Source organism: Lupinus angustifolius, chromosome LG16 (assembly GCF_001865875.1).
Source record: "Lupinus angustifolius cultivar Tanjil chromosome LG16, LupAngTanjil_v1.0, whole genome shotgun sequence".
NCBI classification, from domain to species: domain Eukaryota; kingdom Viridiplantae; phylum Streptophyta; class Magnoliopsida; order Fabales; family Fabaceae; genus Lupinus; species Lupinus angustifolius.
In genome coordinates this window covers 13,775,753-13,847,841 of record NC_032024.1, presented here as the reverse complement: position 1 = coordinate 13,847,841, position 72,089 = coordinate 13,775,753, and the positions used below count along the sequence as shown (strand labels likewise).

The 72,089-nt window shown below is 30.9% G+C and overlaps 4 protein-coding genes across 6 annotated transcripts; 2 read left to right on the top strand and 2 right to left on the bottom strand.

Moving 5' to 3' along the window:
* On the bottom strand, positions 36,777-37,530 carry LOC109330145 (21 kDa protein-like). Its single transcript, XM_019564193.1, has one exon. The coding sequence runs from the start codon at positions 37,466-37,468 to the stop codon at positions 36,890-36,892; it is 579 nt and encodes a 192-aa protein (XP_019419738.1). The 5' UTR covers positions 37,469-37,530; the 3' UTR covers positions 36,777-36,889.
* LOC109330146 (protein FAM136A-like) lies at positions 45,158-50,682 on the top strand. 2 transcript variants are annotated; one of them, XM_019564194.1, is made up of 4 exons: positions 45,158-45,266; positions 46,683-46,821; positions 47,280-47,417; positions 50,220-50,682. In XM_019564194.1, the coding sequence occupies exons 2-4, from the start codon at positions 46,693-46,695 to the stop codon at positions 50,409-50,411; spliced, it is 459 nt and encodes a 152-aa protein (XP_019419739.1). In that variant the 5' UTR covers positions 45,158-45,266; positions 46,683-46,692; the 3' UTR covers positions 50,412-50,682. The 2 variants fall into 2 exon arrangements, with proteins under 2 accessions (XP_019419739.1, XP_019419740.1); XM_019564195.1 differs by having other exon boundaries at positions 45,186-45,256; positions 46,688-46,821.
* On the bottom strand, positions 60,713-61,171 carry LOC109329338 (early nodulin-75-like). Its single transcript, XM_019563009.1, has one exon. It carries the CDS (start codon positions 61,169-61,171, stop codon positions 60,713-60,715), a length of 459 nt encoding a protein of 152 aa, XP_019418554.1.
* LOC109328909 (trigger factor-like) lies at positions 64,418-69,842 on the top strand. Of its 2 annotated transcripts, XM_019562551.1 has the most exons (10): positions 64,418-64,455; positions 65,185-65,291; positions 65,330-65,391; positions 65,468-65,577; positions 66,138-66,175; positions 66,269-66,345; positions 66,800-66,908; positions 67,635-67,648; positions 68,418-68,519; positions 69,503-69,842. In XM_019562551.1, exons 3-10 carry the CDS (start codon positions 65,347-65,349, stop codon positions 69,617-69,619), a joined length of 612 nt encoding a protein of 203 aa, XP_019418096.1. In that variant the 5' UTR covers positions 64,418-64,455; positions 65,185-65,291; positions 65,330-65,346; the 3' UTR covers positions 69,620-69,842. The 2 variants fall into 2 exon arrangements, with proteins under 2 accessions (XP_019418096.1, XP_019418095.1); XM_019562550.1 differs by having other exon boundaries at positions 64,419-64,455; positions 65,185-65,391.

Here is a 72,089-nt window from a genome sequence, read left to right as displayed (position 1 = left end):
CAAAAAACCCATATTTTTGTTCAATTTATATATAAGTTTGGTCTTTCAATCATATTTGGAAGGTTGATTGCTTGGTGGACATATTAGCACATAGTAGATACATATTAAGATAATACACTTATTAATAGCATGGTTCTATGCCTTATGTTTTTTAAATATTTTTTAATTTTTATATTAATAATTTATCATAGTCTTTCATCTTCGTCTTAAGAGAATGAAGTAGTGACCCAATATCTGTTACCATATCTTAACCCAATGATAGAGAAAACATGGTATATATCGTGTCCGATATTAAAAGGTTATTATTACAAGATTAAAAGGAAGTCCAAAAAAATTCATTGTTCGCCTCCTCATTTTATAAGAGAGAAGTAGTATGTCTATGATAGATATCATGTTTCGGGTCGAAAGGTGTGGAAAATATAACTCCTTTTAATTATTATTATATTCATATTATTTAATGTTTAAGTTTTGTTTAAAATGCAGTTAAATTTGGTAAATGTATTAATTTTATTTCTGAAATTTAAATTTATCATTTACTATAAAAGAAAAGTATAAAAAACCATAAAATATATGTAAAAAAATATATTTGTACTGCATATATTAAATATTCCACATTAGCATTTATTGTAAGTTTAACTATTATTAATACTCTTATTCATTATTTATTATTGTTAGCATAGTTGTTATTATTATTAATAATATTTAATAGAAATAAGGAAACAAAATAAATAAAAAGGGGAAGAGGGAAGAACGTTGCAAGTTCCAAACTCTAAGGTGGCTCAGAGAATGGAGCAGAATAATTGTCGCGGATGTGCTTGGAATGGCACGTGTCGTGCATAGTCTCGCCCACGTTCACGCCTACGCTAGAAACCAATGATGTAAAAGAAATGAGAAACTGACTAGCCGACATGCCGACAAGCCAGTAAATGCCTGACACAGTCACTACCAAAATGTTTCCTAAGAGGAAAAATAATTTTGTGTACTCGTAGGTAGGTAGAGACAACCAATATAATCTTGAGAATGTTGATTTCTAGGTATTGCTATTCCAATTGTGTCTCTTTATATTTATCTCTAAATATAATGTGTTAGATACGTCTTATATAATTTTTTCTTTTTTTTCAAGATGAGATGTATAATTTTTTTCTTTAATAAGAGAGGATAAGCACAAGTTGAGATGCTGATTTCTAGATATTGTTATTCCGTTGTTTTTTGTCTTAAAGCAAATTAAATCAAATTTTATTTTATTTTAATATTGACAATTACTTCCTTGATGCAATTTCAAAACCAAACCTCATTATAACAAAAAAAAATCACACCTTATTTATCTAATCCATGGCTACTTTGACTTAGTTTTATGTACCAAAAAAATATGTTTTTGATTTTAAAACATGATATTGTCAATAAATGATAATATATCCAATTTTAAAAACACTAACTACTTATATTATCATATTTTCTTCTTAAATTTGTTTATATCTCAAAAGTCAAAAATTATTATCAATTTGATTATTTTTTTAGTTAGTATTTAATTTCATATTTTATATAGAGGAGAAATTCAGTTACTCTTACTCATTAACTTTATAGATATCTAATGGTTACTAGTAGGATGAGTATGTTTAAAAAGCAAATAACCCTCATCTTTTATACATGATTAGAACAAAATTATGTATTTGCATTAATCATTACATTTGTCATAAGTGGTTGGACAATCAATTTTGTAACAAACACAACAACTTTTAATTTTAAAAAAGAGAGAGGATATTCGTACACATACACGTGTATCCCACTTCCCAACATCCCATTTATATTTCCTCGCAACCAACATAACTCTTCATACCCCAATTTCACCACATCATTTGACCCGCCTTACCCAACTCCCAATGTTTATTATTTTGTACTTTGTGTCGTATGTATGGTATGAATGTAATATTAATATAAATATTTATATATAATCATTATAAAATTTAGGGTAAATTATATTGATATTTCCTGAGTTTTAGTAATATTATACAAATCATTCCTCATTTTTTAATATCTACATAAACCTCCCCTAGTTTTTATACTTTCATTATACTCACCCTTTGTAAGAAATAAGTGTAATTCTTAAACAAAAAATGTGATAAATGCAATTAAGTAAAACAAAACATGATATATTGTGTAGACAAGTCTAAATAATAAACAAATCAATGTATCTTTATTATTTTTTGTTACAAAATGCATCAACAATTCTAAAGAAATATTGTTTAAATTGCTCTTATAATATAATGTAACGAACCAAAAATAATAAAGAAATATTGACTCATATATTATTTGGATTTATCTCTATAATATATCATATTTTGTTTAACTTAATTGCGTTTATCACATTTTTTGTTTAAAAGATTACACTTATTTCTTATGCAGGGTGTCAGTATAATGAAAGTATGAAGTATAAAAATCAGGGTGAGTTTGTGCAAGTGTAAAAAAGTAAGGGGTAGTTTGTGCAATTTCACTAAAACTCAGGGGGTGTAAGTGTAATTTACTCTAAAATTTATTATTTATTTAAATTAATTTTTCTGAGAAGTTAATGAAGATTGAATATGAAGGTTAAATAATACATTAATAGATAACAATGTATAAAATTTATGCACTTCCAGTACATACATTTTATTCTCATATTTTATATACTTCATGTAATAATTTTATTTTTTATTTATAGCATTATATTTATTTTTAATAATTAAGTTTATCTGATATTTATTTAATTGTGTTTTAATATTTTACAGCTAATAATTTGTATACTGAGCTAATAATCTTATTTTCATAAATTATTTTTTATGTTATTACTTCTTTATACCATTATATTTATTTTTAAAAATTATTTTTATATAATATTTATCTTAATTGTGTTTTAACATTTCTCAGGTAATAGTTTTGTCTACTACTGGCTATAATTTTATTTTTATAATTTGGTTTTTATTTATACCACTATATTTCTTTTTAATAATTAATTTATATAATATGTCTTAAATATGTTTTAATATTTCATAATCTGTAAAAAGTATTTTCCATTACTCTGTGTTGATGTCAGGAAATTTGTAGAATATTTGTGCTTTATTTAATTATATCATGTTTTTTATGTTATTTTTATAATCGTAGAACATTTATTTATAAATATTATCTGAGATATCATATTTTTACTTGATTATTTGTTTGTACAAGATATAAATTATGGATTTAATATATACATTGATAATGTACGTATTTTTTATATTGTTAGTAAATCATTCATATGTTAACTACTATTGACTCTCAAACAAAAGTAATGCAAATTAATTATGGATAATATATTGACAGTGTAAAAAAAACTTTATATTAACATGCATAAATTTTAAACTCATAAATTATTCTCTCTACCTATCATTTATTTATATCATATTATTGTAAATTTTTTTGCATATATTTGCTAAATAACTGTATTACTTATAATAAATTTAATTATTTTTAAATTAATAATATTGAAAAGTGTATTTATTATTTATGTTCTACATCTAATTCTATATATTTAACCAATCATATGATTATAAAAATGTTACTTATTCAATTACAAGATGTAGATGTGTATAAAAATTTCACAATGGTAGAAAGCATTCCAATAGTGGATTTTGTTCCTTCGGTCAAATTATGATTTTTAGGTTGACCATGAACTAATGACCGCACTTGTGGAAAGATGGACACGAGAAAACATATATTTTACATGCATTTTGTTCAGTGCACCATCACGTTTGAATACGTAATTACATACTAGGTTTTGGTGGTTGGATGACAATGGTTGAGAACACTTGTATCAATTGATCTACACTAGTTTTAAATATTTTAGGCGCACTTTCACTCGTTGATGATTTCCATGACACCGGCCGAAAGATGCATCCATTGAATGAACAATTTGCCAATTTCCCTCTTGATTATAATAAAACTAGCATGTCAAGTTACATTATGCGTGAGCATAATATATTTTAAGATGGATAGGTGGAGTAATATTCACAAATCACACTAGAAGTTAGATATCTTTAGGGTTAGTTTGGGAGTTGAATTTTGGAGGAGAATATTTGTGAGCCATTTCACAAGTGTATTTCATGGCTTCTGCAACAAAACAACCAGATAATAGTGAAAAGATATAAAAACGACGAAGAGAAAGACACCCCCATTTTGTAGAAGAAAATAGATAAGATCCCCCATTGTCCAATCCCTCATAATCATCTTTGCTACACAAAAAACACTCAAGTACGGTTCCGACAGTAAGTGTGGGGATCTGTACATTGTAATATCAAAAGACAAAGCCAAACCTCACACCGACCACATAAAAAATATTCGAGTGGAATCCAACGGTGGCTCAAATATCTAGGTGACGCATCAATGCGCAATTGGTGAGATATGCAAACAAACCACACATCACCTAAAAAACCATGTCATAAAGTCGATGTGAAAATGCACACACCCTTGGCCAACCACATGTCAAAGAGTGAACAAATCCCTTATGCCCTTATGACGACTTCACACTCAAACATTAACTGTCAAAGAAGAGCAACCGTTAATTGGATAACTCCATACCTCGGAAGTCCAGTCACCAAGCCGCACAAATAAAGTCTATTGGCACGCTCACATATCGCTACCCCACTAGAGTAGGGGTAACCATTCCACCACACTCCAAAAAGACATGTCACGACCGGACAAGACCGATAACTATCAACATAAGCCAGACAAAATGAAGACTCCCCAAACTCCTTCGGGCCTTCACCAAAAAACCGAACAACCCATAGAGGTGTCTTGCCAACGAAGCAGAAACGACAAGACAACACATGACCCACTCCTCACACTCCTCTATTGCACCTCTTACACAGGGTTGTCACCTCAACTACATAGCCTGCGACCCTTACTACAAGCCGCAAACTACTACACGCTACTATGCTTTAATCAGGCGACAAGATGGACTTACAATATGACGACATGTCCCATACACAGAGTACGGACCTGCTAAAGGTGTCTGACAAAGGAAAATCAACTTTGTCTAGAGTAAACCTAACAAGCCCTTTGGTCGACCAGACCCACAACATCTATGAAGTAATATGCCTCCCACTTCTCCACTATTCTCCCTTAAAGGAAGTTTATTTACCTTTACTTACTTACTTTCACTTACATACTTATTCTATTATTATTATTCCCTTATTATTTTCATCTCTTTCACATATTAACTTGATTGTGAGATAAACTTTTCAGGCACCTCCCCGACAAATTCAAACATCTCTCAAATGATACTAGAAGTCTTTGCACCAGTTCTCATACATTCAAACCCTACATTCACAAGACCAAAGAATAATTCGAAATAAATGAGAAAACATAATTGGGGGTCACTAGTGTTGAGTTGGTTGTATCATGAGTTATGTATTGCCACCTATTATGGAAGAAAGGATATTGATGGTTTCGTTACGGTTGTTTAATTGTTAGCCTGGGAGAGATTTCCTTCACACCAAAGATTTGTGAGGACACGCATGCCAGGTTAGAAAAAATAAATATTATAAATTATTAATACACAATTAGATAGATATTATATAAAATTAATTATAAAAAATAAGTACAAGGATATAAATAAAAATAAAACAAAAATTTATGGAGATAATATTATTATCTTCAAAATATTAAAACATAATTAAGATAAGTACTTTATAAAATTAATTATTAGAAATAAATAAATAAAATGATAAAAAAAATATCCACCCCGCATTTAAGGGAATAGATACCGTCGTTTACGTCAATATCTCACGCATCAAACTTCAACCAACGTGCAAGGCATTTCACGTTGACATGTTTGAAACATTGCATGAAGACACATGTGGCAACTCATGGAATAATTCATTTAAGTATTGTAGTGTGACTTGTTATGTCAAATCCTTTTTAATTCCATGGCTTAAAACAAGAAATTAATTATAAAATGGTACTAATTACAAATCATGTCTTTGAAACATTCAATGCATGAATAAAATATAAGTACAGTTATCAATAATTATTTTCTTGGTGATTTGCCTCTATAGTCGATTTAAGCAAAATATACCCATGGAATGTTGGTAGCTTAGAATCTCACGCCATGTTATTGAATTTTTCATTTTTGCCACCAACTTCCTTTTTTCATTTGAGTTTTAGTCTCAAAGGTCAAGTTTAATGACAAAATGTTAACATGATGATAGGGTTGAAGACACACAAGGCCCACTCGTTTTAAGCAAAGGCTTAACTGATTATCTTGTTATGTGGTGAGAAATTAATTAGTGCAATTTTAATTTTATTTAAATTCGGGTCTTATGTTGTTTAGTCCATATATAGTAGTTGAAATCCTAAATTTGTTAGCCCATATATTTAACATTGTTCCAACTGATGCATGGAAGTTATGAATGAATTAAGAATTATCTTTTCTCCAATTTTCCCTCTATTTTTGCACTTAATTTTATTGTTCTCCCTTGTACTTTCATTCCTGTACCATGCCTCCTAAACTAGTGACGAATCTTGATCTAAAATTTAGAGGGAGCAATAATATTTAATTATAATTTATAACTAAAATTAATTGATTAAAATGTATACAATTGTTTCAAAGTTTCAACTAAATAAAAATAATTAAGAACTGAAGATATTAAAGAAAAATGTAAATTCATTTAAAGTATCGTTGTTCATTCTTTTAAAGACTTAAATTAATCGATGATTGAATAAAGAGTAAAATTTCAGTTATTTCATTTTCAATATAAATCATCATGTTTAGTAAGAAATTCATCTTGATAAATTCAGAATATATCAACAATGTTTATAACTACACCCCAATGTGAAGCAATGATACAGCAATATCAAATTATCAATTGAGGAAATGAGAATATAGCATAAAGAATATATGAATGAAAATAACTTACAAACACTATATGAATTCATGAGGGATAAGGAAAATCATGTAACAAATTTTTTGGTAACAAAATCACTTCAAAAATGCACTTTCAGTGGTACAATGTTGACTGTTTTGTACTGTTAGTACAAGCCTGCAATGTTGTGTGACTATATGTTACAATGTGAATAGAATAATAAAACTGTTTGTCAGCCATGTGTATTGTCCAAAATTGATAAATTAAGTTTTAATTTAAACACTCACTAATAAAGTAATATAAATATTTTAATAAATTATGCAAAGTAAATATATTAAAAAAATTTGCTATATTTTTTTACAAATTTCAGGGGAGGGGGGCAGTTGCCCCACTTGCTATAGTGAAGATCCACCTTTGTCCTAAACCTACTTCTAAGGACATTGATGAGTCATTGTTATATATCTTTGATGATAAGCTTACAGAACAACAAGAATAACAAGACTCTAGATATGAGGCCATTGTAAAGGCTCTACACACCCTTACAAAAAAATTGGCAAGTATTTCTATCCTACCACCTCAACCACCAGATCCCCCGCAAATAACCCCAAACCAACCTGGATCCTCCAATTAAAGTGCAAGAAAAAGACACTCACAAAACTTCTTTTCGGACATTTGATGGTCATTATGAGTTTTTGGTTATGTCATTTGGGCTAACTAACGTTCCAACCACTTTTCAAGCATCTATGAACGACCAGTTGCTACCTCATTTGAGAAGCTTTGTTATGGTGTTCTTCGATGATATTCTCATTCACAGTTCTAATTTGCATGATCATTTAGTGTACTTGAGAATCAATTTGACCCTATTAGTTACTAACCAGTTTTATGTCAAGTTATCAAAATGTCATTTTGGTGTTTCTACGGTTGGTTACTTAGGTCACATCATTTCAGTATCGGAAGTTACCTCGGATCTTGATAAGATCCAAACAATGCTTGAATGGCCTCAACCACGTTCACTCACGACACTCACTGGATTTTTGGGCCTCACCGATATTTATCAGAAGTTTGTTAAGCACTACGCCGCACTCGCCACTCCCCTCACCGATTTGTTGAAATTATAGACTTTTACATGGACTATAGAGGCAAATTTTGCCTCTATAGAATTAAAAACAGCTATCACTACCACCTTGATCCTACAACTACCTAATTTCTCCAACTTGTCTGTTGTAGAAACTGACATTTTAGCCATCGCCATTGGTATTGTTCTCTCTCATGAAGGGCATCTGGTAGCTTTGCTCAGCAATAAAATGACTTCTCGGATGCAACACTCTTGAGCTTAGACCCGCAAGATGTTTGTGATGACGGAATCTGTAAAATAATGGCATTAATAGCTCATTGACATAAAATTTCACATTTACATAGATGAACAAAGCTTGAAACACTTAATGACTCAAGGTTTCCACACACCATAATAACAAAGGTGGGCAACAAAACTCATACGATTTGAGTATAAAATTAAATACAAGACTACTACCTCTAATAGGGTCGTTGACGCCTTGTCTAGATGCCACATCGAGGATTCAGCCACTTGCTACTCCATGTCCCTCCTCTTTCCCACAGATTCTCGAATAGATTCTCTCATATTATAATACCTCATGTGGTCAACATTTTATCAACAAATTAGAATCACAAACATGAAGGAGTTCTACATTTCATATATCTAAAGGACTAGTATTTTTTCCAGAATCGAATATTCATGCATGATTCAACATATCTATGAGTGACTTTGATGAAGGAGTTCCATGAAACACCCATTGTCGGGCACTATGGGTGGAAACCAACCTTGTTCGGTAGTGTGTGGTATGCCAATATAAAAAGGTCCTGCCACAAAAATGTCAGGGCTTATTACAACCACTTACAGTTCCAAAAAAAGTATGGGAGGAATTCTTATGGACTTTATAACACATTTATCTTCACCAAGTATTCCCATTTCACTACTCTACTGACTTGGTTCTCCGCAAAAACCCTAGTTCGACATTTTCTAAATGATATTTGTAGGCTCCACGGTGTTCCTAAAAACATCATTTCTGATCTCAACCCCTTGTTCTTGACGAGTTCTGGAAGGAGTTCTTTAAGCTCCTTGGCACGTCTTTATGCTACAACACCAAATACCACCCCCAATCTGATGGCCAAACCAAAGTTTTGAATCGCAGACTCCAAACTTACATTCGGTGCTTCACGAGGTCTCAACTGAACCGATGGTTCACTCACCTCCCTATGACCGAGTATTGGTACAATACTAACCACCATTCAGCTCTTCATTTGACACCATTTGAAGCTCTTTATGGTAGAACTCCTCCAACAATTCGTGACTACCTTCCTGGATCCACCACAAACCCATATATTTTGGATATCCTGTAAACGAGAAGTGAGATCTTTGTAACACTTAAACATCATCTTATTCATGCACACCAATGTATGAAAGAATGAGCCGATTTAGGACAAAAAGATATTACCTTTGAGGTTGATGATTGGGTCTTCCTCCATCTTCAAGCATATCAGCAGTAAACAGTGGCTCGCTACTGCTCCCGCAAGTTGTCCCGACTCTTCTATGGGTCATGCCAAGTTGTTAAGCGAGTTGGAATGATGACTTATGAATTGGAACTTCCACCATCGGCAAGAATCCATCTGTTGTTCCATGTTTCTATCTTGAGACGTTTCTATGGAGATCCACAAAACCAAGCAGGCGACACATCCCTAAGTGGTTTTTTGTCGGAAACGGTTGCATACCAACAACAAGTACCACCAGTCGTCGAGATAGCTTCCACCGTGGAAACATCAACACAAATAGTGCCCTCCAATGATGCCATCGATTTTCCTTTGGTTACTTATATGGAAAACGTGGCTTGGGTTTGGAAGTTCAAAGAAAAGATGGGAGGGAGAAGATGAAAAATGAACTGGCTAGAAGAGAAAATAAGAAGATGGAACATGGTTTGGCTAGATAAAAAGAAACGGACGGTAGAGAAAATGGTTTTTTGAAAAATACATCCTTCAATGAAGTTGTAAATGGGGGGAGAGACTACTATGAAAATTCAAAGTAGCATTAAAGTGAATGATAATGTTTTGTCCATCACTTGAAGATGTGGCCTTGTGGGAACTGTTGGGTTCAATAGGGACCGTTAGGTTTGGTGGTTTCACCTCAACCATTGCATGCACTACATACTTCTAAACCATATTCACCTCAACCATTGTTCCACTTGATACATGGAGACTATGAATGGAATAAGAATTATATTTTCTGCATTTTTCCCATATTCTTGCACTTAATTTTACTCTTCTTCTTCAAGTTGATAAAAATTCCTTATAACATCACCTAATAAAAACTCACGTTTACAAGGACTTGAATAATAAATTCGTACTTTAGAGTAACTAAAACCTAAATTTTCTATTTTTAATAACAATTCTAAAATTCCACTCTAAAGCCATTTGTTCATAGTAGTGGTAGTTGGGAGTGATGGTTGCGAATCACAATCATGGTTGACGCCCAAAAGCAATGGAGATGCTTTTGTCCTTGGATTGTCATGGGCGAGTGGGAAAAGAATGACGAAGATCTTATTAACTTAGAGAAAGAGTTATCAATGATGGAGATGAAGTCTAAGATGAGTTAAAGAAATTGGTGGTTGTAATAGTTGGAAGATCAAGGCACACAAAATGGGCAATATTCTGATATTGCAAGAGGAGTCAAAGTTTGCAAGTCTAATCTTCTACGTAGTTTTGATGAAGACAAAGATGTGAGGAAAACTTGAATATTGATTTAACTCAACAAACAACAAGCCGAAGACTCGAGCTCATTTATAATTAGGAAATTAGTATATATCTTTTTAGAGTTTTAAGATGATTGCTTAGTTCGAGTCTAGGTTAGGTTAACCAAGAATGAGAATCTCACAAAGCTAAAATTAGGTAAAACTTAAAATAAGATAGTCATTCATCCATTCATGATAGGTTGTATGCATTGATTTCATTGCATAAAAGTATCACTTATTTTGACATCATACTTTGCATATGCATACATCTCATAGAAGGTTTTACCTTGCATCAGAAAATCACTTATCACATTATTAATCGATTAAGCAAGAAGTTAATCAATTAAGTAAAGTTACATAGATTGTTGATTAAGTTTTATGAACTTGGATAATTGATTAAATATTTCATAATCGATTAATGTTGTATCTCCAACGGAATTGAAAATATTTTCAAATACGTTAATCGATTAAGGATATTTAAAATTTGTTTGATATATAAGGCTGTATTTTAACCCATGAGTAAGAATTATGCATTCAAATTTTTTACATCACACTCATATCATACTAAAATTCTCTGCATTGATTTTCAAGTGAAAAAGTGTTAAGTTCTTGAGTGATTTTCAAAGAGAAGAGTGAACTTGATTCATAAAGTTTTTCAAAAAGTGTTTTGTATTTTCCTACACAAAAACCCCATAGTCTTTCACCAATTTCTGTGCATCTTTGTGAGATTCTTGTGTGAGGTTTTTGTAGTTGATCATTAGAGTGATTAAATTGTACTTAGTGAGTACATTACAATTAAGCATTCTTGTTAGCCATTAGAGAGAAGAATCACCCTAGCTACAGTTAGGATTAAATTCTTCACTACTTATACAAGGGTCTTGAGAATCGGCTAGGACAGAATCGTGAGTAAGTGAGGTATCCAAAAGAGGCGAGAGAAGGTCAAACCATATTGTTTGGCTTAGAGTTCAAGAAAGGAGCGCTTGTAGAAGTGTCAAATTGGAATCTTGTTTGTAATTGACAATTAAAGTTTCTAGTGAAGAAAATTTAGTCAATATAGCCTAATTAATGCCAATTTTATCTATTTAATATTTACTCCTACATATAACTAAAAAATTATTCACAGTATCACATTTATGTTGTATGATAATTGCTAAATTGATACATTGTGCAATTAGCAAAGTTTTATCTTTAAAAGTGCAATAGTATGTTATTCCAAGGGAAAGCACGAAGAAAACTTGATGAATTGCCAAAACAGGGGTCTCGCTCAGCGAGCTTGGATGCGAAGGCTATTGCTCAGCGAGCCACAACCCTTGCTCAACGGATTGGAGATATCAAATTCATGAATTCGTGCTTAGTGAGATTGAAGGCCTCATTGACTGAGAAAGGGCTCTCGCTCAGTTAGACACACTGCTCACTCAATGGATTGGAGATAGCAAAATAATGAATTCTCGGTCAGCATGAAAGGATAATCTCACTCAACAAGAATACACGAAGCGCCAGACTTGGATGACATCAACATCCTTGCTCACCGAGATCCATCTTGTTGAGTGAAAACCCTCAATTTTGAACATATTAAAATGGGAAAAACTGTCATTTGAGGTATTATATTTTAAGGGAACCAAAAGTTTTGAAGAACTTAGCATTCTTAAAGCATTTTAGCTATAGTAGAAGTGTAAAACCATGGGAGAAAGGTCGGAGAATTCAATACAGGACCTTGGAGAAGTTCATTCTTTCCTTGTGGACACGATAACCAGAGTACCCTTTTGAATAAAAAAATCATTTGTCACTTTATAAAATCCCAAAAATTATCATAAAATGTATAAATGGATAGAAATAATTATTTGACTCAATAAAAATACAAATATGACCATAATTCCCTTCTTGATATTTTTTATTTTGTGATTTATAATTTTTTTAAGAATGGACCAAACCAAATTGGTGTTTAGAGTAGGGGTTATTGTATTTTTTCTTATGTTCATTTTTTTTGTTTTTTATTGTTTTTTTGTACTACCAATGATATTCTCTCACCATTTAGATAATAAACTAATCACTTTCGGGGCTCATGATTGTCCCTCCTAACAATGTCGCTTTCAGAAATTGAATCATTACCTTTTGACTATCTTGGGGATCTTGAAGATCTAACATGACTTTATATCATTAGATCAACACCTTGTTGGTTATTGTTTCTGTTTAGATTGGTCCTATGGTGAAGAAATTTTCAGTTTCAAAAAGTTTCTTGAACTTATCTTCTATTTTCAGTCGGCTCCTAAAAGTTTTTTTTAACTGTGTATATTAAAACACAATTTTAATTGTATGATTTTATAATGCTTGTCATTCATAATGGTCATATCTAGCTCGATAAGAATGCCCATTGGAAAGATATTTGTGATCAAACAAAAAAAGGTTTTAATTATCTAATTTGATTTTGTTTCTAAAGTGATTAGCTTAGAGTGTAATATTAACATGGAGTCTTCTACGGTAAGTTTGGGTATAAGTGAAAAATGAGTGTCTATCTACACACATGACTAGTTAATATACATCTAGATCTCAATCTACTGAATAATTTTATAGACAACTTGTTGAGAAATAATTCAGTTTCTAGAAGATAGTTTAAAAGTTAGTTTTGTTAGTTATTAGAGTTTTCTTTGGGAAATTTGTTGTTAAGCTCTTTAATCAGTTTAGTTTTTTTCTTCTATTTTTGGCTTCTATCTTTTGTTGTTGATATAAGTACACTACTATGTAATTCACTCACTCATTGAATATACATTTGGAGAAATATACACAATCTCTCTCAACTCTACTTTCATCTTCACTTTCACTCATCTTCTTCCTTTTCTTTCTTCTGCACTAACGCCTGGTATCTAGAGCATTATACGCTCTTGGAAAAATCAACACCTCAATAATGAGTCAAAGCAAATCTACCAATTCTTGATGGCAAGAACTAGCCTTGATGGTATGCATAAATGAAAGTAATATTTGACTATCAAGAAGTGCTAGACATTGTGGTGAATGTCGCCACACACCACTATCTGAAAACCCCACTAAAGAACAAAGGATGCAACACAAAGAAAGCTTGAAGAATGATTGCAAGGCGTTGTGTTTGATTCACCAATGTGTGGACAATGTCCACTTTGAAAAAATTGCGGGAGTAGTAAACTCATCAAAGGCTTGGAAGATCTTGGAGAAAGGGAACGTGAGTGCTAATCAATTGAAGAAGGTACGTCTTCAAACAATGAGAAGACAATTCAAATTGATGCAAATGGAGCATACAAAGAGGGTTGTTGAATTCTTCAATCGAATCACAACCTTGACAAATTCTATGAAGTCATGTGGTGAGAAGATCAATGATCTCACCATAATGGATAAGGTACTACACACTTTGACCTGCAAATTTTACCAATATTGGTAGCTATTGAGTAGTCAAGGAAATTGGAGAAAATGGAGATTGAATAACTCCAAGGTTCACTTGAAGCTCATGAACAAAGAATCATTGAGCGTTCAAGAGGGTAAATAGCAGATCAAGCTCTTCAAGCTCACACCTTCAGGAGGAAATGGTCATATGCTAGAGAAGGTGAACTATGAGGAAGGGGTCGTAGAAGAGAATGCAGAGAAAACACAAGCAGTGGGACTTTTGTGCCTAAATCTTCTAAGAGAGGAGGGCACAATGGATCCTATGGAAGCAAGAGAAGGTTGGATAAAAGAAAGTCTAAACGCTACAATTGTGGAAGGCTGAGACACTCCTCAAATGAATGTCAATTTCCAACTCAAACACATGAGAATGAAAAGCAAGGGGATGAGGTCAACATGGCCAAATGAGCAATCTGTGAAGATGAAGTGACCATCATCTTGATGATGATGATGATGAGTGAATCTGAGGAGCCAGAAGATGCAAAGACTTGGTACATAGACTCTAGATGTTCCAATCACATGATAGGACACAGAAGTTGGCTGATAAATTTTAATGAGCATAGAAAAAGTTAGATCAGATTTGCTGACAATAGAACCATACAAGCTGAGGGTACATGGGATATACTAGTTAGAATGAAGAATAGCATCAAGGCAATGATTAAAGATGTCATGTATGTCCTACTATGAAAAGCAATTTGATTAGTATTGGTCAACTGTTAGAAAAAGGATTCAGGATGAATCTGCATCACAGAAGCCTTGAACAATTTGATGCAAGAAATAGAAGAATCCTTAAAACTCCACTACCAACAAATAGGACATTCCAGGTCACAATCGGCACATGGAAATCCCAATGCTTGTTAATTGAATCTCAAGTAAATGATTATTGGCTTTTGCATATGAGGTATGGACACCTTAACTTTAGGGACTTAACTTTGCTACACAGTAGGAACCTAGTTAAGGGTCTGCCTCATGTCAAAAACCCTCATACCATATGTGAAAAATTCATTATGAGTAAACAGCATAGGTCTGCATTTGGGTCACATGCACCAAGCAAGGCCAAAGACTTGCTAAATATCATCGAATCTGATGTGTGTGGACCTTTTGAGGTTCCATCTCTTGGATGGAACAAATACTTTGTTTCATATGTAGATGAATTCAACAAGAAGTTATGGAAATATCCCCTAAAATTCAAGAGTGAAGTGTTTGAGACTTTTAAAGTGTTCAAAGCACTAGTGGAAAGGCAGTCAGGAAAACATATCAAGGTGTTGAGGACTGATGGTGGAAGATAATTCACTTCAAGAGAAATTGAGTAATTCTGCAAGGAAAAAGGAATAGTTCATGAGATCACAACCCCTTACACACCTCAACACAATGGTGTTGCTGAAAGAAGGAACATGACCATCATGAACATGGTTAGAAGCATGATGAAAGACAAAAACTTATCACTGGGTTTTTGGGCTGAGACAGTACAAACATCCATATATGTGTTAAATTTGTGTCCAACTCAAAATTTAACATTAATAGTACCTAAGGAAGTGTGGACAAGAAGAAAGCCCTCTATTCAACATCTTAGGGTTTTTGGATCTCTATGCTACACTCACATTCTTGACCAGAAGAGAAGAAAACTTGATGATAAGAGTGAAAACATGATATTCCTTGGATACCATCCCACAGGTTCTTACAAGCTATATAATCCTAAGACGAAGAAAGTGGTTTACAACATAGATGTGCGATTTGATGAGTTAAACCATTAGGAGGAAAACCTGGATCAAAGTGATCAAGCATATACCAAGGTCTACATTCCAATAGAATCTTCTAAGAAGCAAGTAGAAACAACTCTCATTGCAGAAGGTGTGTTTGGACAAACAACACAACCAGGACGAAGTGAAAGGGTTAGGGGCTTACCATCAAGACTAAGAAATTATCATATATTCCCTAATAATGCAATCACTGATGATGGGGAACTTGTGCATTTAGCACTAATGGCAGCCACTGAACCAATGAAATTTAGAGAAAGTGTAGACAAATGCAATGAATGAACAGTTGAAGGCTATAGAAAGAAATCAGACTTGGGAATTAGTCATTCTACCAACTGGAAAGAATCCTATAGCGATAAAATGGGTACACAGGACAAAGCTTAAACCAAATGGCAGCATAGTCAAGCACAAAACAAGATTGGTGGCAAAAGGGTTTATGCAAAAGGAAGGTGGGGACTACTTAGAAGTATTTGTACATGTGGCTAGATTTAAAATTGTGAGAATTCTCGTGAGTCTAGCTAGATGGAAAGCGTGGATGATTTGGCAATTTGATGTCAAATCTGCTTTCCTCAATGGACCTTTAGATGAAGAAGTTTATATTCAACAGTCTCCGGGTTTCATAGTCTTCGGTCATGAAGATAAAGTACTTAAAATGAATAAGGCTTTGTATGGGCTAAAGTAGCCCCTAGAGCCTGGAATAAGAGAATAGATTCCTTCCTTCAACAAGAGGGATTCAAAAAGTGCACGGTGGAGCATGGCATATACATAAAGTCAATTGGTGAGATGGGAAGAGTGATTATATGTCTGTATGTGGATGATCTACTGTTAACATGAAGTAGTATAAAAGAGATGGAAATGTTGAAGGACAACCTCAAGCTTGAATTTGAGATGACTGATCTTGGCAAGTTATCATGCTCCCTTGGCATTGAGTTTGCTGAAACTAAGGATGGATTGGTAATGCATTAGAGAAAGTATATAGGAGAAGTTCTGAACAAATTCAACATGGATCAATGCAATGAGGCATTCACTCCAGTTGAAGGAAATTTGAAGCTAGACAGATGTGAGCATGAGAAATCAGTTGACAACATTCTATTCAGAGAATTGGTTGGTTGTTTGAGATTTATTTGTAATATCAGACCTAAGATCTCATATGGAGTAGGTATTGTTAGTAGATTCATGAGCAATCCAATTTTGTCTCATCTAGCAGTAGGAAAAATAATCTTGAAGTATCTAAAGGGAACCATAAACTATGGGATTTTACTCCCAAATCAGAAGGAGAAAAGTGAGCTACACATTGTAGCTTACTCTAATTTAGATTGGTGTGGGGATAAGGTGGAAAGAAGGTCCACTTCAGTCTATGTGTTCCTAATCTGTGGTGCTTCTATCTCCTGGAATTCTAAGAAGCAATCAGTGGTAGCATTATCCACTTGTGAAGCGGAACATATCTCTGCTTGTAGTGCAGCATGTCAAGCTCTCTGGATCTTGTCCTTGGTTGTAGATTTTGGTCTAGAAATTGATGATTTTATGGAGCTACAAGTAGACAATAAATCTGCAATTGACTTGGCAAAGAATCATGTATCACATGGGCATAGCAATCATATCGAACCAAAGTTTCACTTTCTAAGGGATCAAGTTAACAATGAAAGGATCAAGTTGAGGCATTGCAACATAAAATTTCAACTTCTTGACTTAAAGACCAAAACATTCAAGGACAATAGGTTTAAGATGCTTAGGGACATGATTGGTGTGGTAGAATTAGAAGAAGGTTCATCATGTTCAATAGAATAGGAATTAAAGGGGAGTGTTCAAAAATAATTCCATTTCTAGAAGATAGTTTAAAAGTTAGTTTTGTTAGTTAGTAGAGTTTCCACTTTGGAAAGTTATTGTTAAGTTGTTAAATCACTTTAGTTTTTCTTCTTCTATTTTTGGCTTGTATCTTTAGTTGCTGATATAAGTACACTACTATGTAATTCACTCACTCATTGAATATACAGTTGGAGGAATATACACAATCTCTCTCAACTCTTCTTTCATCTTCACTTTCACTCATCTTCTTTTTCTTTCTTCTGCGTTAACACATCCCACTTTTACTTTCTCACTTTATACTCAAACATGTCTTGGTGAGTTATTTTTTTCATTGTTAGCACTAATTGGATCAAAACTACTTGAAACCCAAAGCTCCTCAAGGCTAATAGATCAATGGCTACTGTCTTTTTCAATCATGAATAAACTTGCTATGCTCCATTTCAATTGAGATATTGAGAACTAATATTTTTGGTCGCCTAACCTAAGGACTTTGACATTCGTTATTTTTTCTCACCTAGAACTTAGGGAGTGTAACAAATACGGGGAAAAGACTTGGTATTTACAACACTTAAAAAACTATTTATTACAATGATGAGTGTAGGTAGATGTAATAAGCAATATGAAAACTTTGAATGGCTCTTCAAAAGCAAATAACTTCATGATGACAACCTCTTGGGGCTGCCTTTGAATTATGGATCGTTTTAGCTTGATACTTTAGGACTTTTGGAGTCCAAATTCGGTTTTGTAAATTAGGGTAATATTAGGGCTGTTTTGGTTTGGTTTGGGCTGTTTAGGTTATAAGGCAGTCTAGGTTGAGTGTTTAAGATCTAGGGTAATTGTGTTTGTGGGGGATTCTTGGTTTAGGGTTAAGGTAGTATTTGTGTTTAGGGTAGGACACAGTTTGTAAGGTTTAGAATGTGTATTGGGGCTGTTTTGGGTGAGGCAATGTGTGTAGGTTTGGTTTAAGGTTGGAGAAGGTGTTTTAGGGGTTTGTTTTATGCGTGAGGCAGGTTGTATGAGTTTTAGGTTAAGGTTGGTTTAATGGAGATGGTGGGTTCGGTTTTGAATGGAAATTATGTGAATGAGTTGGAGGTTGAAGGTGAAGGTGGAAAAGAATGGAAGGGGAGAAGCGCCACAAGCAAGGCTGCTTGATAAGCTATGAAGTTCACCACAAGCAAGGATGCTTGATAAGAACAATAATGGTGGACACGGCCAACCTAGGTTTAGAAGAACTCTCAACTAAACAAAAACACAAAGGTTTAACTCAAATTCAACTTTTATTAATCCAATCTAATTGCATAAATAGGTAAAGTTGCCTTGGCTGAATAGAAAATAGACTAAGTCCTAATTAACTTGAATAATTGAAATCCTAATTAAAACTTAGGCTAAAATAAAAACGAAATAATAATGTAAGCTCCTAATTAAATCAAGTAGATAAGATCTTAAATAATGTAATTTGGGTTGAATAATCTCCACGGTTTGGAAGAAGATTGAGATGAGATGATTTCCTTGATTTGAGGAAGCTTGATTTGAATTGGTGTTTGTGTTGTTGGCTTGGTTCCTTGCATTTGAGTTTGGCCGAAATTATGTGGAGGCTTGAGTTATCTTTTTGGTTTTGAACTCCTTGGAATGAGGTGGATAAATTTGATCGAGTAATCAATTTGGTAAGTCACACGCCTATCCCTTGTTTTTAGCAGCCCCTTATCTTTATGATGGCAAGTGGCTTTATCTTTTCACAATTATCTTCAAGCAAGTAGGATAACAACTTTACAATCTAATTTCCTTGATTATAGCTGTGGCATCCCTAAGGCCATAAATAATCTATCTTCTCCTATTTTCATGCTAACCGAATCCCCATGTTGGTTGGAGAAGATTTGATTATGCCATTTGAATTTCCAAGGCTTTTATCTTCAAATGCTACACGCCTAGCTTGATGGTTGCCTTGTAAGAAAATGATCATGTCTTGATTCCCATTTGCCCTAGCCACGTAAAAGGCTTACCCTTGAACCTATGTGAACTACATGGTCATGAATATGGACTAATGTTACAAATAATTCCCAACCCATATTACATGAATTAAATACTAAAATACTTGAATAAAAATAAACCTAAGACTATATGAGAATGCAATCTCATTTATTTGAATCAATGCAAATAAAATAAACCTAAGTTGGAACATAACCTAAGGACATAAATGTCCTTCTCGCATACCGTCTCTTAGGTCAATTATGTCCTTTGAGACATTAAGAATCCCTGCCTTGGCCTTGGCCCTAGTTGTAGGACCATCATGACTTCCTTTGCCCTTGGGATCCAAGGCTGCCCTAGGAGGGTTTACATCACTTCATAACCATTCTTTAGTATGGAGGTTGTTGGGCTAAATGGTTAGAATCTAAGCAAAAGGTGATTTGAATGTTGCCTGATATTGATCTATGAGCATCACTGACGCTTAAGCCAATATATGGAGATATATGTAGAGTGAATAATATGTAAGAATATAAGAGAGTAAGAGATACTAACTTTCTTATGAGGGGTCTCCTCTTATTTATAGAGGAGGTGAACATATAATATTCTTTGAGTATGTTCTTGGCATGGCCAAATGTTTTGCCTTGGACCTGTCCCAGACAAACGTAGATTGATTTATCCATGTTGGACGACACTGTCAAATTTGTACCTTGGTTGGTACAGTGCTTTATCCATGAGGGTTAACTTATAGCATGTCCTAGCTATCGTAGTCGTATTCTAGGTTTGGTCTTGTCGTACAATAGGGGATGGTGCAGGCTACAAATGGCATGGTCAGCTCTGTAGCAAAGGTTTATGGTACTGTACATTGTTGACGAAGTCTATCCTATTAATATCATCATCATTTTTCTGGCTAGGCCAATTATCCGAGTATGATCGATAACTATAGAAGTTGGACCTTCCTTGCCCTGCGTTTGACCGTAACCAATACAGACGTGGGTGGATATAATGTGTCATGGAACTAGGATGGAACAAGAAGCAACTTTGAGATTCTCCTTCTTTCACTTTAATGTAGTAAAAATCTTCTGTAAATCAATTTTATTTTATGAAGATAATCAGTATTGATTTAGTTTAGCCGTGTGCAAAATTAAACTAGAGAATTCAACAAGAAAATCGCTTATAAAGTTGAAAATTAAAAAAGAATCGTAAAAATATACTGTATTACATGCTATCAATATATCCTAACATTTATCAATATACATAGAGAAGAATGAGATGTGGATGATGGATATAACACCGATGGTGGTTTAGAGAAGTTGTGATAAAATAAGGCAGTGGAAAGGTAATCAACCAATTTTTCTGTTAATTTTCTTTTGCATTTAGTCTCCGTAGATTACGGCTTTTGAAATTTTACTTCCTCTAAATTATGGTTTTCTTAATTTTAGTCCATTTTCCAATAAAATTGATACCTAAAATCAAATACAAAAAGAAAAGAAAGTTAGAAACTCTGTAAAAAAATAATAAATAAAAAATTAATCAACAGATGTTGGTTCAGGTGGTACATGTTTGATTCTCTTTAAGTAAATTTCGGGTTCAAGTCTTGTGAATGAAAAAATACCCGTTGAAAGAGTTAGCCTCATACCTTAGATATTCCTAATTCGGATATGATTGTCTCCGATGTAATGATAGATTGAGAAACCAAAAAAAATAATTGATAAAACAATTCACAACGACTAATGTGTATGTAGACAAAGACAAACTAAATCCAAATTTTCAAGTCAAAATACACACAATTTTGTCTGCTTACACACCCACTCCCCACCATATGTTTAAAAATATATATAAGAGAACGTAAAAATGGGTCATATATAGCAGAATTTGTACCTTGAGAGTGACCTTTGTACCAAACTTATCTAATCCTCTTCATGACTAGCTTGAAAATCTTGTTAGAAAAATCCTCTTATGTTATGTAAATGCAGAGTAGACAGCACATAGAATCAGGTCGGCCCAATAGAATATGTAGAATGTGCAATCGTCCATCTCCAATATGATAAGAGATGAAATAAAATATTTACTACATTCATTTAATTTTTTAAATGTTATTTTATGTTTACATTTTCATTTCCTCCAAAGTTCTCCAAACAAAACTTGATATGGTGTTTGATTCAAGCAATAGAATTACATTTCTCGGAATCATTATGAGGAATGGTATGGCTGGAAATTCATTCAAAATTTGATTTGTTATTTAGTTTGATAAGTTTAGTTCATGAAGCAAATGAGTTGAACGTGAGCTAAAATTTGAGCTCGGTAAGTAAATGAGTCGAACTTGAATTGGATATTGTTCGACTTATTAGATTCATAAACTGGTTCGATATTAAAGTTTAGATAAATTATGGTTCCAATATTTTTTGTCTTATGTTCTAAAATATATCGGGTTTGAGCATGCAGAGAATCTATGTGGTGTTTATTTTTTGTGCTTAGAATCTATGTGGTGTTTGTTTTAAAGAATAGAATTATATTTTCGGAAAGTTTTAGAAAATATTATTCATGAGTATTTTAGAAAACGTGTGATTAAAATTTGAGAGTTCATCCAAATGAATTGAAAGTTTATTTGGTTGATAATTATCATATATTCCTGAAAATATATGCCATTTAAAAAATTAAAACCAATATTATTTATTATTTTATCATAACATTAAAACCAATATACCGATGTAAAAAAAAAATACTTACTATAGAAAATATAGTTTTCTATTATGGAAAGTTGGCATGACTATTTCTTGTCTTTTTATAGATATATAGCTGCTACATAATAAAATGTATTTTTTTTAATGGAATACTAGTCAAATTTCTAAAATAAAATTGAACCATTTCTTGTTTTGTACGTGTTATACTTGCGGGAAATCATTTTAATGGTTGAGTAAGGACCTAAAATATCTTGTACGGCTATCGTGATTTGGTGACCATAAATGACACCCTTTTTAGTTCCATATATCTAGTTGTCATCCATGGATATAAGTAGCATTCCATACTTCTTAAGTCAACTTATGATTAATGGTAAATTAGTAATAGAAAAAGTGATTGTGATTCTCAATTTTATAAAAAATATAAGTCCCACAACAATCTGGGAAAAATTATAACTGTGATTGCATACTATAATTATGATTTAGTATAAAGAAAGAGAATAAAAAATGCATTAATTTAGTTATTCGGACCCACATATCTAAATACTTTGGACTAAGGGTGAGAAATGAATGGATTTAGATTTATATGTTAATAGATAGATGGAAAGTCATTCATCAATCCATATAAATCTATTTAAACTATATTTTAAGTTATTCAATTCATCCAAATCTAAATATAATGGAAGGATGTCAATCCATCCATGATTATATTTTCATGTATTTGGATGGACGAATATCCAGTACATTTGATTTTTTTATTGGAACTAGAAACACTTTTATTTTATTTTTTAAAAACTTGATTTTATCAACTTTAAAAAAATTGCAATATTCTATTATCATGTGACGTTTAAGGTCCTGTGTGTAAAGATTTTAACAAAAACTTATAAAGTGTGATATCTATGTAGCGTCACTGTAAAGATTTATACATAATCACTACATCATCCACCATTCATTTGGAACATTGTTTTTGTTGAAGAGTCAATGATAATTAAATATAAATGGTGGATGATCCACTAACACAAAGCATACATTTTTTCATATGTTATGTACTTGAGAATAAACTTTTAATATTAATTACATACGCATATTCTATAATTGATATCAATTTAATAAAATATTAAAAGTGAGAATCATGGATGAATTTGCTTGAATTTATTTTTTTTATATATAAAGGAAATTGAAAAACAAAAAATGTCATTTGAATTTTTTGTCTTTTAGATAAATTGAGTATACATCTAAATGGATATATTTATGGATACTTATTGGATATAATGTGTGGATTTGAATTCATTCTTTATCAACACTATTCATTGGATTATATCCATTTAAAACCATTAGCTCTAATGGATAGATTTAACACCTCTATCAACACTATTCATTGTGAAATATTGATAATTTTACCACCTCTATTTTGGACCGATTATGAGCATCCCGAGAGACTAATATGTCGACAAATACATATTTATCCAAACTCAAAAGTTTAAGACAAACCCAATATTCGAAACAACTCGTCGAGACCCAATAAAGTTTTGGATATGTCTACATGATAATTTACAAGGGATCTTGAACCCCTCGAGAAGAAGAAATGAAAATGCAGAAATAAGTATCATGAAGAGAAAAGAAAAATATGTGTATTGCTCAATGGAGAGGAAATATAATGTATTTATACATAAACTACATCCTAACTAAAAAAACTACCAATCAGAAAAACTAACTTACCTAACTAGAAAGGCTAAAAATAAATGACCAATAAAGAACCAACAACTATTAAACTAAAAATAACAAAAATAAAATAGATATTAAGAAAACCAAATTAACTACTTTCACATCCCCCTCAAGATGGGCTTTGGGAATGAAGTGAACACAACCCCATCTTGGAAATGAATGTACGAAATGAAGTAGCATGAAAGGTTTGGTGAATGCATATGCAAGCTGGTTAGAAGAGGCAATGGGCATGAGGTGGATGAGGCCCTTCTGAATCTTTACACGAATAATATGAGTAAGATAAATTGCAGATTGGTTATCACAATAAACATGTATATGAATGGAAAAAGGAAACCCCAAATCAGTGAAGAGATAGCTTAGTTATTGTAGTTCATGAGAGACACTAGCAAGTGCCATATATTCTACTTCTAAGGAGGATCAAATGACAATATTTTGCTTCTTAGTATTCCAAGAAATGGAGATGAACCAAGGAGAATGCATAACCCAATGATTGACTTTTATGTGTCTGGGCAGCATGTCTAATCAGAGTCAGTAAAAGTAGTGATTTTAAGATCAATATTAGAAGGAAAAAAGAGGCCTTGGGAGGGTAAAGTTTTAAGATAATGTAGAAGTTTTAAAGTTGCCTTGTGATGAAGATTCATAGGCTTGGCCATGTATATGCTAAGTTATTGAACAACATAGGACAAATTTGGTTTGGGTATGGTTATGTAAATCAATCTGCCAACAAATATTCTATAGTTTTGAGGAACATGGAAGGGAGTTCCTTGATCTGCTTGGAGTTTATTACAGGGATTAAAGAGAGTAGCAGATGGCTTAGCAGCCAAGGAACTAGGGTCCTCTAGTAAGAATAAGGCATATTATCTCTGATTTAGGTGAAGTACAGCATTGGACTAGGAATTTCTAGGCCTAAAAAACCAAAGGGGGGCAAGTCTTTCATTTTGAAAGAAGTATCTAGTAAGTATTGACATGATGTATTTCAAATAAGTTGTTGCATGCTAAAACCATGTCATCTACATAAGCAAGGATGATGGTTAGAGAATGGCCAGTGGACTAGGTGAAGAGGGCTTGCCCAACTTGAGAGTGAGTGTACCCTAAGGAAACCAAAGCAAGAGATAAGGTAGTATGTCATTCTCTACTGGCTTATTTCAAGCCATAAAGGGACTTGGATAATTTGTAGACAAGGTTGGGATTAGGCAGAGAAAGGTCAGGGGGGATCATATAGACTTCTTGATGTAAGTCTCCATGTAGGAAAGCATTATTGACATCTAGTTGTTTTAAGAACTAGCTTTTAGTAGCAGCAAGAGCAAGGACAACTCTAAGTGTGGTGATCTTGACCACAGGTGAAAAAGATTCAAAAGAGTCTACTCCCTCTAGTTGGGTGTATCCCTTAGCAACCACCTTACTTTGTACCTTTCAAGGGAGCCATCAACATGAAGTTTGGTCTTATAGACCCATTTGTAGTCTATTGGAGTCTTACATGTGGGAAGAAGTACAAGAGACCAAGTGTTGTTATTGGCAAGAGAATCTAATTCAATTTTCATAACATCTTTCCAATGCGATAGTTGAGAGGCTTGTTTGTAGGTGGTGGGTTTAGAGATGGTAGTTACTACTAAGATGAAATTTTCGTAATTGTTAGAGCATTTAGCATAGTTGATAACAGAAGAGAGATGATAAAGAGGTTTAGCAGTTGAGATGTGGTCCATGCAAGACTAGGATTTGGCTAGGTTATAGTGATTATCTTGTACATAAGAGGGTGGACCTATTGTCCTATGAGATTGTCTAAGATGAATTTGGTTGGTAGGGGAATGTATAACAGAATTGGTGGGTTGTGAAGGAGTGTGAATGTGTGGAATGGGAGAGGAAGGTTCTCAATTATCTTGAATGGTGGCATGATCTAAAGAGAAAGGATTATGTTGCAAAAGGATGGAAGGAAAAGAACTAGAAGTGGTTAGAGAGAATAATTGAAAGATAGATTCATATAAAATAATATCTCTAGAGATGAAGATGTTGTTAGACAAAGATCATATAGCACGAATCCTTCAGTGCCATCTCTGTATCCTAAAAAAATTGTTTGTCTAGCCCTTGAATCAAACTTACTTCTACATTGATGGGATTCCATGAAAGGTAATGACCTATATAGGAGTTGGAAGGGTTTCATATTGTGTAGGAGAGGTGAAGGCAATCCATTGATTATGTGGACAACATGTTGTACTGTAAAATTTAATAGTTTAGGAGGTAGTTTGGATTGCAGATAAATGGCTCTAGCAACACTTAAAATGTGTTAAAGTTTTGTCTCACCTATACCATTTTTTGAGGGATATAAACACAAGTTCTTTGATGTATGATTCCCTTTGAAGATAAGTAATTATGCACCAAAAATTCAACATCATTATCACTTCTAATATGTTCTAGTTTGGTATCAAAATGGGTTTTTATAAAAGCCACAAAGTTAATGATGTATTTTTTTGTTTTAGTTTTGGATTTCATTAAAATCACCCAAGTAAAACTAGTAAAATCATCTACTAAAGTCAAGAAGTAATTGTGCCAAAAAAGAACTAATTAAGTAGACACCCCAAATATATATGTGAACAATCTCAAAAAATCTAGTTGTATTGTTATTGCAAAAGGACAATCTTTTTTATATAGAGTAGTGACACACATCACAATATAAAGTTTTATTGATGTCAAGTGATAAAGAAGAGCATTGCTTTGAGAGATTATGCATTATAAGATTAGAGACATGACTAAATCTGAAATGCCAAAGGGTAGTGGTCTCAACCTTATCTGTAGAAGTGTGGTGCACTGAATTAAAGCCAGAGGATAATGGTTGGTAAGAGTCTATCACAAAAAGGCCTTGTTGCATATTAGTTGAACCAATCATCTTCACGGTAACATTCTATAAAATTGAGCATGATTTGTGGTAAAAGATTAAGTGGCAGTCCAAAGACTGGATTAATCTATTTAATAAAATCAAAATAACATGAAACCCATGTACATATAGAATAATAAGCAATATCAAATTCTGAGATAATTGTATACTGCCAATATAAGAAGTAGTGAATTTGTCAAGATAAGACAATTAAAATAGGAGAAATTGATTTTAGACTTCAAAAATTCCTTAGATCAAAAGTGATATGGTCAATAACACCAGTATCAAGGATCCAATGTTTACCAGATTTACCTATTTTTGGTGAAGGGATGATGGAATTCACAACATGCAAGGAACTGGTGGCAGAGTTTGCAACAATGGAATTTGTGGTTGTTGGAACATGGTTTGTTGAAAACCATTAGTGAGAACTTTTGGGTGTGAAATATAAAAAACACCCAAGTCTCACATAGAAGAGTTTTTGAAAAAAACAACTCTCAAGTCCCACATAGAAGATTTTTGAAGAAAATAAACAACTCTCAAGTCCCACATTGGAGAGATGATGAACTTGGAAAAAATCCCAAGTTATAAATAGAAGCATTCTCCCTTCATATTTTCTTGCCTCAAGTTGAATGCGCTTTCATTCAACTTTTTCTTTCTCCCTCAAATTTTCCGCGGATGCATTTCTGGCAAACTTCTCCCCATTTCTTTCCGTGGCACTAAGAAATGGCACATGCAGTCATATTGTGTGAATTTCGAAAACTGACACTAGTAATCAGTATTGGGGGAAAGAATTGTCACAGGTAACCATATTCTGGAAATTTCGAGAACTGACACTAGTAGTAAGTATTGGAGGAAAGAATTGGCACAGGTAGCCATATTGTGGGAATTTTGAGAACTAACACTGGTAGTCAGTATTGTGGGAAGAAAATTGGCACGGATAGTCATATTGTGGGTAATTTTGAGAATTGGCACTGTAGCCATATTGTGGTGGGTGTATTCGAGATTGGTTCTTACAGTGCAGTAAGAATTCGATAACAGATATCTGAGCTGTTTTATCCTGGGGACGGTGTGGTTAATAGTCTGCTTGCATATTTTGGGCAGTGCCACGAAACGTCTTAAAGAGAGCGACCTGGTCGTGACTCAGCCAATAAGTATTATTTCGTACCATTTAGAATTGGTGCAAGCTACGGTAACAACAATTTTAAGACGTTTCGACTGCAATGACATTCGTAGATAATATTACTAGACCGAACAGCTATGACATGAACAAACCATTTCGGTTTGACGAAACAAATTTCAAACGTTGACAACATAAGATGGAATTTTTCCTCACTATGAGAAAGGTTGCCCATGTTCGGAAAACCGACATCCCAGTGGTGTCGGATGAGGCTGAAAAAAGAGGAAAGGCATAAATTAGCTATTGAAATAGCTCTCTGGAATGAAAGTGATTACTTATGTAAGAACTTCATTCTGAATGGGTTGTCTGATGATCTGTATGATTATTACAGTCCATACAAGTGTGTCAAATTAATTTGGTATGCACTTGAGAAATAAAGAAATATGATACTTAAGAAGTTAAGATTTTATATATATATATATATATATATGATGTTATCACTACCTATCAAATGACTGATAATAAATCAGTAGAGTCTCAGTCCTATGAGATGCATAAAATTGCTCATGAAATCATTTATGATGATATGGCCCTAGAGAGTTAAACTCAGAGAGCCTATGAATGTATATTCATTGTGTATGATATAAACAGTATTGTGTATAAGCATTACGACCTTAACGTAAAATGATCATTGAGTCTAACGATGTTGACTTTAATGATAAGAAATTCCTTTTTAAATTGAGGAATAGTGGGGGCACATCAACTAGTCATATACTTGTGATTAGAGATAATGATAGAAAATGAAATAGAAACTAGAAGAAGTAAGAGAGCAATAATTATTAGAGAGTATAGACCTGATTATATGGTCTATATATTGGAGGATAATCCATCAACTCTCTAAGAAGTTTTTGACTTCTTTGGATATTGATTTGTGGCGAGAAGCCATAAATGATGAGATGGACTATCTAGAGTCTAACAAGAAACATACTATGTTATCTCAATCCACTATGGAAGTTGAGATGATAACATTAGCAGCAGCTAATGAAGAAACAAGTTAGCTGAGAAGTTTGCTTGCAGAGATTCCCCTATGGGAAAAACATATATCAGTTATGTTGATCCATTGTGATAGTATCGCGGCTATTGCAAAAAAAATTGAGAAACGCTTTTATAATGGTAAGAAGCGACAAATACGTCGTAAGCACAACACCAATAGAGAGTTACTCTCTACATGAGTTTTTAGAATGGATCATGTATGCACTGAGAATAACTTAGTAGATCCTTTGACGAAAGGACTAGCTAAAGAGAAAATCCGTAATACTTCTAAGAGTATGAGACTATTTCCCTTGGAATGAGGATCACTCATGATGGTAACCCAACCTAACTAACTGAAGATCCAAGAAATAGGTTCAATGGGTAATAACAAGTTGTGAAGTGATATGAGAATGAACATGCTCTAAAATTATGAGCGGCATGATTCCTGTAGCATATGTAAGGATGAGTTAAAACTCTTAATGAGATATATACTCCAATTGGAGTGGAGTACCTAGGCTATAGGAGTACTCTTGATAGACTCACCTATGTGAATGTGGAAGTGGGGACCGCTTCCTATGAAATTTTGGGGCATAAATTTCTAGAGCGTTCACTATACTGGGATAGACGTGCATGGCCTTTAACGCACGGGCTTTACAGAATACACCTTTGAAAAGGTTGTGTGTGGTTTGATGCTAGTCTTTGAAAATGTAGTGTGTGGTTTGATGTCGGAGATAGAGTTCAAGACTACGAGTCACTCTAGTAAAATCTGAATCTTACTCGCTATGCAAAGGTTCAAGTTGCATGACACATTTGTTTATGCACAATCTTATTGAAACAACAAATATTCTCGGAAATCGTTTTTTAATTTCAAGTGGGGGATTGTTGGAACATGGTTTGTTGAAAACCATTAGTGGGAACTTTTGGGTGTGAAATATAAAAAACACCCAAGTCCCACATAGAAGAGTTTTTGAAAAAAAAAACTCTCAAGTCCCACATAGAAGAGTTTTGGAAGAAAAAAAAACAACTCTCAAGTCCCACATTGGAGAGATGGAGAACTTGGAAAAAATCTCAAATTATAAATAGAAGCCTTCTCCCTTCATATTTTCTTGCCTCAAGTTGAATGCGTTTTCATTCAACTTTTTCTTTCTCCCTCATATTTTCCATCGATGCATTTCCGACAAACTTCTCCCATTTTCTTTCTGTGGCACTAAGAAATGGCACATGCAGCCATATTGTGTGAATTTTGAGAACTGACACTGGTAGTCAGTATTGTGGGAAAGAATTAACACAGGTAGCCATATTCTGGAAATGTCGAGAATTGACACTGGTAGTCAGTATTGGGGGAAAGAATTGGCACATGTAGCCATATTGTGGGCATTTCGAGAACTGACACTTATAGTCAGTATTGTGGGAAGAGAATTGGCACAGGTAGCCATATTGTGGGTAATTTTGAGAATTGGCACTGGTAGTAAGAATTCAATAATAGAGATCATGGTTGTTTTATTCTGGGGACGACGTGGTCGATAGTCTGCTTGCACATTTTGGACAGTGCCACGAAACGTCTTAAAGAGAGCGACCTGGTCGTGACTCAGCCAGTGAGTATTATTTCATGCCATTTAGAATTGATGCAAGCTACGGTAACAACAGTGGTCCCTTTTGATTTTTCGAGCAGATCTAAGATCCCTTTGACGTGTTCATCAATGGAGGTTTGTCTTTCTTAATACTTTGTTGTAAAAAGATCACATCATCTATCTAAAGTGTGTCCAAAATTCAGTGTTCCAACATTATTGATCAATTCGTTGGTCATATTCCCTTGGTATGCAGGAGGATAACCTTGCTTCAAAAAGCATGTGTCAATTGTGTGGTTGCTTCTCTCACAATAGATACATAATTTGTTTGATGATCATCTTCCATTATTAGATACTCTATCTATACCTCTATAAGAAGGGTTCCCTCTACTCCTATTTCCATTAAAAACATTATTTATGAACTGCACAATGGCTTGAGATTGAAAAGACAATGCTTTGAGATTGTTGTTTAAACTTGATGTCATAGGGGTGTTAAGTTGTCTTTCTTGCTGTATCAACATGAAAAATACCTAGCTGATTGTTGGCAGTAGGTCAATTAACATGATCTGAGAACGAACTTGTGATTATTGGTCAATCGAACCCTTTAAAAACTTGATCACATAATCTTAATCTCTATAATTCTTTACTAATTCAAGAATTCCACAAGAACATGGCATCCACAGCTACAATTTTCTATGGGTCTAAAATGTTCTATCTCATCCCATTAGGTTTTCAGTTGAGTGAACTACTACGAGACAGAGAGATTACCTTGGCTCAACCTATAGAACTCTTCTTGAAGCTTAGAAATCTGAAATATGTCTCCTTGGGAGAACTTATCATGAAGATTCTTCCAGACTTATGATGCATCATCTATCTAGCGGAAAGATTTCATAATAGTCTATTCTACTAATGTTGCAGCCAAGATAGGACCATAATATTGCATATGATCCATTGAGAGTGAAGAGGGTAAGTCATATAGGGTTATGTTATTCCTTGATCTATAAACTTCAATTTGTTTTTCGATTGAAGTTCCACCTTTATGGCTCTGTTCCAAGAGTGATAATTTTGGTCATTTAGAGGATGAGAGACAGGAACTAAAGTTGGATTCTCGCTAGAGTTTATGAAATAAGGATTTGCGGGGTTTGATTTGAAATCTTCACAACTCTGATTCGCCATGGAAGAGGATGCAAGAACTGTAGGGAAAACATGAGAGATTGAACAAATTCCTTTTGAAAATAAAAGAGAAGGTAGGAGAATAGAGATTTCTTGAATTGAAACGTAAAGAAAGAAGAGGAAGGAGATGAGAACGAACTAGAGAGCTTAGATAAGCTCTAGTACCATCTTGAACTCCTCGAGAAGAAGAAATGAAAATGCAGAAATAAGCAACATGAAGAGAGAAGAAAACTATATGTATTGCTTCATTGTTGATTGGAGAGGAAATACAATGTATTTATACATAAACTAAATCCCAACTAAAAGAATAAAAACTGCCAACGAGAAAAACTTACTTACCTAATAAGAAAGGCTAAAAATAGATGACCAATAAAAAGCCAATAACTATTAAACTAAAAATAACAAAAGCAAAATATATATTAAGCAAACCAAATTAACATCTTTCACAAGGGACAGCTCACGGCTGTTGTAGCTAAGTCATAAGTTTGACATATTGATTGATTGAAAGGACGAGAACATGTTTTTCACTATGATATCATTAGACCCTCATTCAGCCTAATGTAAGCCCAACATATCCAGTATAAATAGAGGACGTCATTTACATGGGAAATAACATCTTCTCCCTTTCTTATCTTTACCACACACTTTCTTTAACATATATTTCCATGTATAACATTATCATGAGCTGGTTGACCCTATGCAAGTACACTCTAAATGACCTATAGTTAATGAGAGCTCATATTTTTTCACATGCATGAATAATTTCCATTTTTAGAGTTTTTATTTTTATACAAATAAATTTCGTTCTCACATAACACATTCTCTCTTGCATTTATTAATTGTTCATCGAGGTGGAAAAAGTATGCTATAATTCAAGATCCAATAAGAATGTGAAAAAACATCTTAGACTCAAATCTCCAACAAGTAAAAGTAATAAATGGTCAAAAAAGAAAATGTATCACATGTCCTCACAAGTCACGATTTGCATGAGACATTTTTGTTGAAATGTTGGTATAAATTACTTTCCATGATTACATTATTTTTAAAAATAATGGATATTCATTTTTTTCCATCACGATTTCATTTGAACTCTAATTTTCATTTAAAATCAATTTACAGAATACCATGTTTTTAAAATTTTGGACCAACCTTGAACATGGTCATCAAAGTCATTTTTCATATACATACTCAATGTGGTTTAATGCATATCCTCAACCCCCTTCAACATTGCTTCAATATTTCAATTTCGATCTTCAACCTAGTTAAATCACAAATCAAATCATTCAAGGTTGGCTTCAACTGAGTCTAGCCCAAAAGATATCATTGTCACATCATTCTTCCATTGGACTTTACAATATTAACAGTATCATGTTTTAAATGAGGTTGATTAATCCTTGTTAGAAATATGTATAAATGATTAAAATATATTAATTATCATTGCTATGAAATATGTGATTCAATAATTCTCAAAGATTAAAAATGTATTTCCTTATTTGTTTTTTTGTTTTAATTTTGAATTTTTTCTATCTTTGTGGGGTGAATGTAGTATTAACGTTCTTAAATTACTTTATCATTTATGGAGGAATAAAATGTTTATTGAAAATGAAGAAAACAATAAGTATAAAATATAATTATTAATAAGTATATTTGATATCTTATTTAATATAGACATTATGAAGTAATTAGGATAATGTTTTATAAAATGTGTGTTAGATCCCACTGCAATCAGGGAGCTTCTAATCAATAGAGAGCCTCATTGTTGTAGGTGTATGGAAAGAGTTGAGAGTCGCAAGTGAGACATCACGTCTTGAAATATTAAGGCAATCATTTCATGAGATCTTTCCACTTATAAGCTCTTTCACTCAACATCTCATATCTCATATACAATTTGAGAATTCACACTTTAATAAACACAATAATTTTCCCTCAGGTGTGGGTACCAGAAACTTACTCTTCTTCTCCTCAAGGCTTTGTTTGGGAGTGTGGTTTTAGAGGAGAAGGGAAAAAAAGACTTTGGAAAGTTTTCCCCTTGTTTGGGAGTTAGATGAATGAGATAAAATGTTTCGGAGGGTTTCTCAAACCCTCCAAAGCCATCCATGTATCTATTTTGAAAGTTCCTCCAATTTGAGGTTTTTTGAGATAAAATGTCAAAATACCTAAATATTTTTAGTAATATTATATAATTATATATTATTGTTCATTTCTTATTGTTAATTACATTTTTAAAAGAAAAATAAAAAATATTCTTACGTTACCATTGATTTATCATCTCTCATCTAAATTTCATACTCTCAAACAAGAAAGAGGTTCGCTGTCCTTGTCCCTCCCTTTCCTAACCCTTCGATCTATTTCCTTCTCTTTCCCTCATAACTCCGAAACAAAGCTTAAGTACACTATGTCTCAATCGGACCATTGATTATTATATCCACTAGTTGGACTAGATCACGACTGGGAAGCCTCTAAATTATTGGGAAGTCTCATTGTTATAGAAATATAGAAAAAATAAGAATTACATTTAAGTTAGACATCATATCTTAAAACAAAACTTTAATCATGAACCAAGAATGTGATTTATAAATAAGTAAAAGCTAGTAACATTTGAATTTTGATTTCTAGAAGCACTCTAACAGCCTAAATTAAGTGGCTTTAACATTTCCAAAATTGCAGTTTACGTTAGCGGCTGGCTCTTTAAATATGGGGGGAATCTAGTCAACACTCAACGGTTGAGATATGACTATTTCTACAAAATACAAATGTAATGGACAACTCTTCAACCTAACTTATTAGTTATATTACCTGTGAGTGAAAATTGACTAATTTAGCATAAATTCCAATAGAATCTTTAATAAGCTGCATAGAGTTAGTTACACAACACAATGTTTTGTGCATTTTTGGTATAAGTGCATTTTCAACAAAATTCTATGCAATGGTTGGGTAAAAGTCAATAATTGGAGAGAGAAAATATATATTGAAGTATACTTATTGATTGTAATAGTTGTATAACCATATAGTCAAATGATTGTTCCACAAATTTACATGTTGGAAGAGACAAGATATATTGAGTATATGCAATATTTGTATGACGAAAGTCTGTCCTTTCCAGCTGTATTGCCTAGGATATTTTGTGTTAATAATGGGGTATACGGGAAGCTAATTTTTTTCAAAAGGTCTACCTTACTGGTGAGCATGCATCAGAGTTGGGATGAATAAAACTTATTCTTTATTTGACCCTGAATTTTGGTAGGTCACTTTTTGAATCCAAACACGGCTCTATACTCGAAGCTAATCGACTCTAAATATTAACTGGGATAGTCTTTGAATCCAGACCGACCTTAAACCCAATTAAATATAATGCATGCCACTTTTAGATAAAGTTTTGTCAATATTATTTATTATTATGTGTATATAATTTGATATATGAAATAACACATGTATAGATATTGTTAATAATGTACATATCACGAAAAAATTAGAGAAACAATGATATTTTCGACCAAATAAATGTCATTAATCTATACATAATTAAATAGAGACACATATAAACATGATCATGAGTAATCATGGGAGGTGTTTGCGTCGGGTCATGCTTCTCCCCTACCCGGCCCAGAATATTGTCTCGTCTAACTTTAAACTTGGACCTAGACCTGATGAGACCTGACCCTATTTGGGTTTGATCATTATCGAACCAAATCTGGTGAGCGGGTAGGATCGGGTCGGATTCTGCTCACTCCTAATTGTAGTAATTGAACTATAAGAGTTTGTTTGAAAATTAAGTTTTGGAGATGAATGAAAAGAAGAAAAAAATTGAGAATTATAAAATAAATTATGTGATAATTCATATTTTCTTCTTATTTCTTCCTCCCCTGAACCCACTCACAAACAAACCCAAAATCCTACACTATTAGAAAATTATCATATTGTGTTAGGAAAAGCTTGTAAATAAAATTATGAAAGAAGGACTACGTATATTTGTATCTTTGGTTTTGAAAAGATAAAAATAAGTGAATTAGTGTTAGTGGGTGGGATTATTTATGTCTCCGTGTGTTGGATACGGTAAAGTGGGGTAGAGCATAGGATCCATATGAACCACAGAACACTCCAGACTTTGCTTATCATTTCAGACTTTTGATTCCATCATTTTCCATTGGTCACTATTACATACTTTAATTCCGTCTCAACTTGGTCCACTAGATATTCATACTAATCTCCAAAATTTAGTGCAGTTCCAACATGGATAGTGTAATATATGTTCCCATCTATAATTTCTTTTGAGTAAATTACACTCACAATAAGTTTTAGTTTAATTACACTCCGCATATTTCATATTTGAAACATTACATAAATCCTCCCTAAAAACGGTCATTGTAATTATACTCACATTTTTATTAGGGTGCTCAATATAATGTATTTAAATAAATCAGTTATGATTAATGTAAGTTAAAAAGTAGTTTATCTCATTATTAAATCTCGACGAGCGTTGGTGTAATTTCCTTTGAATTTTTTACCACAGATATAACCAAATAAAATCTCATGTTCCAAATAAGTTTGTCTTTTTAAACTTTACAAAATAATATAAAAATGTGAGAGAAAATTCACTTGCTTCAAATGTAAGTTTGAAATACTTACTCATCATTCTAGCCATCAATTTCAGAGAAATCTAATAGCTTGGATTAGCGAGTAGATCTAAACCATTCGATTTCCCTATAATTAATAGTTAATATATGAAGAAAGTTTTTTAAATTTACTCTTGGAGTAAATAGATCCTCTCTTTAAAAATATTAATTTATATTTTTATGACTTTTTATATTAATTAAGTAACATTTTTTTTTATTATTGGTGTATTACAGAAAGTGAAACAAGAATAAGGAAAAATGATATTCATTCATATAACCCACTCTACACTTAGGGCTGGGCAGAACATTTACTTTCTTAGATCTAGAAGTCATGATGAGTAATAACAAGAAAATGGCTAAAGCATAATAGAAAATAAACACAGATCCATTTATAACATTGATTTAATTATATCATATATCACACAACACATAAGTAAAAAAACCATATTCAAATGGTTTCCTAAAACAAACTCAAACCAAAAACTTTCAATATAGCTTTTTCCCTAGTGCTTTTCAGCATAGTGGTTAATAAGTGAAAGAGCATTACTAGTAACCTGAGCAACATTAACCATTCTAGCTCTAATAGAACCCTTAATTTTCCCATTAAGTGCATTTCCTGAAAACCCATCACCACAAGTGCTTTCATCAGTCAAAGCAGAACTTACCCATGTTTCAACATTGCTTATATGCCATCTAAAATCTTCACCTTTAACCTTGCACAGCTTGAGTTCCTTGATTGATCTACTTAGCCTATCTACACTGTCACTAATTTCTTCAACACAATCATGTAAAGCAGCATATTCTCTAGCCTTTAGACCCTTAAATTTGAGGCACTTTGTCACAAATGATTTTGTGGATTGAGTTTTGTTGAAGCTTACTGATAAGGCTGTTTGGACCAATTGGTGAGGGTCTTTTTGGATGGTGGTGGCATAGAGGGAAAGTGATTGAACACAAAGTGTTGGGTATGTAGTGATACTGCATGAGGATTTGATGAAATTGGAGGGTGGAGAAGGTGTATAGTTGGCTTTAACTGCAATACATATGATAGAGAGAAACATGAGAGTAGAGAAAACTCTTGCCATGTTTGTGTTGTGGGATTGAGATTTGGTAGAGAGAAGTTATTTGGTTTGTGACTTTGCAATGAATTGGATCCACTTTATAGAGAGCATATTGGTTGAGGAATAATGATGATATGACTAATATTATTTCTTATTTTATGTGGTCATCTTTCTCAATAAATATCACTTTTACACGAATCGAATATTTGATTATTTACCTATCTATGAATTTAGTAAGATTTTACACTATTAGACTATTGAATGGTGGGTTCCATACAATAATTAATTAATCAAGGAGTGACAAGATTTACTTTACCCATAATTTCTCATTAGGCATATCTTATGTCTAACTCTTTGTGGGTTCCATTTAACAAAAATCTAATAAATTATTAGATTATTTTGGGGAGATATCATTAACATTCACCAATCAAGGAATGAGATAAGGGGTGCTAAGTAATCAGTATATATCTATTGTCATATAAATTGTCTTATAGTATGTATAATTAGTTATAATTGGTCAAAAAAAAAACTAATTAATTATTAATTTTTTAATTTAAAAATATTTTTTAATTAATAATAAACTTATGATACATGTAGTAACATAATTTTGCCGATAGGAGAAGTTGTCTCCTACATAACACATCTTTGTCTTGCGCATGTGACACTGTGCCATTCACACAACACAACCGTCCATCTTTTATTTTTATTTTCTAAAAGAATAACTTATATCTTCTAAATGTTGGATATATAAACCATTTTTAAATGTTCGACATAATTTTTATTTTGGCATGCAAGACAAAATAAATGTATGTTATATTACTTGAACCAATCGACATTTAGGCTCACGAATAAGTTTGGTTTAATTATTTTGATGGATTAAGATCATTTCAAATGACTTTATTAATTAATTAAATTACGACCCTTTAAAGAAAGGGTTTTCTTACTAAATTAACATTCGTACCAATTGGAAAATAATATGTAAAAAATTATAAAATATAGTAAATAATATGAGTGATGTTTCTTGAAATAAATAATTATCTATATGATAAAGGAATACAATTGGTTATAACAAAAACACAAAAGAAAAATTATAAAATTTTGCCTTTACCATTTAGTGGCAAAAGATAGTTGTCCTATAAAAAAGCTAGAGCCAGCTTTAATAGTTAATTTTTCTTCTTTCTAAAAGTACTCTATTCTTCAGACCGACATGATATAAAATAGATTTTGTTAATCAAAATAGACCCCATACAGCAGACAGTAATTCAAATTAGCTTTCCCACTTAACCACAAGAAAATAGATAAAAGCTTTCACATTGACAATAATTGCTTTTTTGGCAAATTACAGAAACAATAAAGTAATTCAAATTAGCTTTTTTTACTTAAAAAAAAGTTGCTTTCTCACATGATCTGGCGATGACTCCAGCCACGTGACAAACAAGACCTCATTCTCTCTCTTCCCCCTATGCATGCTTCGAAGTTCAAAGAAAATAATGATAAAAAATATAATGTTTTTTTTTTGGCAAGATCCGGACCAACAAGTCACTCGTGATTATTACAATTTGGACCTATCTAGAAGATCTATCAACTATATATAGTTGAATTTTACTAATTAGTTTGTAATTTTCACACTATCTTTGGTCAGAAATGAGGAAGGAAAGAGGGGGAAAATATACTTTTTCACCATTTGTTTATATCTTAAAGTGTTTTTTGCTACTTGAATTTTGAAGGAAAATGAAAATTTGAGAGTCTATATTTTATGGCTCTTAAACATTTCTTTTTCCTCTATTCTCTTAAAAAATTCAACTCGTTTATCCGATCGTCAAGATCTATTACAGTCATCAATGGAAGCTCGTTTGGAAACGGTATTAACGGGACTTGTGGAGAAACTGACTTGTCTGACTCCATCTCCCAACCACGTTCCACCACAGCCTCCTTATGGAGCTCCACCACGACCTCCGCCCTCTCCCACCTATGGGACCTCACTGTTTCCTCCTCCAGGTAACATTAAGCCCCCTAAGTTACAGTTACCATCGTTCGATGGATCTGAGCCTCTTGATTGGTTGTTCCAAGCAGAACAATATTTTAATCTTTATCAAGTGGCTCTGTTACAACGTTTGGAGTTAGTTGCTTTTTCCATGAAGGGAAATGCCTTAAGCTGGTATAAATGGATGTTCTAGAGTAACCAACTTACGTGTTGGGAAGGGTTTACTAAGGCCCTAGCAACTCGTTTCGGGCCTTCCTCATTTGCAAATCCGCAAGCAGAATTGTTCAAATTACGCCAGACTAGTTCAGTGACAGATTATCAAACACGTTTTGAACGCCTTTCCAATCAGGTTGTGGGTTTAACATCGGAAATGATTTTAAATTGTTTTATGTCGGGCTTGAACCCCGAAATTGGACGAGAGCTAGCTGTTCAACAGCCTTTCTCTGTTACTCATGCAATTGGGTTAGCAAAGTTGGTGGAGAGCAAGATAGCTGCAACTAAAATGGCAAATGAGCGTTTTAATCGCACTGGGAATTTTCAGACTGCTGGACCTACTATGGGTGTGGTCCCATCTGTTTCACCATCACTTCCAATTAAACGTTTGACAGCTGCCCAAATGCAAGAGCGTCGCGCTCAAGGGCTGTGTTACAGTTGTGATGAGAAATATATTTTTGGTCATCGTTGTCGCCCCAAACAGTTTTTATTATTATTGATTGATGAAGTTGGTGATGGTGTGATTTTGGAGGAGAATTATGTTCAAGAGCCTCCAATTGGGATTGGTGAAACATGGCAAGATGATGTCATTCATTTTCACATAGCCGACCAAGCCTTACAGGGTAATCCGTCCCCGAAGACACTTAAGTTTCAAGGCTTCATTTATGGACACAAGGTGATAGTTCTGGTGGATACAGGTAGTTCCCACAACATGATGCAACCACGCATCGCTCATTTTTTACAGCTGCCAATTTCTCCTACACCCAAGTTTCCAGTAATGGTGGGCAATGGAGAACAAATTTACTGCACATGATTATGCAAGGAGACCCCCATCAGTCTACAACAACAAATATTTCACATTCCCTTCTACCTTTTACCTATCCAAGGTGCCGATGTAGTCCTTGGTATAGTTGCAACACTATAACAATGAATCAACACAATTGGTATTGGCTTTTCCTATAAGGAAATCTTTATAAGCAAGCTTCTCGATCAACTTACTTATTCATTGGTTGTTGTTAGTGCTATCATCTCAACTTCCATAGTGGACTAAGCCAAAATAGTCAGTTTCTTTGACTTCTAATAAATAACCCAACCATTTATGTTATATATAGCTTCTGATTTCTTTAGAATCATATGAAAGAGTGTTCAAATCAACATCGATGAATCCTTCTAGTACAATAAGAAACCTTTAGCAATGTAATACAAGGTTCATCGTTTTCTTAAAGTACCTCATGACCATTGTTATAGTGTGTCAATGCTTCATACTAGTCTACTGCTAAACATGCACAATAATCTCATAACATAGGCAATGTCGGGTCTACTACAATCAGTGATATACTAATATTGTAAATGATGCTAATATACTCATTTTGTTGTATACCTTCACCAGTGTTCTTAAACAGTTATACATTTGGATCATACAATATGCTAGAAGATTTATAGTCAATATAATTATATTTATTTTAAACCTTCTTGTGAGTATTTTTTAAAGAAATTCTTTTTTTTTAACTTATTAATATTTATATTAAAGATTACAGTTATCTTTCCGAGAGGTATCCTATGTCTTCAAATTCATAAGGTTTGCTTTAAAAGGAATTTTGTCATTTAAAGTTCATAAGGTTTGCTGATCGACTATTTTATATAAGATTAGGAACATTTATCTTATTTACTTATTCTATACTTACCTAGAAATGTTTTGTTGTTGTGTACAATCTTATTTTAGTTGGTTCACTTCCTTGGATCACACTAATTTATGTCACTGTTAATAAAAACATTATTATCAATATACGTGAGTTTTAAGATCATAATATTTATACACTAATAATGTTATGATTTATATATAGTTAGTGTATTACTTGTTATTTATTTTTATTACTTTTATTTTATTTAGGGATCAATAATAATTTAAAATGAATAGTCAATTATGCAAAATCTGCATAGTTTCTTTTCTCCATCTTAAAACGTTTTGCTCCATAAAATAGACATTGCGGTATTGTTTATTGTTGAAGACAATTAACAACTGATATTCTGCATAAAAAAAATTCCCATCTAACCTTTTACATTTTAATTTGCCATCTATCTTTATCTCTCTACCTGATCACATATTTCACTTCCTCTCTCATTTCCTTTTATTTTTCTCATATCTATATGAGCTTGCGAAAAACATTTCTAAAACGTTAACAATTAAGGGAATTTTTTATAATATTTTATTATATTAACATTATCAGTGTAAATATTTATACATAACCACTATATTATCTGATATTTATTTATATTATTTTTTCTAAGAGTTAATTATAATACAATATAAACGATGAATAATATCATGACAATGTATAAAACTCATGTCAAATCAGTGTCTGATATTTTTATTTAATTAATACGTAAATAGGAGAAATATGCGTCGATGTGAGAATTTTTTACAATTTTATTGCATTGTTTATCAATAATTTTCAATCATTACTATTTTTAAATAAAATAATATAAATTAATAGTAAAAATATGTTGAATGAATATAAATCTTTAGACAGTTGATGTATAAGTAAAATAATTTTTACCTATAAATATAATTAAATATATATAATATTTTTTATATATCTATGTGACAATTTCCTCTCTCAGAAAACAGAAAAGTCTTGCTTGCACCAGTCAACGACAAGGTATGGGCCTGCTGCAGTCTTGGTAATCCAAATCTTTCTGAGTTTGTCTTTTCTACTGTGAGGTTTGTTTAATATTGTTTTATTTTTATTGTTGAAATTATTCTAAATCTTCTCTACTTTAATAAACACAATATATGTTTATACTTTACTTTCTAAATATATTATTATTATTATTTTCTATTTTCACTCTTATATCTCTTTCAAATTTATTTTTCAATGTACATTAAATATAATTATTTTATTCAAATTATATCAAAATTTAATATTTATTTAATAATTTCTTAATCTATATGGATAATTTTACGTGATAAAAATAATGAATAAGAATATAAAAAATGAGGAATTTAAAGATGAGTAAATTTATTTTTCACATTGATAAACCAAAAGTACGAGGAATACATAGTTCTCTACATAATTTATTTCATTTATAATATTTATAGTTGATGATTTATAATGTTGAACTAATTTGTTTTATAATTCATTTGCAATGATAGTAAATAGTTAGAATTCTTTTTATGATCCCGTATTTGTACAAAGAATATAAAATTAAACTATTTATTAAATATATGTATAAATGTTTGTACAATATGTGATTTTTTTAATTAGGGTGTAAGTGGTTTCGATTTAAATTGAGAAACTGAACCAAGCTGCAAGATGTAGTTGAATTCTGTTTTGCGGTTCAGTTCAATTATTTTTTAAGGAACCATTATGTTCGGTTTGTGATTTAGAAATTTAAGAAACGTTGGAACCGAACCAAACTACATATTAAAAAAAAAAGTAGATATTAGAGAATTATGTTTTATTGTAATTTTTACTTACTAAATTGTCTACGAGAGTGTTAATGATTTAGAGTATATTTTCTAATTTTTGTAGTATTGAGTTTGAAATTAACATATACCATATTTTGTTATACATATATTGTTATATGTGTTACTAATTGTGAATTGTAAGACTATATATGTAACTATCATTATATATTGAGTAAATCACATTGATACCCTCAAATTTTAGTGAAATTATATAAACTATCCCTCCATTTTTTAAACCTACAAAAAACTGCTAATTTTTATACATACATTATATTGATTACCAATGTATGAGAAATAAGTGTGATATTTTAAACAAAAAATGTGATAATGTAATTAAATTAAACAAAATATCGTATATTATGGAAACAAATACCAATATTGTACAAATCAATATATTTTCATTATTTTTATTCATTATAATATATTATAAGAGTGATTTAAACAATATCTCATTAAAATTATTAATGCATTTTGTGTTTCGTTTATTATTTTGACTTGTCTCTATAATATATCATATTTTGTTTAATTTAATTAGATTTATCATCATTTTTTGTTTAAAAGATCACACATGTTTCTCATGAAGGGTATTTAGTATAATATATGTGTAAAAATCAGAGGTTTTTTGTATGTGTAAAAAATGGATAGGTAATTTGTATAATTTCACTAAAACTTAGAGGATTTGAGTGTAATTTACTTTTATATGTTTTATTAAGTGATATATATGTTAGTAATCGTGAATTATATTGTTATATATGTTACTAATAAATATATATGTTAGTAATTTGAATTATATTATTATATATATAATAGTTTATTTTATTCTCCATAAATTATATAATTATTATATATGTAACAAACAATTATGAGTTACAATTTTTTTAATTAATAATTTTTGACATATTTCTACCATACAATCTATCTCACAATGTCCCAATTTTTTCTTTGTTTAATGCATTGTATTTGTATCTGTTCCATTGAAATAATTAAAAAGTAACTCTTATTCTTTCCCTTTGAATTAATAACTTTCTTTTTTTCAATAGTAGTAGTATTTTTTCGTTTTATGAACAAACAATGTTTGTTGTAATATATTTTGAATTTTCAGTTGATGCAAGAACTTTTATAAAAAATAATAGGAAAAACGTGGAATCAAACTGAATCATTCAAGAGCGTTTCAGTTCGGTTCAGTTCATATAATTAATTTTATGATTAATTGAGTTGAACCGAATCATGTATTTATGTTTGATTTGGTCATTGAAATATAACAAAAACCAAATTGAACTTTTATATCCTTATTCCTAATAACATATTAATATTTGAATTTTGAAGATATAAGCTAACATATGGGTGTGGTATATATTTGAATTTTCTAGCTAAACAGTTTTTTGAATTCTACATTTATTTCCTCCCTTTTTTCTTAGTAATCATTAAATTCTTTGTTATTTTAAATTATTATTTTAACGTGTACATAGATACCTCTTTTCTAGTTGTTAGGTACAGTGAAAATGAATAAAAAAAGTATGCAATATTTATAACAAAAATTTATGAACAATCAGTATATTATGTTATATTATTACGAAGATGACAATACAATCACATTGTAAAAAGATTATTCATGTATTGTTATATAAATATTTATAACACTCAACATATTATCCATTATTTATTTGTAATAATTTTTTAAAGAGTCAATCATCATTAAACATGAACGATGAATCATATAATAATGTAAATATATTTTTTCTCTTTTAAAAATCTATTAGGAGATACATTTTTTCTCATGATTTAATAAGTAATGATTTTAATAGAAATAATAGATGAATAATATATATAAAAAAACTTAATACTTATATATTTATATTTGTTTTGACCAAATAAATTGTTGGTGTAATGATGTCCGATGCGACCAAAATATCAAATATTTAAATTTCCGGAAAAAACAGTTGCGATACTTAATACTTGTTAGAGAGACAACTATACGTCTCGAAAAGTGTTATTCTTTAATCAAAGAGATGAGAGACCAAAAATATATATTTATAAATGTAAAATAAAAAGTTTTAAACCCTTAAACCCTGTTTCTTTTTCATATAGGTAAGTATCGTGAGAGAAAGAAGAAACCGCAGCTGAGTTTTGAATAGCTACCTATCACGCATTCGCAGGTGACTCAATTCATACTTTTCTTATTTCATTTCTGCCTTTTCCTTCATTATTTTTTGATGCTATGTTACTGAAGAAAAAAATGTAATTTTGAAGTTGCAGAAAGTAAAATAAACATGTTCAATGGGGATTTGACTCCTTTTATAGAACATAAAGCGCAAATCTATTCATTGGTTGGTAAATCAATGGTTCATATCACATACCTTATATGCACATCTATTATCAGTGTTTTAATTTGCAGTCGCGATGCGATGTGTTTATCACAATAGCCGATAATTGTGGCCATGTTTACGGAGTGCAAGTTAAAACAGTATTACGAATTATGAAGTTGTTTACTCTCAACCATTAATTTTTGGATAAACAGTTTATAATTCTGCACTTTATGCTCTTAAGTGCATCCCTCGTTTTAGAGGAGCCAAATCCATTTCATGGAATTGCTTCTTTTTTTGTACTACCAAGGGTATTCCTTCATTCTATGGGTAAGGAACTAATCCCTTTTGGGGTGAGTGGTTGTCCCTCTCAGGAATCGAACCTTTTACGTGTCAGGTCTTTCTAGGGATCTACCAGACCCTTACGCTACTAGACCAACTCTTTGTTCGTATTTCATGGAATTGCTTTTAATGGTTTTCTTTGTAGTTTTTTTTCCAGATCAAAATATTTATTATATATGTATTTTTCAAGATAAGATATTATCCTAGAGTTAAAAACCTTATAATGTGTGTTCTTGATGACTATTCTTTATTAGTAGCTATTTGCTATAATATTGAAATGTAGTTTTATTTGCATGTAATGTTCTATAGTGCCAGTGGTTTTGTTGGTAGAGTGCTTTATCCTTTGAAATGGTACTAGTCATGGCTATGTGTTGAAATTTATGCTTAGGAGATGAAAGAAAAATAATAAATACTGTGACACAAGAACAAAAGAATGATTATGGAGACATTAGAGGGGGAAATAAGGAAAATAATATTAGATTTGTAGGTCTGGTGGGTTAAATATCATGGAAGTTTGAAATACAGATTCTTGTTTATTTTGGTATTCTTAACCCTGTCAACACTGTCTTCCTTTGCTTAGCTGTTGCTATTCTCATTCTATAAAGGTTATATGGTTGGTTATTTTCTCATTATATCTTGTAATTTCCTCAACCCACTGATTTACTTATTACTAATATGCAAGGTTCGCTAAAAATTACAATGTAAAGGTCAACATCGTTGTATGGTGTACCTGTTTGAATATCATAACATCTACTAAATAACTCCTATAGTGTATAGCCTCCTATAGTGTATAGCTCATTTGCCGACTCCACCTAGTGGGATAAAGACTTGGTTGTTGTAGTGTATACCTTATTTAAGAAGAAAATAAACCGGATCAAATGGATTTTTTATCATCAAAACTAAGGCTGCTGACCCCGTTGTTGACAGTGAGTACCAGATGGATCATTTTGCTGCAACTGAAGAGCAGATTGCTTCCCAGAGACTGAAGCAGAAACTAGATGAAGTAAATGTAGCTGCTCAAACTCATCTTGCCCCCATCCAAGACCATGTCAATTTTACTCTCCAGGTTCTTTCATGTCCATTTCTTTCTTAAGTACTTCAATTGTTCCTTTGACTTTTAATGCCAGTACTTTACCTTTCCTTTGAGGAAAGATTGAATGGCTTTATGGCTTGGTGACTAGAAATATGAATTGGGACTATTGATATACTTTTTCCTATTTGGCTTTTTGGTTTTTTGTCTTGTCTTATTTCTTCATTTCTTGTTTTAGCCCAAATGATTGTGTTAACTGCCAAGGATATTCTTTGTTCCTGTAAGACATAAATGCAAAATATTATGTGGTTTTTATATTTCTTGGTTTTAAAGGTTGAGTTTCTTTTCTCAAAGTCCTCTATTTTATTTTCCACCAATTGGATTTGTTGTAGACCTTTATTACTTTTGCATACAAATGGAAATTTGGCAAGCTCTTTTCTTGAAGAAGCAAATTCCAATTCCATATAGCTGATTGTTTGATTGAATAATTGCAGAAAGCCTATTTTAGATGTGCATACGAGTGCTTTGATAGAAGCAGAAGGCAGGAAGAGATAACCAACTGCGTTGAAAATTGCAGTATTCCACTTTCTAATGTGCAGCAGACATTTGATCATGAGATGGCACAGTTTCAGGTAAACTCCACCCTAGTGGACTGAAATCCCCCTTTTGATTAGACACCCGGAGTTGTTAGCATTTTAAGTGAAGTTAACTTTGAAAGTTTGGTTGAACTGCATGATGTGGCCCAATTGCCTCAGTCCAGCTGACGGGCCGAAGCTATTTTTTGCAAGGCCTTAGTGGGTAGGATGCTGCATCCAGCTGCTTTGGGCAAGTTTGCTATATTTTTAATCCCAAATAACTGATTGGCCCAAATGAGGCCTACCCAAAAATATAATATTTTTATTGCATTTTTAAAACAATTAAATCATACAAAAAAATGGAAATGAAACGAAGAAGTCACCATTCAATTCCTATCCATATTCCACATCAAACAAACATAGGAATTGTTGAATGCTATAGCATCTCTTGTGTACGGAAGTATATCTTATTTAGATGCTTTGTATACTAATTATACCTTATGCATTATCTCTTTGTTTTAGGGAGGACATCTCTTCTTTAAGTCATTATCTCCTCTATTTATTTACAATAACTGTTCAGGCAATTCAGAAAACCTTTCTCAGTTGGAATACCAATTGAACATTCCTTTTCTTTCCATCAAATCAAATATAAGCTTCGAAAAGTAGTCACAAACAATGCTATCCCATAACAGCTATAAGAGCAATAAGACAGGACATGAATGAGCATAAAAATTCTTATTTAACCAAATATATTCAGTAATTGCATAAGCTACACTCTGCTATACAGACAGAACCTACCTCCACTAGTGCTGACAAAAACTTCTAATAATAGCCAATACTCAGTAAACACTACTTGAAACTTGACATGTCACACCAACATTTACCAAAATCGTCAGTAATTTCATTCGAAATGACTAAGTTGGGTTCTTCATTTATGTTCGTTTGTTCATTAAACATGGATATTGAATACAATCTAATTTCTGTTGCATCCTTTTGGTATAGCTGTTGCACATGACCTTTTTTGAATCGCATTCTATCTTAATTTTGTTATAATAACTACTCTTCAGTTTTACGTTGAGGAGAATTGGAAACCTTATGACATCACATGTGCTTCTTGGTCAGAGAATTATTTATGATGAAATCAGTTTTTGGTTGATTGGAGTTTATGCATTTCCTTATGCTTTACAGCAAATTTAGGAATCTTATTTAGTAGGATAGAATATCTGCATACCATGTTCATCAATTATTCAATTATAAAATCAGTGTAGTATTAAAGTGAAAAGCAAAATTGTGCAGTGCTATATTGTTTGAGTGTAATGGTTGGGATCTATCATAATGGTGCATAAAAGTGATAAAGTCAGGGCCGATGCTGTCCACAATATTCTGCTGAAGCCTTTGAATCTTTGCATTCTTCATGCAGACTGGAACTAGGGTTGTTTTTGAGATTTGTGAAATTTAAAAGTTTTGTTGCTGCTCAAAATCAGTAAAACGATATTATTGGTAGACAGGGGACATCCTCCGAAAAAGACTCATTACATAATTTACGATAAAGCTTGAAAGGGATTTAGATCACCCAAAGTGTATAGTGCATTTTAGAGGGTAAGTGGTCCAAGTGGCAGGTTGAGACACATCTATGATTTATGTATTACTATTTAGGATATAAGAGTATTATAAAAACTACCAATGAAAACTGTTTCATACATACAGACAGTAACAGATAGCTATGCAACCTTGAAAATATTTCTATTTCCTTTCTCCAAATATTTCCATATTCCCCAAAATTGTGAGTAAGATTTTCCATCTCCTTCAATGATATGGGTATGGTGTTTTATAAAAAAAGTTTTTGCAATGCCTTATATACATGTCTCTGAGTTGTGCTTCAACTAGTTTTCTGTTGTGACTCAGAGGGTGATTATATCATATTTCAATCTTAAACCCGCATGTTATCATTTTTTAAGGTGAATTATGGCCTAGTACTCTTGCTTTAGATTTGTTTTGTTCTAAGGTAGCTTTCTTGGGGTAGGAATATGGTATTTGCCCATAATTATCTAGTACTCAGATTGAAATTAACTTCATAAAAGTTTTCAGCTGCTTATTTAAAATGGAGATAGTTAATGACGTAATAATTATTGTATTCATTTTGTGCTTCAGCCAAAAGGGTTCAAGCTCCCACCCCTTCAAAGCATTGGGCAACTATCTGCCACTGACCATAATATAGGAAAATCAATACTTTTAGTTGTTAATTTGCTATAAGGACTTTTCTGTTTACATTTTTCCGTGAATGACAACTCTACTTTTGTCTAAAAAAGGATGACCAAATGCACGAGGCTTCCACCTAGTAGGGTTCGGGGAGGGTAGATGTATGTAGCCTTACCCTATAAGCGAAGAGGATATTTCTAGGATTTGAAGCCGAGGTTTGCCTTAAAGAAGGAATGGAATTCTTTTACATATGCCAAACATCTATAGGCTGGTCCTATAAATCTTAAATGATTTGTTTATGGCAAGACATCTGAATGCCGGTAAAGGTTTACTAGGCAGGTTAGAGATGCTTTGGTCATTTGCTCTGCTAATCGATTGTGTCCCAATTACTTGTACATTTTGTACTAATTCATCATCTGACATTCATGTCATATATTACGATAATGGATCGTCTCAATTTTTTGAAAAGTTTCACAAGATTTTGACTATTGAGTATATGATTGAGTTAAGTGAATGGTTAGATCATAAAAACTGACAGCCTCGAGTTTTTTCCCCCTTCAAATTGAGAGGATCCTTTCCCTCTCCATGTTCTACTTCCTAGAAATATTCGACATTTAATACTTTCCGCTTTCATCTGATGCTGTTTTCGACATGATGCAGGAGAGGTTGAACAGATCTCTGATGGTCTGTCAGGACAAATATCAGTCAGCTAAGCTCCAACAGAAAACTGGGGCTGTGAATGATTTGCTTTCCTGTGCTGATCAGTCAATCGAAGACAGCATCAAGATGCTGCCAATTCTTACCAATAAGTTCAAAGCTTCATTTGGCATTAGGGACAACAATTCCTCATAAGCTTATTTTGTTCTTCCAAAAACTCCACTTTTATAGCTGCAAAAAAATGAAAATTGGTACAAGGAAATTTTCTTCAACTCTTCCTTACAAAATAAAGCATACTTTATTCTTGGATTTAGAATATTATTGCAGCTTGATTTGTCAATGACTTGAAGTCATATTATGCCTTCAGATTTTCTTTCACTATATTTGAAGCATAGCCTCTTTATGATGTGATGATTCTGATTATTGACCATTTATGCATTCAATGATGATTCTTATCTTATTTGTATTTCAATAGTATGTTACTACAACTAGATGAAGTGTGAAATTGTTGCATTACTAGCAGGTCATACCTGTGATTTTAATATGGGGGTGTTTCAGGTGACGATGGATTTAACAATACACTTTTAACTGGTGGGTGACTTTTTTTTTTTTTTGTAGGACTAAGTATTCCAGGGTCTGAGTAAGAAAATAATTTATTTTGAAATGTATAATTATTCCTTCTAACAAGTACTTGTTATCAGGAACTAAACATTTATATTAATCTCTAAAATTACAAACATAATTAGGAGTAGTTAGTAAGATACAAATTTATTGTTTTTTTCTTCTTTAAATTCAATCTTGGATGTAGAGTCGGTTCTTTTTAATCCAAATCAATTTTAGTCCCATTTCGTGTGATCCATTTATTTATTGGGAGTATATCTTTTGTCCAATAATATGTGCAACTCCATATATTATGAAGTGTAATTGTTTAAAAAAATATATTTAAATTTAAAATATAATTATTAAATATTTGGTCTAACTAATTACATGTTATAATACATACTGTTAGACAAAATGTACTTCTCATTTATGAATAATATTTATAAATAAATATGCTTATTTCTCATCAATTACCCTCATAATTACATTTCCAACTATGAAATTTCTAATATCTTTCTCAACACAAGCTGGAACATGAAACAAAAGTGCAAAATTGGTTCCTCTCCTCTTTCTAACAAAAGTAAAATGTTTATGGATATATAACACAGGAAATTTTTTAAAACTGTGTACAGGTGAGTTATTGGGTGGGTAAGAAGTAAGAACTAAGAAATATTTCTAACTGAAAAAATAAAATAAAAAAATTAAAATTGTGTGTTCGATTTGAAGAATAAATGCATTAAATAATTTTATTTGGAATTTGAATACCAAACCGTCAATGTCAAATAATAGGATGACCCGATCAGGTGCGTAAGCATTTATAATAACTAGTATGTTAACCGGTACTATGTATCAATTGACCTGCATTCATATTTTTTCTAGTATATAATGTATCAGCTTTATGTTATACTATTTAAGAAAAACAATTTAAATATAAAAAAATGTAATATATAAAAACTCAGTAAAGAATAAAAATTTAAATAAGAAAATGTATGGAAGATTATGATATATTAAATGAAAACAACTGAAGTAATATATGAAATTTTATATTAGTTATTAATGACAAATGTTACAAAGGATAAATTTAGAATATAAAAATTATGTGGTAATTATTATTTATTTTGGTTTTAATAATATAGAAGTATATATAAATATAGATAGATTATAGAAATTTATATAAAAATTAGAAGTTATAAAAGTTAAAATAAGGAAACATAAAGTACTCTATGAGTAGTTATTTTATGTTTATTAGTATTAATATATATTATACTTTATGAGTAGTTATTATATTTTTTATTGTATCTCTCTTCATAACCAGTTAACCACCTCCTCCATTCTCTAATAATGGAATAGTTATTTTATGTTTATTAGTATTAATCTATATTAAACATTATCGTAAACACACAAAAATATAATATAAAGTACACCGAACACAAAAATACATTTTAATTCAAAAAATGAAATATATAAAAATTGAATATGTAGTATTACACAATATTTGTCGGCAGACGCGAAGTGTCTGTGCACATTAGTACTATATAATGACAAAACATACCTAAGGGGTGTGAAGGTAATTGAACATGTATAATTTCTATATTCAAACTTTGTCTTTACTATGAGTATAATTGTAAAATATGCTTAAAGAACATTCATGTAATTAAACCTGTATAATTTCATTAAATTTTAGTTAGTAACCACCATCATATAATTTCTATATTCCAATTTTACCTTTTTGTGACATCTCAATGATAACTAGAAGAAACTTCCACATGTTCTTTTATTCTTTTCTATAATGCATCACTCATATTCCATACATTCTACAACTTCTGTTTTCTCCATTCATCACTCTAAGAAGAAGAACTTTGACCTACAAAAAAGATAATTATGACACACTAATAATCATTAGAGTCACAAGTTAATAAATTTATACAAACTTTGTGTATCCACTTGATATCACAAAATTTAGAATGCAGGACGAAACTTTGGATATACAACCTTATGATGAATTTCAATAAATTTTTTTTTAATAATTCATTAAAAACTTTGGATGTACAACCTAATAAAACTTGTGGGTATGAGAGTTGATATGAGGATATAATAGAATAATATATCATTTTCCAAATCTATAATAGATTATAATCCATGTGGAAACTTCTTTATTAAGTTTTATAATGAATTTGGATCAATTATTATTTTATAATAATTCATTAAAAACTATGGATGTGCAACTCATAAACAACTAATCCAAGATATATATTAGTTGTCAAGAGAGTTTCTTGAGTAATATGAGTACCAACTCCAAAATTGTAATGATGGCAATGTCAGTTACTTCCTTAATTTTAGGTACAAAAAAAATAGAATATGAGACCACTTATTTTGGGTACCTTATTTACACAATTTTTGAAAGGAAGTGCAACCTTTTTTTTTTAATAAATTTATTATTATAGATTTACATTGATATAAATAAAAGTTATGTATATAAAAACTAAAATTTTAAAAATAATATATATATGTATATATAATTTACCATTAATAATAATGGTTGATTTAATTTTAGATAGATAGTAATATACGATGAAAATATAATATTTTAATGAATAATTGTAAAATATGACATTACAAAATATTGGTGTAACTACTAATTTATTTTAATTTTATTATAATTGTATAGATATCTATACTATTAATAAAGGCAAAACAAGTAATAATTACCTCATTGTATAATTTTTATATTTCAAACTTACCCTTTTATATTTATAATAACTGCTATAAACTTCCATATATTACTTTCATTTTTTATATTAATAATTTAATATCATTAATCTTCCACACATTCTCTTATTTCTATCTTTTATCTTTCTTCACCTAATAGGCACAAAATGAGAAATTGACATAAGTTTTATGTATATCATATCAGCTATCACATATCATCTTCTTAATTCTTCACTCTTTATTGAGTTTATATACTGCACTTTTATATTTAAATTGTTTTTCTTAAATAATATAATATGAAGATCATACATACTATATCAAAAAATAAGAATGCGGGTGACCGGCACGGAGTGCCGGTCGACACGCTAGTATATAATAATATATAATGACAAAACATGCCTAAGGGGTGTGTAGGTAATTGAACATGTATAATTTCTATATTTCAACTTTGTCTTTACTATTATATAAATGAAAATTATGCTTAAAGGACATTCATGTAATTAAATCTCTATAATTTCATTCAATTTTATTAATTAACCACCATTATATAATTTCTATATTCCAATTTGATCTTTTTGTGACATCCCAATGATAACTAGAAGAAGTTCCACATGTTCTTTTATTCTTTTCTATGATACATCACTCCTATTCCACACATTCTCCAACTTCTATTTTCTCCCTTCATCACTCTAAGAAGAAGAACTTTGACCTATACGAAAAAATAACCATGACACACTAATAATCATTAGAGTCACAAGTTAATAAATTTATTCAAACTGTGTATCCACTTCACATCACAAAATTTAGAATGTAGGACGAAACTTTGGATATACAACCTTATGATGAATTTGAATAAATTATTATTTTCTAATAATTCAATAAAAACTTTGGATGTACAACCTAATAAAACTTGTGGGTAGGAGTGTTGATATGAGGATATAATAGAAGAATATATCATTTTCCATATCTATAATAAATTATAATGCATGTGGAAACTTCTTTGTTAAGTTTTATAATGAATTTGAATCAATTATTATTTTATAATAATTCATTAAAAACTATGGATGTGAAACCTCATAAACAACTAATCCAAGATATATATTAGTTGTCAAGAGAGTTTCTTGAGTAATATGAGTACCAACTCCAAAATTACTATGATGACAATGTGAGTTACTTCCTTAATTTTGGGTACAGAAAAATAGAATATGGGACCACTTATTTTGGTTACTTTATTTACACAATTTTAGAAAGGAAGTGCAACCTTTTTTTATAAATAAATTTATTATTATAGATAGATAGATAGATAGTAATATATGATGAAAATATAATATTTTAATGAATAATTGTAAAATATGACATTACAAAATATTGGTGTAACTACTAATTTATTTTAATTTTATTATAATTGTATAGATATCTATACTATTAATAAAGGCAAAACAAGTAATAATTACCTCATTGTATAATTTTTATATTTCAAACTTACCCTTTTATATTTATAATAACTGCTATAAACTTCCATATATTACTTTCATTTTTTATATTAATAATTTAATATCATTAATCTTCCACAATTTGGCATTAGGGACAACAATTCCTCATAAGCTTATTTTGTTCTTCCAAAAACTCCACTTTTATAGCTGCAAAAAAATGAAAATTGGTACAAGGAAATTTTCTTCAACTCTTCCTTACAAAATAAAGCATACTTTATTCTTGGATTTAGAATATTATTGCAGCTTGATTTGTCAATGACTTGAAGTCATATTATGCCTTCAGATTTTCTTTCACTATATTTGAAGCATAGCCTCTTTATGATGTGATGATTCTGATTATTGACCATTTATGCATTCAATGATGATTCTTATCTTATTTGTATTTCAATAGTATGTTACTACAACTAGATGAAGTGTGAAATTGTTGCATTACTAGCAGGTCATACCTGTGATTTTAATATGGGGGTGTTTCAGGTGACGATGGATTTAACAATACACTTTTAACTGGTGGGTGACTTTTTTTTTTTTTTGTAGGACTAAGTATTCCAGGGTCTGAGTAAGAAAATAATTTATTTTGAAATGTATAATTATTCCTTCTAACAAGTACTTGTTATCAGGAACTAAACATTTATATTAATCTCTAAAATTACAAACATAATTAGGAGTAGTTAGTAAGATACAAATTTATTGTTTTTTTCTTCTTTAAATTCAATCTTGGATGTAGAGTCGGTTCTTTTTAATCCAAATCAATTTTAGTCCCATTTCGTGTGATCCATTTATTTATTGGGAGTATATCTTTTGTCCAATAATATGTGCAACTCCATATATTATGAAGTGTAATTGTTTAAAAAAATATATTTAAATTTAAAATATAATTATTAAATATTTGGTCTAACTAATTACATGTTATAATACATACTGTTAGACAAAATGTACTTCTCATTTATGAATAATATTTATAAATAAATATGCTTATTTCTCATCAATTACCCTCATAATTACATTTCCAACTATGAAATTTCTAATATCTTTCTCAACACAAGCTGGAACATGAAACAAAAGTGCAAAATTGGTTCCTCTCCTCTTTCTAACAAAAGTAAAATGTTTATGGATATATAACACAGGAAATTTTTTAAAACTGTGTACAGGTGAGTTATTGGGTGGGTAAGAAGTAAGAACTAAGAAATATTTCTAACTGAAAAAATAAAATAAAAAAATTAAAATTGTGTGTTCGATTTGAAGAATAAATGCATTAAATAATTTTATTTGGAATTTGAATACCAAACCGTCAATGTCAAATAATAGGATGACCCGATCAGGTGCGTAAGCATTTATAATAACTAGTATGTTAACCGGTACTATGTATCAATTGACCTGCATTCATATTTTTTCTAGTATATAATGTATCAGCTTTATGTTATACTATTTAAGAAAAACAATTTAAATATAAAAAAATGTAATATATAAAAACTCAGTAAAGAATAAAAATTTAAATAAGAAAATGTATGGAAGATTATGATATATTAAATGAAAACAACTGAAGTAATATATGAAATTTTATATTAGTTATTAATGACAAATGTTACAAAGGATAAATTTAGAATATAAAAATTATGTGGTAATTATTATTTATTTTGGTTTTAATAATATAGAAGTATATATAAATATAGATAGATTATAGAAATTTATATAAAAATTAGAAGTTATAAAAGTTAAAATAAGGAAACATAAAGTACTCTATGAGTAGTTATTTTATGTTTATTAGTATTAATATATATTATACTTTATGAGTAGTTATTATATTTTTTATTGTATCTCTCTTCATAACCAGTTAACCACCTCCTCCATTCTCTAATAATGGAATAGTTATTTTATGTTTATTAGTATTAATCTATATTAAACATTATCGTAAACACACAAAAATATAATATAAAGTACACCGAACACAAAAATACATTTTAATTCAAAAAATGAAATATATAAAAATTGAATATGTAGTATTACACAATATTTGTCGGCAGACGCGAAGTGTCTGTGCACATTAGTACTATATAATGACAAAACATACCTAAGGGGTGTGAAGGTAATTGAACATGTATAATTTCTATATTCAAACTTTGTCTTTACTATGAGTATAATTGTAAAATATGCTTAAAGAACATTCATGTAATTAAACCTGTATAATTTCATTAAATTTTAGTTAGTAACCACCATCATATAATTTCTATATTCCAATTTTACCTTTTTGTGACATCTCAATGATAACTAGAAGAAACTTCCACATGTTCTTTTATTCTTTTCTATAATGCATCACTCATATTCCATACATTCTACAACTTCTGTTTTCTCCATTCATCACTCTAAGAAGAAGAACTTTGACCTACAAAAAAGATAATTATGACACACTAATAATCATTAGAGTCACAAGTTAATAAATTTATACAAACTTTGTGTATCCACTTGATATCACAAAATTTAGAATGCAGGACGAAACTTTGGATATACAACCTTATGATGAATTTCAATAAATTTTTTTTTAATAATTCATTAAAAACTTTGGATGTACAACCTAATAAAACTTGTGGGTATGAGAGTTGATATGAGGATATAATAGAATAATATATCATTTTCCAAATCTATAATAGATTATAATCCATGTGGAAACTTCTTTATTAAGTTTTATAATGAATTTGGATCAATTATTATTTTATAATAATTCATTAAAAACTATGGATGTGCAACTCATAAACAACTAATCCAAGATATATATTAGTTGTCAAGAGAGTTTCTTGAGTAATATGAGTACCAACTCCAAAATTGTAATGATGGCAATGTCAGTTACTTCCTTAATTTTAGGTACAAAAAAAATAGAATATGAGACCACTTATTTTGGGTACCTTATTTACACAATTTTTGAAAGGAAGTGCAACCTTTTTTTTTTAATAAATTTATTATTATAGATTTACATTGATATAAATAAAAGTTATGTATATAAAAACTAAAATTTTAAAAATAATATATATATGTATATATAATTTACCATTAATAATAATGGTTGATTTAATTTTAGATAGATAGTAATATACGATGAAAATATAATATTTTAATGAATAATTGTAAAATATGACATTACAAAATATTGGTGTAACTACTAATTTATTTTAATTTTATTATAATTGTATAGATATCTATACTATTAATAAAGGCAAAACAAGTAATAATTACCTCATTGTATAATTTTTATATTTCAAACTTACCCTTTTATATTTATAATAACTGCTATAAACTTCCATATATTACTTTCATTTTTTATATTAATAATTTAATATCATTAATCTTCCACACATTTTCTTATTTCTATCTTTTATCTTTCTTCACCTAATAGGCACAAAATGAGAAATTGACATAAGTTTTATGTATATCATATCAGCTATCACATATCATCTTCTTAATTCTTCACTCTTTATTGAGTTTATATACTGCACTTTTATATTTAAATTGTTTTTCTTAAATAATATAATATGAAGATCATACATACTATATCCAAAAATAAGAATGCGGGTGACCGGCACGGAGTGCCGGTCGACACGCTAGTATATAATAATATATAATGACAAAACATGCCTAAGGGGTGTGTAGGTAATTGAACATGTATAATTTCTATATTTCAACTTTGTCTTTACTATTATATAAATGAAAATTATGCTTAAAGGACATTCATGTAATTAAATCTCTATAATTTCATTCAATTTTATTAATTAACCACCATTATATAATTTCTATATTCCAATTTGATCTTTTTGTGACATCCCAATGATAACTAGAAGAAGTTCCACATGTTCTTTTATTCTTTTCTATGATACATCACTCCTATTCCACACATTCTCCAACTTCTATTTTCTCCCTTCATCACTCTAAGAAGAAGAACTTTGACCTATACGAAAAAATAACCATGACACACTAATAATCATTAGAGTCACAAGTTAATAAATTTATTCAAACTGTGTATCCACTTCACATCACAAAATTTAGAATGTAGGACGAAACTTTGGATATACAACCTTATGATGAATTTGAATAAATTATTATTTTCTAATAATTCAATAAAAACTTTGGATGTACAACCTAATAAAACTTGTGGGTAGGAGTGTTGATATGAGGATATAATAGAAGAATATATCATTTTCCATATCTATAATAAATTATAATGCATGTGGAAACTTCTTTGTTAAGTTTTATAATGAATTTGAATCAATTATTATTTTATAATAATTCATTAAAAACTATGGATGTGAAACCTCATAAACAACTAATCCAAGATATATATTAGTTGTCAAGAGAGTTTCTTGAGTAATATGAGTACCAACTCCAAAATTACTATGATGACAATGTGAGTTACTTCCTTAATTTTGGGTACAGAAAAATAGAATATGGGACCACTTATTTTGGTTACTTTATTTACACAATTTTAGAAAGGAAGTGCAACCTTTTTTTATAAATAAATTTATTATTATAGATAGATAGATAGATAGTAATATATGATGAAAATATAATATTTTAATGAATAATTGTAAAAATGACATTACATAATATTGGTGTAACTACTAATTTCTTTTAATTTTATTATAATTGTATATATAGTACTATATAATGACAAAACATGCCTAAGGGGTATGTAGGTAATTGAACATGTATAATTTCTATATTTCAACGTTGTAACTACTATTATATAAATACAAAATATGCTTAAAGGACATTCATGTAGTTAAACCTGTATAATTTCATTCAATTTTATTTAGTAACGACCATGATATGATTTTTATATTCCAATTTGATATTTTTGTGACATACCAATGATAACTAGAAGAAATTTCCATATGTTCTTTTATTCCTTTCTATAATGCATCACTACTATTCCGCACATTCTCCAACTTTTATTTTCTCTCTTCATTACTTTATGAAGAAGAAGTTTGACCTACACGAAAAAATAACATGACACACTAATAATCATGAGAGTCACAAGTTAATAAATTTATACAAACTTTGTTTATCCACTTGATATCACAAAATTAAGAATGCAGGTCGAAAACTTTGGATATGCAACCTTATGATGAATTTGAATAAATTATTATTTTTTAATAATTCATTAAAAACTTTGGATTTACGACCTAATAAAACTTGTGGGTAGGAGAGTTGATATGAGGATATAATAGAAGAATATATCATTTTCCATATCTATAATAAATTATAATGCATGTGGAAACTTATTTATTAAGTTTTATAATGAATTTGAATCAATTATTATTTTATAATAATTCATTAAAAACTATGGATGTGAAACCTCATAAACTCTAAAAGTTTCTTCTTGATTCTTGAAAGATAAGGAGAAAATGAAAGAATGGTTCAAGATAAACTTGATACCCGAAAACTAAGAGTATATGAAAAATACCTCTTGAATTGTATTGAAATATATTGAATCTGTAAAATACACTTAACTGACTTGACATTTATGAACTAACTAATGCCTTTATATAACAAAGAATGAGGCTTAACTACCCTAACTAACTTAACCGAAAATATCCAAAAGAGAGGATGTTTAACACGTGCCAAACTAGTTGCTTGAAAGACATGTAAGGATGCCTTATGTTGATCATGCTTAAGTCATGATGTTTGTTGATTGAGGTTTGATGAGTTTTAGTCAAATTGTCTAAGCCTTGATGTATGTAGTGTTGTTTGGTTGATTCCTGGTGTGTGCCTTGGTACATCTGTTGCTGGCTGACCAGGCCTTGATGCATACCTTGGTGCATCAGGCCTTGCTGGTTGGTGTTGTCTTGGTGCATCTGCCCTTGCTGGTTGGTGCTGTCTTGGTGCATCAGGCTTTGCTGATGCGTGCTGCCTTGGTGCATCAGGTCTTGCTGGTTGGTGCTGTCTTGGTGCATCTGCCCTTGCTGATGCGTGCTGCCTTGGTGCATCAGGCCTTGCTGATGCGTGCTGCCTTGGTGCATCAGGTCTTGCTGGTTGGTGCTGTCTTGGTGCATCTGCCCTTGCTGATGCGTGCTGCCTTGGTGCATCAGGCCTTGCTGATGCGTGCTGCCTTGGTGCATTAGGCCTTGCTGGTGCGTGCTGCCTTGGTGCATAATGAGAGTGAGGCATGTGGTTGGTTTTGTGTTGTATATTGAGTTGATGCATATAAGATTTGATATAAACAACTAATCCAAGATATATATTAGTTGTCAAAGGAGTTTCTTGAATAATATGAGTACCAACTCCAAAATTACTATGATGGTAATGTCAATTACTTTCTTAATTTTGGGTACAAAAAATAGAATATGAGACCACTTATTTTGGGTACCTTATTTACACAATTTTTGAAAGGAAGTGAAACCTTTTTTTTATAATAAATTTATTATTATAGATTTACATTGATATAAATAAAAGTTATGTATATAAAAACTAAATTTTTTTAAAATAATATATATATGCATATATAATTTACCATTAATGACAATGGTTGATTTAATTTTAGATAGATAGTAATATACCATGAAAATATAATACTTTAATGAATAATTGTAAAATATGACATTACATAATATTGGTGTAACTACTAATTTCTTTTAATTTTATTATAATTGTATATATATAGTATTATATAATGACAAAACATGCATAAGGGGTGTGTAGGTAATTGAACATGTATAATTTCTATATTTCAACGTTGTAACTACTATTATATAAATATAAAATATGCTTAAAGGACATTCATGTAATTAAACCTGTATAATTTCATTCAATTTTATTTAGTAACGACCATGATATAATTTCTATATTCCAATTTGATCTTTTTGTGACATACCAATGATAACTAGAAGAGATTTCCATATGTTCTTTTATTCCTTTCTATAATGCATGACTACTATTCCGCACATTCTCCAACTTTTATTTTCTCTCTTCATTACTTTATGAAGAAGAAGTTTGACCTACACGAAAAAATAACCATGACACACTAATAATCATGAGAGTCACAAGTTAATAAATTTATACAAACTTTGTGTATCCACTGGATATCACAAAATTAAGAATGCAAGTCGAAACTTTGGATATGCAACCTTATGATGAATTTGAATAAATTATTTTTTTTAATAATTCATTAAAAACTTTGGATGTACAACCTAATAAAACTTGTGGGTATGTGATATGAGGATATAATAGAAGAATATATCATTTTCCATATGTATAATAAATTATAATGCGTATGGAAACTTCTTTATTAAGTTTTATAATGAATTTGAATCAATTATTATTTTATAATAATTCATTAAAAACTATGGATGTGAAACCTCATAAACAACTAATCCAAGATATATATTAGTTTTCAAGAGAGTTTCTTGAGTAATATGAGTACCAACTCCAAAATTACTATTATGGCAATGTCAGTTACTTCCTTAATTTTGGGTACAAAAAAATGAGAATATGGGACCACTTATTTTAAATACTTTATTTAATTTTCTTTTGAAAGGAAGTGCAACCTTATTTTAATAAAATTATTATTATAGATTTACATTGATATAAATAAAAGTTATGTATATAAAATCTAAAATTTTAAAAATAATATATATATATATATATATATATAATTTACCATTAATGATAAGAGTTGATTTAATTTTAGATAGATAGTGATATATTAAAATATAATATTTTAATGAATAATAGTAAAATATGACATTACAAAATATTGGTGTAACTACTAATTTCTTTTAATTTTATTATAATTGTATAATATATATAATCTATATGCTATATATAAAGCCAAAACTTGAAATAACTTCCTTCATGGTGTAATTTTCATTTCCTATATTTCCCTTAACATTATTTAATTTTTACAAAAAAAACTATATAATCATAAGCAACTACCACCAATACATTAACTAACCACATATCGCACCTTAAATTAAACATTATCGTAAACACAAAAAAATATAATATAAAGTACACCGAACACAAAAGTACATTTTAATTCAAAAAATGAAATATATAAAAGTTGAATATGTAGTATCATGCAATATTTACCGGCAGACACGGAATGCTTGTACACACTAATATAGATAAATATGAAATTAAAAGTTATGAAATATAAAATAGGGAAACATAAAAACTACATGATTAGTTATTTTATGTTTTCCCTTTATATAAGTACTAGCGTGTCGAAAGACAATTTGTGTCTGCCGACATACATTCATATAATTTGTATTTTTATTTTAGAGAATTATAATTTTTTTTATTTGATGTACTTCATGATATATTTTTTGTATTTATTATTATATCCAATTTAAATGGAGATCTATTAATTATAGTTATTTAGGATTATATGGTTTTACTTTAGAAATAAAAAATATTGAGAGCAAAATAAGAAAATATAATCATAATAGTAGTTATTTCAAATTTTGACTTTATATAATATCAAAATTAAAGTGATATGTATTAATTATAATTATCTATGATTGTATGATTTTACTTTAGAAATAAAAAATATTAATGACAAAATAGGAAAATATAATCACGATGGTAGTTATTTTAAGTTATAATTTATATATAGTATAGATAGATATAGAAGATATATAGTGTAGATATAAAATAAAAAACAAAACTAAGTAAAAATCAAAATAATTTTTTTGAAATGGGGCAGAACATGTATTTTTATATTGAAATCTTAATCGTTTTTTATTAATTTGATGTAGTTTCTATTTTTAACGTTATGCAAATCCGAAGTGGGGATGGAACATTCAAAATAAAAGAATTTTTTTAAATAGACTCTTAAATGTTAATATATGAAAGTAAGATATCAATATGAGTGTAATATTTATGCCTAAAATTCTACAGAAAAAAATATAGACAGTATATGAATTCTATACATTATTATTGTATTATCTTTATTGATATTTAACTATTGTTGATTTTTCAAAAAAAAGTAATTCAAATGAATGGTGGAGGATGAAGCCCATGTGTATAAATCTTTACATCAATATTATATTTGAATTTCAAGGTAATAAAATTTACACATAAATGTAGTACTATATTTGAATTTTAAATTTATTTATCATCATACAAATTTTATTTTATCCATTATTTAGTAAATTATTGAGTATTTTAAATTTCTATTTACCTAAATTATTTCTTTAATATCCATACAAATATACAATCTCAGCTTAAAGGTTCATAAATTTACTCACTATGTGTATATTATTTTCATTAAAAAGTTAATAAGTGTTCACAAATTTTCTCAACAGACTATTTTCTCATTATTTTTTAACCCAAACTACATTAATTATAAATTTATAAAGAAGAATAAAAGATGATAAAAGAAGCAAAGTTAAAGTGCACTACAACAAACAGCAGAACTCATCTGGAGTAGGCAGCAGAGAAAAACATAACAGGTTATTACTTCACTTCTTTATCCATTCCTTTTCTTCATTCATAGAGTTTGTTCATCAATTTTGCAAACAAAGAAAAGTAAAACTTAATGCTTATAAATAGTAATTATTCATACATTATATTGTTCATGGGTTCTTCACTTGCTTATACCAGAATGACCAAAACGTCACAGATTCAATTACAGAGAGTTATCCTTGTTGAGAGAGACAATCATATATCCCGAAAATGATTAGTTCCTTACTTGTAGGTGAAGGTATAGCTTTGGTCATACAAAAAGAAGCACTATCTAAAACCAATATCGCTATTGGTATGAGTAACAAAGAGTTTTTTTGTGAGGTTGGGGTAGTTCTAGTAACTGCTTTGATTCTTAGGATGTTGACAAAATGGACTAAAAAGTTTTGAAGAAATGAAAGTTAGTGTATATATTTCTTTACTAATCTTTATGGCAACATGACAAAAGCTCTACAGGGTAGTATAGATTAGGGGGAAAATAGATGTATGATGAACGGTTTTGTTTAAGCAGTATGAGTAATTGAGTATGGCTAAATCGAAATGAGATCCTCTCCAGTAATGAACTCGTAGAAATTTACAAGTTTTTAATTTATTTAATTCAAAAATAATTAAAAATCTGGATCTTTAAATTTTTTGGTGCCATGTGTCAGTATCTATGCCTGGTACTCTTCAGTACCGGAGAGGATATGTGCCCGACTAAATCACATGTTATTTCCCAGGGTGCAATTTTAGAACTGGTGGATATTTAATATTCTTCTGGCATATCCTCTGTTTGGGGTTTTGTCAAAGGTAGAAACAGGAAGAGGCTGTACTTTTGGCCCAAGAAAAAAACTAGATTCAAATCAGAGCAATACTGTGTTTGCTGAAAATTGAAAGAAATAATGCAGACAGCTTCCGGAACCTTTATCTTAAGCCTAACCCCACAGGTTAGTTCTTTTCTCATTTTCTTTTGTTTTTTAAAGTTTCTGCTTCTTTTTTAGTAGCTTGCATATTTGTTTGCAGATGACCAGACAAAAGCTGAAACTAGACGATTTTATAAAGCCTAGCCTGAATCATAGACGATTGTGTCTTTCATGGAAGCTTAAACACGGTGCAAGAGATTTTTTAAAAAGGCATTGCTGCTTCTGAATTTTATTTCGTATTGCATAGTTGTTTGAGTGAATCGTGCATAATATATGTTGAGTATTGAAATCGCACATCCGTAGAGGATGAGCAAGACAAACTTGGGCAACCCTCCCCCTATAAGCTAGCTTTTTGGATGGAGTTAGGCCCGGTTGTTTTAATATGGTATTAGAGTTTACCAAGATGTTGGGCCAGCCACAAATGTCCTAAGCGCAAGCTGTGTGTTAAGTATAGAAGCCACACATTGATTAAGTGCCCGTTTATAATAAATTGGGACCCCCCCCCAAATTGACCTAGTTTTTCGGGTGGTGCGTGGGGCACTGCAATGTTTCTCTTTCTCATCATAGTATCAATCTTCTTTGTTTAGTGTCTCTAATCTAACATCATTAACTTGATGAAATTTCTCTAAAAAAAATTCCAACTATTTTGGCCAAACATTCCTTGATTGCATCAGTGAAACTAATTCTCATTCAGCGCCAACATATATGATTTATAATTGAATATGTTATATGATTTTGATTCATTTTGAAATGTTTGTTTCTTTTTACAGGGAACACATTAATTGTCATCCTACTGCTGCAGTATCAGGTGCTAGGTTTTTTTTACTGCTCGCTTATTCGAATCCTAGATCATAGTTTATATGTTGATAAATTCTCTTGTACTTCAATTTCCTTGTTGTAGATGCTCAAACTTCTTCTGCTCAATTTGATGAGTTCTCTGTCTTTGTTGCTGATATCAATGATGTTAGAGAGCGAAAGGTATCATCCAACATTTAATTGTTACAAGTGTGAATAATAAGAGAGAAAGCTTATAGAGTTTGTTTATGCAAGTGATTTGAGTTTATGTAGTACTGTTTGAATCGCTCTTTTAGCACAGAGAGTACAGTTCTACAACTAACTGTTTATGTACACATGATATTTACATTATTCCACAATAAACACATGCACAATCATGATTTGTCTCAAAAGAATAAAGTGTGTATTTGAATGAGGATAATTCTTTTAACGAAAAATGAAGTGAGAGGAGCATATATAATTTTTATGTTGAAATCTTGTAAAGATTGTTTGCAGCAGTTATGTTGTAGTTGATTAATTTCTTGTTCTATAGTCTATTCTATTACAACATCAATTTCTTATTGTATAGCTTAGTCACGATTGCCATATCTTTGTAAATTTTTATTTTTGAACACTATCTTTTAACTATTCTACCCAGATAAACATAGAAGTGTCTGGAAACAAAACTCAAAAGATCTTTGATGACGTCTTTGAGAAAATGGTTGCAGCAGCACAACCAATCCCAGGATTTCGAAGAGTAAAAGGAGGTAAAGTATTTTGTGATTTAGAATCGAAGAGCACTCTTCTTTTATTTGTTCTTTTGGGGGATAGGAGGGAGGCAAAATATAAGAAACAATGTATTTGGTGCTGCTACTTCAGGTCATGAGTGCATGACATGCACAATCATAAGAAATTTTCATATTTAGTTTAGTTGTCTATATTTTACGCCTGTTTTTATGTTGGTCCTTATATTTAAGAATCGTTTTAAACGAGTCTTCCTGTTTGTAAACTATCAAATTAGTCCCGGTCATTAGATAAAAGTTATAAATGATCAAGGTTTATCCTACTTGGTTAATGGAAGTTGACTTGCCTTCTCAAAAATTACAAGGTTTACATCTGATAGATTGATTATGTTTGTCTCTTCCTTGCCATTACCATTGGCCCCGTCATAAGCTAGACATCAAGACTGTCTTTTTACATGGTCAATTAAAGCCCTCTGCTTCATTAGCTTTTCTTCTTTCTTAACACAATGCACCACCAAACTATAAAACTCTTTCCAGAAATTAGATGAATGAGTCTTGTTTGTGCGCAAGAACAATAAAAGATGATGATAATTATGGATAAAGAAAAATCTCTTATGATAAGCATGATAAACATTTCTTTACCATTTTCTTTGTAATTTTGTTTTTCTTTACCATATATCAATAACTTGAAATTTTTGTCTGTCTTTTTGTGTGGCCAATTGCTGATCTTATCGATTTGTGGACTACTAGGAAAAACGCCTGATGTAAGTTTCCTTCTTTAATGACTTTGCAGCTGTCAATTCACTTATTTTAGTTTCAGTTAGCTATCTTATTAGTAATGGTTTGTCATGGAGAATTGAAATACAGATAAATACTCAGTGTTTTTCCTGTCTACATATATTATGGCACTCTGTGTGTGAAATGAAAAAAAAGAAAGATATATAGACATTTATCTCTAAGTAACTATTATTTGGTTCATTTTGTTCCCTCTGATTGATTTTTCTTTGCAGTGTTAAATATTCGATAATACTTGGTTCCTTTTGTTCCCTCTGATTGATTTTATCCATATCACAATTTATACTCTTCATCTTCTTCCTGTTTATATTACCACTGGTACCATCTTTTTATGTATATTGAAGTTATTGTTTACATAGCAACCTTGATCGCCAATTCTGTCTGTGTCATCAATGTAGACATATATTAAAATATGAAATGAGATGTATCTCTGATATTTTGTAACCAAAGCTTGATTATGTGAGGAGTTAATTTTGATTGCATCATGATGGTATTTGAGATAGGGAACAAAAACTACATACCAGTATCAAGCAACTAGGTGGAGTCAGCTACATGGATTGAACGACACTATTATGCTCTATCATAAATCATGTTCATTGACAAAGCGTCGATCTTTAAGTCTTTCTTATGCGTGTAATACACAGTATAATTCAAAATGAGAAAATTCAACTGTACAAGACTTTGATACAGAGGAGATTAATTCAATTTTATGGTTGTATTATATATTGTGTTTAACAGATACCAAAAGACATTTTATTAGAGGTGCTTGGACCTTTCAACGTGTACAGAAAAGTTATCAAGCAAATAATCAACTCAACCATAGGGGAATATGTGGAGAAGGTATTTTGCTATGTGCTAAATATAGTATTTCTTACTTTTGCTGCTTCTGGGAAATTACATTTCAAGTTTTATTTCATGGGGTGACCCTATTGCTCTGTCAACTGCGTATTTGCGCTCCTCATTAACCAATGATAATTTCGTAAAGTAAAAAGCTAAAATTGTGATTCATTAGTAATGTGTATGAATAAGCAATTTGGAGTGTAAATAGCATTCATATGCTTAGTTTATAAAGCAGAGATTATGCATTGCATAATAGTAGACAATGTACTCTACTTTGTCTGCAAGTGATTATTTGAATGATTCATGTCCCAATATCATACTTTTTAATTGATGTGCCAATTGGAAGGTGGACTATTTGATTGATTGCTCTAATTCAGAGCTGGTTATGAAAGGGTTTAAGAAAGTATCTTAAAGATATACAATTTCACATTGGTTTATTTCCTTCTGGTTTTAAGGTAGAGTCGATACTTGATAGCATACATATCCGTCGGGTAGACTTGATACAACATTGCGTAGAATAATTAAGCCTAACTCAACCTCAATAAATGATCCACATGAAGTTTTCACAAATGAACATAAGATTATAAGAATGAACATTATTATAGGAATGACCGAATGAACATTTGCTTATTGCACCGTGACAAACTTCGATACTGTGTAAAGAATCACTAGGTCTAACTCCGCCTCAAAAGCTAACTGGTAGAGGTAGGGTTGCCCATGTTGTAAATGTTTCTTTGCTCATATGCACAACTGGTGTGGACCTTAACACTAACAAGCTTAGCTTTGACATGGTGTTTCATTTAGTAGTATAAAATGCAGTATATGCCCAATCTATGCTTGCTTGATTTTTTGATTTGAAATTTCTAAATTAGTTGTCATGTCTATTATCTAATATTATTTGTTTTTGTCAGATATGAACTTCAAATTCTTGTTTTTCCTTTATGTTAATATCAATACTTTTGGATGGAAAAAATCAATTTCAGGAGCATTTGATAGTTAGCAATGACCTTAAAGTTGAGCAAAGCTTTGAAGATCTTGAAGCTTCATTTGAGGCTGGAGAAAAGTTCAGCTTTGATGCTGTTATTCAACTTAAAAAGTAGGATCGAGTTACATTCTTTTCTTCTCTAGACATGACAGAAGATTAGACTAGTATTGAGTCAGACCTCACATTTTTGCCCTTTTTCTTCTCTTTTGAGAACTGCTACATTGTCCTTACAAATCAGATCTCACACTTTTATCTAGAAAATAGTATTTGTTTGCTACTAGTAAAAGGGTGACTTAGTGCACGGGACTCTTCCATTAGTTAAATTTGTGATGGGTAAATATACATGGAACATTAGTCTCACAAGTGAAGAGGTTGTTTCCAAGATTTTGAACTCATAACCTCCAGGTCACATGAAAAACAACCTTATCATTGTGTTGAGTCTCACCGCTTTTTTTATTTAAAGAGGTACAACACATGGACTTCCCATGACTTCACCATTCTAGTACTACACTCGTCCAAGTACGCTTAAATGTGGAGATCTGAGGCAATGAGATCAAATGTAGTAGTGTTGGTATGATTGCATCTAGAGAAAACTTTTAAGGATTTGTGATTATTAGGATTTCAGAAATCTCAAATTACATTTGTAGTGTACATATATAGACGAAATGTGAATTGTTGCAGACAACATGGTTACAAAAAGGAAGATTCCATATAAAGTATTTAGGAGTGCTCATCTCATCAAACAAATGGGTTAAAATGGATTGCAAAGTGATCATTGACAAAATTATAGCTAAAATTAGTTGTTGGTTAAGTAGACACCTTTCTTTGTGTTAGTGTTGCATTACTACTAGACTTGATCTACTCCTCCAAAGTATTGTTGCCAAATTGAGTGGTCATGCATTGATATTTTGTGGAATATAGTGAACTGTAGGAGATCTGTTTCTTTGTTCATCTTGGAGAAAAAATTTCAAAAAAGCAAATTATAGTGGTTTGGGACTGAGAAATTTTAAGAAGTAGAATGAGGCAACCATAACAAAGCAAATATGGTCCATAGTTAGTAAAGAATGGGAGTACATCTTCTATCTCAAAATGTGTGTTACTTTATGTTTTTGAATGCTCAAAAAAATACTTGCTTATTAAACATGAATGTTTAAAAAAATACTTAATTATTAAACATTTAATTTAACTATATTATTTTCAATCAACATAAACAGTGATGCGCATGGAATGATATACTTGTTGTTTTAGCATATATGCTCTACCTTAATTAGATTTATGAATGCTACTTGAAAGTTGCAGAGTTATGGGCTTATAAACGTAAATAAAATGTTTCATGGGTTTGGAAAGAATTTCAGAAAACGAAAAACCTTTTTCAAGATGGCTTTATAGGCCTTAGTGAGTTTTCGGGTATTGTGATAAATCAAATATTCGATTCTTGAGATTGACACTTGTTATAAGAGACAATCATATAACTTGAAATAGATTAGTTCTTTACTCATAGAGTGATGTAATACTCTTTGTATAAAAAATGTATACATTGGAAGAATAACAATCCATACTAAAAAAATTCACATAGAGAGAAATGAAAAATGTACCTTTGCCAAGTAGTCAACTCAAAATGCTCGATTGTTTGTTGAATGCATGTTTTATCAACAAGTGTTAGAAAATTCAACCCAATGGCTGAAGGTAAGAAACTATGAAACCTTCCAAAAGAATTGTTTCATGGTGCATATACATACTACATATATCCTAATTTTTTTTGAATCATTAAATTATTTTACATTATAATATATTCAAAAAATATACTTCTTTTTTAAACACTATATTCCTTGATTGTCTACATTGTCCAATATAAATATCCACATACGAACAAATAGGTTAGACAAAACAAGCAAATAAAGTCAATTTGTATGTTCTGTCTGGCAAAAAAATTGTGGGCTATGTCAATGAGGCCGCGAACATTGTCCGTTTTGTCATCACTTATAACGTACCAACCCATTAACTTGAAAAAATAAGAATTATAGGGAATTTGAGTTTCATAACCATTTTTCTGACATTTGTAATCCAACATTTTTTTCAAAAATGTTAAAAATAACATTTTATATAATTGTTTTACCTAACAGGACCTTGAGGTCATGTATGATTATTTTCCCTATATGACCTCAGATATTTTTCCCATATATAACCTTAAAATCACATGAGTATTTTTGTGAGGCCATATGTTTTTGTTTTCAAACAAATAGATAATGACCAACACTCAACTCCATTATACTTTCCTTTCATAACGAGAAATGATAAACTTTGGTTGTCATTTTTGAAGTAGGACAATTATCATTCATTGCAAGTAATATGTTTCTTGAAAAAACGCATATGTGTGATCTTAGTATTTTTAATGAGATTTTTTCAATTCAATATCAAAGGTCACATATTGTAACATCCCGTGAAAAAAATGAAGTAATCTAGTGCTAGCAAAACATTAGATGACGGGTAGTAGTTGGATTTTTTGGTACATTGGAAACTAAAGAAACAAAAAAACTAAAACAAAGGAGTGATGTCATGATCAATAAAAGTTTGACAGCCTGGCA

Coding starts and splice junctions, on each gene's coding strand:
- LOC109330145 (XM_019564193.1), bottom strand. CDS start 37,468: ATGGCAAGAGTTTTCTCTACTCTCATGTTTCTCTCTATCATATGTATT.
- LOC109330146 (XM_019564194.1), top strand. CDS start 46,693: ATGGATCATTTTGCTGCAACTGAAGAGCAGATTGCTTCCCAGAGACTG. Junction 46,822..47,279: donor ATGTCAATTTTACTCTCCAG/GTTCTTTCATGT, acceptor GAATAATTGCAG/AAAGCCTATTTTAGATGTGC. Junction 47,418..50,219: donor ATGAGATGGCACAGTTTCAG/GTAAACTCCACC, acceptor GACATGATGCAG/GAGAGGTTGAACAGATCTCT.
- LOC109329338 (XM_019563009.1), bottom strand. CDS start 61,171: ATGCCTCACTCTCATTATGCACCAAGGCAGCACGCACCAGCAAGGCCT.
- LOC109328909 (XM_019562551.1), top strand. CDS start 65,347: ATGCAGACAGCTTCCGGAACCTTTATCTTAAGCCTAACCCCACAG. Junction 65,392..65,467: donor TCTTAAGCCTAACCCCACAG/GTTAGTTCTTTT, acceptor ATTTGTTTGCAG/ATGACCAGACAAAAGCTGAA. Junction 66,346..66,799: donor ATGATGTTAGAGAGCGAAAG/GTATCATCCAAC, acceptor TATTCTACCCAG/ATAAACATAGAAGTGTCTGG.